The sequence below is a fragment of the Haliotis rufescens genome, unplaced genomic scaffold (assembly GCF_023055435.1).
Source record: "Haliotis rufescens isolate VD_foot unplaced genomic scaffold, xgHalRufe1.0.p SCAF_8, whole genome shotgun sequence".
NCBI lineage: Eukaryota > Metazoa > Mollusca > Gastropoda > Lepetellida > Haliotidae > Haliotis > Haliotis rufescens.
The window spans coordinates 14447310-14516407 of NW_025964372.1; the positions used below are offsets into that span (position 1 = coordinate 14447310).

Here is a 69098-nt window from a genome sequence, read left to right on the forward strand (position 1 = left end):
CTATTGGGATCGACCGCTTGAATTCGCCGCCAAAAACAAAATATTTCAATATGCTGTTTTGTAAATGGGCTTGTCCATCCCAATTCGCTACGGACTGATAGATTTGGAGTTTTGTTATTAACCGCAAGGAAGAAACGAGCAGCTCTGTTTTGAACAGAATTAATACAGCTGAATTGCTTGAAGACCCAGATAGCCGAACCGTACGAAAGTATAGGCTGAACAAGATTATCATACAGTTTGTTAAAAACTGAACATCACATACCACCCGCCAATTTAAATTTACAGATAAGAACACCAAGAGCTCTATTTGCTGATTTTGCCAATTCCTTAACATAATAAGTTATATCCAAATGCTCATGAAGCCAACATCCTAAATATGTAAAGGCAGTAATAATGTCAATGTGAGAAGAGCCAATAGTAAAGAAAAATTCCTATCTATTAACAGATGGGGGCCTGAAATGAACAACCTAAGTTTTTTTCACATTTACTTTTAAACGCCATTGTGCTGACCAGGATATTTCGTCGGGAGCAATCAAAGCTCCCTCGTCCGCGTACAGTAAAATACTTAACATATTATCGTCTACCTGAATACGACATTTAAGTTTATTAATTTCCTCTGCGAGATCGTTAATAAATACCGAAAACAATGTCGGAGATAACACACATCCTTGTCTAACTCCACAAGTTACTGGAAACGGATCTGTTAAGCAAGTATTTATCCTTACACGTGACCAGGTGTTATCATACATTGCTTGTACAGCATGAAGAAATCTACCACTGACACCAAGCCGACGAAGTTTATACCATAAACACGAACGATTCACTTTGTCAAACGCCTTCATCGCGTCAATGAAACAAACATATGTGGATTGTCTCTAGACAACTTTCTATTATTGATAACGGAAAATATACTAAATATATGTTCTTGAGTACTTCGCTTCCAGAAATGTAAGTCTGTAAGAAACCCAAAGTTAAGTAACTGTTCCCTGGATATGCCTTCTTGCCTTCATCGACGCTAACGGGGCATAGGCCAGATATTGAATTTACTAGTAATAAGATTGAATTACACAACGTTATTTCTTCACCTATGATTTCTGAATAAATCTGGGGTTCCCTTAAATATTGTTCCTAGTATATTTAGACAATGGTAAAGGGAATGTGTTGTTCAAGATTGGCAAGGATTAGTCATCTAAAACTCTGTGTTTGCTTTAGAGTCTTTGTTGGAATGAATTCACGATGCCACGAATACACTATGTCCTTATGTCAAATGTAGCAAATGTTACACTTGGGATTACATTCTCTTTGTAAGCACAAATTCTAGTACTTTTTGAGTTGAGTCCTAGAATCTATACTTTCGCCGGTTCTCATGACTGGGAATCCCAATCCGGTTAATGAGGATTTCTTTATTACTTTATATAATCCATACAACAAACACATATTTATAAAATATATTTTATTGTAAAATCTCAATAAAAATAAATCTCACAAAATGATATCGGAAATACAAATAAAAAAAATATTTGTAAATGCATGTATTGCATTGGGATTTCCATCGAACGTTAAAAACACATATATTCGACAATACTCTAAACACCTGTGTGCTTCAGTCTGTACATATTACTCAAGATCGGACCACATTTTACAGAGCCAGTTTCACTAAGTTTCACTAAGTTTCACTTTGTAAAATTAGACATTTCATGACGGTTATAACTCACTGTTTGACTGTAATAAACAGCATTAACAGTCACAAATTGTACATAAAACTATGGCAACATGTATTAATAATATTATACAAAGAGGTCACGCTGGTATGCACAATACTGATACATAACACCGTTGTGGTACTTGTGTTACATTAACTGTGGTGTCTGAGATCGGACGCAGGTAAACCCGTGTTTTAAACGAATCTTGCCATGGGCATGTCATTGCAGAAATCACCGTCGCAGAAGCACCACATTTCTTCCCGGATCATGTGACATCCAGAACGAGGCAAGGGACGGGCTTCCGGCATCCAGAATCCTGCTGCGCAGCCGCGGAAAATCACTGCAATGGAAACAGAGGCATTAATATCAGTCCTTATGTGGTGAGAGTTGATTTCAGTTGCATCACAGCGTGTTTGCTTAGTGTGTGTTTGTTTGTTTGTTTGTTTGTTTGTTTCTTTAATTTGTTTGTTGGTAAGCGCCAGCAATGTTCCAGCTATATGACGGCGATGTGTAAATAATCGAGTCTGGGACAGGTAATCCAGTGATTGACATCATGGGTATCAATCTACGCCATTGGGATACGATGAGATTCATCACCCAAGTAAGCGAGCCTGACCACCCGATCCCATTAATCGCCTCTTACGACAAGCATAGTCTCCTTTTACGACAACCATGGGTTGCTGAAGACCGATGCTACCCCAGATGTTCACGGGGTCGGGTTAATGTTAAGGCCCACATGACGCAGATGTCATGAACGTCACCCTGCACAGTGAACTGATGCACCTTTGACCTCTGTCCATCTGTGTTTGTTTGTTTGTTTCTTTGTTGTGTAACGCTGGCTGTTCCAACTTAGCGAAAGCGGCCTGTACATAAACGCGTAAGAACCAGATAATCCAGTGATTGATATGATGAGCACACTGGAAGTACTTCCTGTAATGGCTGTATGACTGGAATATACTTGGTGGATACAGAAGATGAAGAAGAAGTAATATTGGCAGCCGTAACGGAAACAGTTAGTGGTTATCGCTGTAGCAGTGTCTGGCCTGGAACAGGAGACCCGTGAAGATCCAGGGTAGAATAGGTCTTCAGCAACCCATTCTTGCTGTAAAAGGCGACTGTGCTTGTCGTAAAAGGCGACTGATGGGATCGGGGGTCAGACTCGCTGACTTGATTGATGCATGTCATCGTATCCCAATTGCGTGGATCGATGCTCACGGTGTCAGTCACTAGATTGTCTGGTCCAGATTTAATTATTTACAGACCGCCGCCATATAGCTTGAATATCCTTGAGTGCGGCGTTAAACAACAAACGAACCTTGAACAGGATGACATGAATATGATGCTTACCTCCCTTATTCCATTTGTTGGTCTTAGCAAAGCACCGGTCCATGCAGGTAGTCTTGCCGACGAGGTTGGTGGCGATGTGACCGTCGATGGTGCATTGCGTGTTTCTGCTGCTGCTGTAGCCACTGTTGCAGTCGAAGCAGGTGATGGGAAGCTTGGGCGTGGTCACTGAAAGAAGACACAAATGTCCATAACTTGTGTCAGATAAAAACATTAATGCATCAGGAGTTTCTATATCTAAATCGCTCTCTGCTGGGTGTAGCCGAGTGGTTAAAGTGTTCTATTCTCCACGTGGGTGCACCGTGTAAATTCTATTATTGGTGTCCCCCTCCATACTATAGCAGGAAGACTGACTACAGTGGCGTAAAACCTACTCACTCACTCGTAGCCTATCTCAAGAAACGGAAAAAACAGCACTGAAGGGACGCATTCAAGAACCTCCGATCACGAAGAGTTACTGTGTCGTTACATGGGTCACAGAAAGCCAAACCAGTGAACAATAGTGTGAGCATCAAATTATGCTTTTCTGTTGAGATGCTTCAGCTACTCTCCCACAACTAACAGTTATATTTAACCATACCTTGTGTTAACTCGCGAATACCCCTGGTTGCCCAACGTTCTACTGCTGTTTTTTGGAGGTTACTGATCAGGTGGATCGGGTGGTCAGGCTTACAAGCTGATTGTGTGTCACCGTGCCCAGATGACGTGGGTCATTGATCATATTTTAATATTATGCTCATTATAATAATTATTGTATCCCTATTGAAAGTTGATGTGTATATATTTGCTTTCAATAGATTTCAGACACTACGAACTCACCTGTCTGGTTCTGGTGTGAAGACACAGACGCTGCGACAGACGTGGAGGCGGGTGAGGTAGTCGTGGAGTTTGGTGTATTGGTTGTGGAAGCTGGTGTAGTGGATGTGGAGGTTGGTGTAGTGGATGTGGGGGAGCTGGAGTGTGCAGTAGGGACAGCGGGGATGGTTGTCGTTTCCATGGTGGTCGGCTGTGCCAGAGAACAATTGAACAGTCTCCTGACAACGTACGTGGATGCGTTGAAGTAATCCGTAACGATGGCAACTGGGACTTGTCCACAGGCTGCAACCTTTTCCGTTACGCAGAGGGAAACGCGGTCCAAATATCTAATTTAAAGAAAAGAATATTTATATTACATTTGTAATAATGTAACATGACCCAGAAAAAGCATCCTAAGTGTGTCATTTGGCAGCGTATTTGTTGCAGAGAAGCTGGCTATATCCAATAAACACCATTACGTCCTTATTCTTATTTGACGGGCTCGATTTATTTGCCTTTCAGCTTTTAATCAATTTAATTTCCATCCATATATGATACGAAGGTTATCAATTTGTTTATTTTGTCATATTACGACATGTCCTCTTTTCGGATCTATTTCTACAATAAACATCTTTATTCTACAGCAAACATTTTTAGTCTACGGTAACCTGGACATCTTCCCGAGGCAAGTGAGTTAACTGACTATAAAAGTCCAGTTTCCACCCTTGCCGAACTAGGCTGGTATTATGGAGTAACATTTTGGCTGGACTAACGAGTCTATGCATAGTCCAATCAAAATCGCGCACCGAAATCGAAATCCGGTTCGTAAACTGTCAAGCACTTTTCGGTCGATTGCATGATTTGCAAAGCATGTGCACCGCTAACTCGTTGTCAACAGATATTTTCCAAATCTTTTCATGCTTTTAATGAAGGTGCTCACGTGATTTGATGCATTTCGCGATGTGAGACTCGTTTTATCACAATATAGATCTTGATTATCGATCAGATCGTCTTGACTGGGCACCGCCGTTTTGTTTGATGCAAATGCAAGTGATACGTGAGGTGCAATCTGATTGGTTCGTAGGAGAGGCATAGAAGGGACATAACTCGTAATAGCCACTGGTGGAGCTCCGGTCGAGCCCAGGAATTCCAGCCTCGTTCGGCAAGGGTGGAAACTGGACTTTTGAAGTCAGTTAACACTCTTGCCTCGGGAAGATGTAACCTGGACAACAGCGAATATAAGTGTGGTTGTGCGTAACGGAGTACACGTGTGTCGAGCGTAGCGGTGGAAATTCCGCCAGGTCCATCGTCTTAAACGACACATCAAGATGATGGAATACGAGTTTTTTAGGTTTCAATAGACATAAAGTTACTATTTGCATGACACGAAACATGCCGGTTTAAAAATTGCAGTGCCAGTGATTCTTGCAGCGACGACTTCCAGAAACCTGACCCTAGCGGCATCATACTGCGTGCTTACCTGCATAAGCCATCTTGTGATCCATTGGCCAGCGAGGCACTGAACTCGTTGATACAGGAAGTCCACGTGGCCTGGAGGTCGGTTCTCTCCCAGCAGTCGTCGTATTCAATAATAGCTGAAAACACCAAACCAATCACGGTCATAACTGTCTCCGATGAGCGTGCAGATGACCTCGTTAAAATAAAAATGGCACAGTTAAAATAAGTCCAAAGTGCCTGAAGGTCACACATAAAAACATATATTTTTAATAAAAATACCTTTAACGATGTTTAATTTTATTTTAGTGGTAAATTTACTTCCACACAATTAACTGGACACATACACGAAAATGAATATTCGGACAGGCTCAAAGCGTAGCATGATTCCAAAATATACCTGGTGATTCGGGTAATCACTCTCAGTTGAAAGTTCGGAAGTAAACTACAGCTGGGTTGACCGAGTTCGAAGATAAAAAATATTCTTGTGTTTGGCACACTTAAGTATAAATTTCAAATAATGAGTGTCTCGTGGATCATTTGACAATAAAAACATTTCTGTCCCTGCTCAGGATGATAATAGTAACAATGAATAATAATTATCATAATAGACTACTTAAAGAGGGCAAGACACCACCGAAGCAGAGGCTCAAAGCGCCCGACATTGTAAGTTTGACCTCGGTCAACGGAATAAAGATGACCCAACACCAATACGGCATATACTTACCACTGTAACCTTTCCCACAGGCGTACTCGAAGGAAGAGAAGACACTATTTTCTACAGCAGGAATTTCACATGGGTCAGATAGAGCGGCCATGCACTGGCGAAAACTTTCAAACAAGCTGAAAAAATTGAAACATCCCGATGAACTCATTTTCTTAAAGGGTTGCAGGTGATGTTGCATTTTAGGAGTGTTTGTGTGTGTGTGTGTGTGTGTGTGTGTGTGTGTGTGAGAGAGAGATAGAGGGGGGGGGGGGGGGGGGGGGGATTGATGCCGCACACAGCAATATTGCAGCTATATGACGGTGACCTGTTAATAAGCCTGGACTAGAAAATCCAGTAATTGATATTATGAGCAACGATCAACAACTTGATGACCCGATATCACGGCCTTTGTTCTACCCACAATATACAATGAAACCCCGTTAATTCCGAACCCCTGCCTTCTGAAGGATTAACGTTTGTTAATCTGGACATGTAGTACTCCAGATTTAAAGTATCATTGTCTTACATGGAAATAATTCTTTTACTCCAATTCAACACCTCTTTCCATTGATAGCCTTTTTTAAAATCATATCTTTTACCGCCATTCGATGACACCTCTTTCCGAAGATAATCCCTTTTAATTCAGACCTTTCACACGAATTTTACACCTCTTCCTGCAGAGAATCTCTTTAAAATCCGATCTTTTACTCCAATTCGATACTTCTTTCGGTATGGAAAAATCGTTAAAATCAGAGAATACGAATACAAATAAAGGATCCGATTTTAAGAATTTTTTGGTTGTCAGTGACTTCCTTCATTTGTACTCACGGGCACGCGTCTGTGTAGATGGTGAGGGAGAAGTTGCCGGCCATCAATGCAGTTGGCATTCGTGAAATTGGCACATTCAGCAGATCCTTGCACTCACGACCACATTGTCCTGGAAGAATACATAGCCTAGTTAGAATGCAAACTTCTACTGAGGAATATTCCTTCGAAATAACCTTTCACCACAAATCATCAACGGTATCTTGAACAGACAAACAAGCGCTTGGTAGCTGGCTGTTCTCGCCGACGAGTGTGATGACACACAGCCAGAAGACATGTCGACCCTTAGTTTGATTGGCTCTGGAACCGATTCTGCCATTTTCTTTAAAACAATAATAATAATCATAATAACACTTCATAATTCACAGTGGAATTGAAACCACTTTTAGTCTTTGGGTTTGAGTCCTTAACAAATCGAAGAAAAAGTCATTAATGAAGTGGAGTAACGGTGCCCCAGTCTTCTAAAGTTGCGTCCCTTAAACATGTCAAATTCGTATGATCATTGGTTCGAATCCAGATTCGCCATATGATTCTAAGTTTGTCAGCACCATTCCTGTACTCGTGGTTTTCACCGAAGTGGTTAACGGCTAACACCCACATCCCTCCCCATCACACTCACATGCCATCATATGACTGAAATCTTGTCGGAGCGACGTCAAACAAAATTCACTCACTCACTCATTCATAGCTCGTGAATGACTCCAGATTCAATCGGTCCCCACATGAGCAGAGGATGCTTACCTGTACCAGTGGCGCCCCCGGTTACTATTTGCGGTGTTGGGGTAACACGTGTTGTTGTGTTGAATGTTGGTTTAGTTGTTGTTGAGGTAAGAAACGTTGGTAGGACAGTGGAGATGTCGACGTCACAGGGGAAAGTCTCCTTCAGTGGCTTCAGTAGGGTATCAACTAAATCGTTGATGACGTCTTTGGCAGAGGAGGTACAGCCGGAAATGACGTCAGATACACACTTTTTGTAGTTCGTGGTATAGCTGATAAAGGGCAAGGTCATACTGTTTGTAATTGTTCATTTTTTTAGTTTTGTACTTTTTAATATTCACTTTACGATGAAAAGAAAAGATCACATTTCGTTTGTTTGTGAGTTAAAAAGTCGGAATTGTGGATGATTGATTTCTGATGAACTATTATTGAAAGGCCTTTGGCAGCCTCGAAATTTCAACGTTAGTTCTATCGAAACAAACAACCGTTATGTCCCGGTGCCACGTACCTGCATACTCCTGAAGTTGATGCTGTATAAGCACAACTCTGCATCCCCTGTGCAACGCTGGGTTGTGATATACAGGGGATTGTACTGCTCAGTGCTGTAACACAAATGATCAGTTTCCAAATTAAAATATAATCATTCCAAATTTGGGGCACATTTTCCCTAGGAACACTGCACAGATAATCTCAGACAATTCAATGCAGCAAGGCAGCCCAAGCCACCGAGGCAATTAAATATTATCGAATACAATTCAATACAATTGAATGCATTCCAGTTAAATCGAATGCAATCCTTAGAAATGCGCATCTGGAAATACGCTTGAATTGACAGTCATTTCTACTCTTTGAAACTTTTTAAAATCGGCCATGATGCTTTGTAACGATTAAGCGGCCGGGTCTTGCGTTACACGGATAACAGTGTTATCATGCCATATCACCACGCCACTGTTTCGCGAGGTGTTATATGGGTAACGGGAAAAGCCGATAGGACTCGAACAGTACCTTCTTTGTCGGCGGAGCAGATAAAGTCGAAAGCAGAAACCATTATATCACGAGAGAGCATCAAGTCCTTGCGACATCCCAAGGTTACCGACCAAACACATTGTTTGTATTTCCTGTAGTGAACACTGAAACATTGATGAATGAATCACGAATAACGGAATGTTGATTAGACACTTTACTGAGTGAGTTAGTGGGGTGGGTTTGGACGCCGGTTTGAAGTGTTTCGGTTCTATCTGGGAAGGGCAGGTTAATGTTGGCTAGAAGTACCACTCCGTGGTCTAGTGGTAGAGGGTCCATCTGGAGAGCGGAAGGTCCGGGATTCTATTCCCGGTCGCGTCATACCAAAAGATGTTAAAAGATGGTACTTGTTGTTACCCTGTCTGGCGCTCGGGATTAAGGGGCTAAGACAAGGACTGGTCGGCTCGGAGTCAGTATACTGTGTCTGAGTGGGGTATTCATGTAAAACTGCGGCATGGTATTTCAGTGAGCTAGCACCATAAATTGGCATCAGTCCGGACTAGTACAAGCAGCAATAAACACACACACATGCATGCACGTCGCTATGTAAGTGCAATAATCTTGGACGCGACGTTAGCCCCATTTTACCTCACCTTAAAAGCACAAAATAACCCTGGTTGTTGTCGTTTATGACGTTGGTGAGTGAGTGAGTTTGATTTAAAGCCGCCTTGAGCAGTATTTCACTATATACAACGGCGTGTTGTCTTGATGTAATAATGGTATTACACGTTTACCACATTGGTTGAAACCCAAATACGAGCATGGTGCTGACAAACCAAGAAATATAAACAGGTCGAACCGGGATTCGAACCCACTATCATAGGTTCCTTGCATGCCCAAGGGACGCAACTCTGCACAGCAATTGCGGCGCAGTAGATGATTGCAAAAGGCAGACATTTACTTGCCGGGGTAAAAAGTCAGTAAGAAGGTTCAAGGATATTTAAGATGGAGTCAACTGTACCTGCACAGGGTGTCCAGATGTGAGAAGTTAAAGCTTCTGGTGAGCATCATGTCGGGAATAACGTTTGCCATCCACACCTGTAGATCCTGGTTCAGCTCCGCGCTGCACATGGTGAAGGCTGGCAGGTTACACACATCACTTGGAGCTGAAAAAGCCAATACATTTGAACTACGTTTAACAAACCGTTTGACACGCTATTTTGTAGCAATTGTTTAGTTTAAATAAGCTCAGGTGCTAACTCCGAGGTTAAAACGGTTAGTTTTGTTGATTAACACAATACGACGGCGGCTTGTAAATAATCGAGTCTGGACCAGACAATCCAGTGATCAGTGATTAATATTGTGAAGACCCATGCCGTCGGGGTACGATAACCTGAGCCTGACCACCCAATCCGTTAAGTTGCCTCTTGCGACCAGCATTTGTTCCTGGGGACTTGTTCTAACCCGGAATCACCACGGTGGCAATACAGTTGGTAAACGTCATTTATTTTATACTAGTTAATGATCTTAACTCACTGCTTGTCACTTCTGGTTCGGGTTCAGAAGAAACTGTTTCTCCCGTTATCTCCGGTTCGGGTTCAGAAGAAACTGTTTCTCCCGTTATCTCCGGTTCGGGTTCAGAGGTTACAGAAGTACCGCTGTCATTATGACAAGGATATAAGTCAAACATTGGCTGCAGACTATGAGCAATGACATCACTTAAAGCAGCATTTGAAGACACGGTACAAACGTCGGAGGTAACGTCAGATATGCACTTCTGCCAAGTGTAAGCTGGGCTGAAAGAGAGGAAAATGTTAAGAATATAAAAAATTGTTTACATTTGAAGCAAATATTGATGTATTCTTTATCAATTTCGATCGCCAAAGGATTCTGTTGACACTATATCTATAAGTGACCATGCATATTTATCTTCAAATTTTTTTTCTTTTCTTTTATAAAGACAACTCAGCAAGGGGAAAAAGATTCAATTTCCGATGAATAATTTCGAGCTGTTATCCAAACTATCCCCACAACATAATCATAATTGATTATAACATTTTACGTGAGGTGTGAAATAATAGAATGTAAACATAAACTTCTTTTTATGAGTCACATCATGTTGGGGACCCGTGAAGATCCGGGGTAGAATAGGTCTTCAGCAAACCATGCTTGCCGTAAAAGGCGACTATGCTTGTCGTAAAAGGCGACTAACGGGATCGGGTGGTCAGGCTCGCTGACTTGGTTGATGCATGTCATTGTATCCCAATTTCGTGGATCGATGCTCATGCTATCAATCACTGGATCGTCTGGTCAAGACTCGATTATTTACAGACCGCCTTCATATAGCTGGAAAATTGCTGAGTGTGGCGTTAAACAACAAACAAACAAAAAAACCACTTCATATTGGGGACGTTTGTTCCTCACACAACTTTGCTTGGTTATGTATGTCAACGAGTTAACTTACTGGCACGGTTCGGTTGACGCTAGGGCAGCCTCGTTGCATCCCATGACTGCAGGCGCGACTGTCGGCACTGATAGACACTCTAGCGCACTCCGTACCACTGAAAATTATAGGCTTGTTAGAACTCAAGTTGCTATCGTAGAGTGACTATTAGAAGGATCGGATGGCCATCATGCCCGTTACTGTCTCGGACAGCCGTGTTGTGTTTTCTAACCCGATTGTACGGGTCATTGCTCACTGTTTAGTACTACTGGGCGAGTTTAGGTGGCGTTATGGTTAAGGCGTCTTCGAGTTCAATACGGGTACATGAATTATAGAGTGTAGGTATTAATAATATGTTTTATATACGTTAATTGTGTATATGTTAGGACAGTGGAGTAGCACAGTCGTTAGAGCGTTGGCTCGTCACACCGAATATCTGTCTTCTTATACCATACATGGATGAAATGTGAGTACCTTATTCTTGGTGACCTCAGCCATGATATGGCCGGAATATTGCTAAAAGCGGCGTTAAACTCATCTCACTCTCACTCACTTAACCTCGTTATAACGGTAATCTGCCATAGTATGAAGGGCATATTTCTGTCTATGTCTCTCCCAGAATGTTCTTATCCGTGGAAACCTATTGGTTGACTCTAACGACATTGCGAGGCATTGCGAGGGGGGACTCTAACGGCATTGCGAGGGGGTAATGTTTCACTGCGCTTCAAGCAATATCACTCAATAGGCCTAACGCAGCAAGAGCCACCAGTCACGCGTTGTACTTGCCGGAGCTCAAACGCGGTCTGTGTGACGAAGACAAAACTCCTAGCACTAGGCTATCCATAATACACCGATTCAACGCACAAAGAAACGAGTGATTTCAGGTAGGTTTTTTTTAAATAATAATTAAATAACACAATTAAAGATTGTTTATTTTGAAGTTAGCTTTGTGTTTAGGTGCCACTCACCCGTTTCACGGCTGTGACAGATGTACTCCGCGGCAGCGCTGGTCATCTCGTAGGTAATATAGCTCCACGCAGGGCAGCCGACGAGGGCTGGAGTGACGCAGGGCAGGTAGGTGAGGGTGTACTCACTGAAACGCAGAAATATCAGTTTTACATTTTCACAGAAAATATCAGTTACAGGGAAATATCAGGGCATATTTCAGAAAGAAACTACGACAGAAAATACATCAGCTCAGAAAATATCAGTTTAACACTATCAAGGAAAATACCAGATTCATAATATATCACTAAATATCAGATAAACATTATCTCAGAAATTATCAGATTCATAATATCTAAGAGATGTCAGTATCATAGAATCTCAGAGAACATACTAAATAATCATGGCTGATTCTCACTTTTAATAAAGCAAGGCCCCGATTTTCGTAAAATTCGGTAAATAACACAAATTACACCATACTTATATTACAAATAGAAATCCTTTAAAAAAAAAGGTTTCTTGGATCTATTGTTCGTAAAAGTATGTATATGTATATACTACAAATAATAATGATAATAAAAATAATGTGAGATGAGCGAGTAATAATTAATATGACTGTCTGAACTCTGGTTCCTCAATATTGATGAGAACTCTTACTGTTATATTAACCCTAGTCATAATCTGTATACCGTTATGGTCTGTTTTTGTTGTGTTTATTTACCTGCACAGCTGGCTGACGAAGGACAAGTTTGTGTTTGCGACGCTGATATTCTGTGCCAGATGGGGCAACGCCACCCTCATAATCTCTTGACTGAAGTTGGCGAAACATTCTGCGCTCCTCACAGGGTTGCACGTCAACGGAGCACCTGGAAAACACAATCGTCGACTAGAGGTTACTATGGCAACATGCTACTTCGCCGGCAATCGGTTTCATACCAGGGGAGAATATGTAGAAATGGATGAATAGGTGTAGTGTGTTTGTTTGTTTGTTATGCGCCAGTCAGCAATATTCTGGTTGTATAGTGTTCTCCTTGACTACACAGACAAGTAGTTGATGACATGAGCAACGGCAGACGCATTATCAAAATCACACTACGTAACTTTTTCTAATTTAATCGGATTAAATGATAAATTTCTATAAGAACACAAGTGAATGTTCGTCACTATGAGCTTGGAAGTGGACGCGCATTCAGTGCGACACGCCACCCGTGAAGATCCGGGTTAGAATAGGTCTTCAGCAACCCATGCTTGTCATAAGAGGCGACTATGATTTGTCGTAAGAGGCGACGGGTGGTGAGGCTCGCTGACTTAGTTGATGCATATCAAGCATTTTATCGAAATAATGTGTTTTTTCTCGCTACTTCGATTATTTTCTCGTTATTTCAATTATTTTCTCGAAATAAAACAATTATCTTGAAATAACGAGAAATTAATCGAAAGAACGAGAAAAAACTCGTAATGTCAAAAACATGCTTGAAATAACGAGAGAAAAAATCTGAATTCGAGTTTCTTAAATAAACTTGAAAAAAACCCCGAGAAAATAATCGAAATAACGACAAAAAATAGAAATGTCAAGTTTTCGAAATAATTTTGAAATAACGAGAAAATATATAAAATGTAAATATAACCATTCTGAGTGAGTACGTGTCTTCATGGAACGATACACGTTATGAATCACAATGAGACTGACTACCCGATCCATTTAGTCACCTCTCACTACCAACACAGGTTGCTTTGGACCAATTCGAACCAGAACCCCATGTTCACAAAGATACATTTTGTATATCATGATATTATAATATTTGAATATCATAATGGTTACATAAAATATAATAATCATATAATAATATTATTTGATAATAAACCTGTGAGTACTAGTGTGGATTTCCACCTTTGCCTCCGAATTAAATAATAGTTCCTTTAATATTCAATTCTATGTAGGTCGAATGGGATTTTTCAGAATGAATGTCATTTATTTGCTTAATCGTTGGCATTTAATAGTGATAAATTGTGCAATGTAAAAGAAAAAAGAGAAGAATGACAAATTTCTGTAAGTACACAAATGAATGTTCGTCACTGTGAGTTTGGGAGTGGACGCACTTTCATTGCCACGCGAACCTTGAACCGCACAAAGCAAAAACATCTTTTTTTGTTCGCATCAGGTACAGACCTGGGTGCCGTTGTACAAAACAAACTTAGTGCTTCGACTGTCGTAATTCTGTAAATGTATGGTAGTTACGATCATCTTAGCGCTAAGATCTCTTTGTACAAAGACACCTGATCCTGTTAACGATAGAGAGGGCGTGGCTTGAACGAGAAATCAATACCCGGACGAAAATCCGAAGATAAAGCTCTTAGTAACTTAGGCTTGAAAACGAAAAACATGGATTATGCAGAATCTTTTAATAGTTTTAATTGATATTTAATAATGTCGTAATTTTTAGGCAACTAAATTCGAATATTATGCTAACTGTATGTTAACTATTTTACTGTCCATTGTGAAGACTAGATTAAGGATTGAGTGAATACAAATTACAATAAATCATTTAGAAACAATTAACCCTATTACCTTTGTGTTAAACAGAGAACTTACCTGAGCAGGTATAGAGACAGGCTAACAGAAGTAAGCCTTTCAAGGTGTGTTGAAATGTAAGCATCGTTGAATGATAGTCCGCAGTGATTCTGCGATAGCAGTATAGAAGACTGTGGAATGAATACTCATCCTGGTTTATATAGCCTGTGACATCCTGGTGTCAATCCGGGTCACTGTGACGTCTCTATTTCAATTGTTGTCAACATCATCAAACTACAATATATCCTGAATTGCAACACCGCCTTTCCTTCGATGAGAGACACAGTGAGTCTTATTGTAAAGAATCAGTGAGGCTCGTTTTGGGTTTGTGAATGTTATCACCCGATCCAGTCAGCAATAGTATGCTTTATCAGGGCGGCCTGTAAACACTCGACATGGACCCAGGTAAACCAATGGTTGATAGCGTGAGCAACGTTTCACGTTTTGGGGGTACGATGTTCATGCATTGTGACCACCCAGTCCTCCGTGGTCGCTCTTAAGTCGGCATATTGTTTAACGCCGCACTCAGCAATATTCCATCGACGGTCGCTCTTAAAAGCTCTTAAGCGAGTGAGTGAGAATGGTTTACGCCGCTTCAGGTAATATTCCAGCAATATCACTTCGGGAAACACCAGAAATGGTATGCACTCATTGTACTCATGTGTAGAATAGAATCCGGGCCTTTGGCGTGACGAGCGAACGCTTTAACCACTAGGCTACCCGACGTTGGTTAACCCCAAGCTATACTCGTAAGTCAGGCATGATGTCCTAAGGATGTTTTTCTGCTTCAGAATCCCCATCGTGCTCCCAAATAGCGATGAAAGTAAATGCTTACTAATGCTTTTCGATTTTCACCATTTTCAGGTTTACAAAAAGAAGAAAGCGGCATTTAACAAAATATAATTTGATTTGTGTTTCTACGACACCTTTCTTCCATTGTCTTTGCACACAAACAAAACATTTTTTATTCGAATGCGTGAGTGAATGTTGTAGTACGCCGCAGTCAGCAACAGTCAAGCTCTACCACGACGTAAACTGGACTAGGCAAACCGGTGACCGAAGTCATGAGCAGCGATCCACGCCATAGGGGTGCGATGACACGTCAACAACCAAGTCAGCGAACCTGGCCACCCGATCCATTTTTGCCGCTCTTGTGGGGAACTTGGGTTTGAAATCAGCATCTTCTTCTAATGTTTAGGAGCTCAATTATTTTCAGCACAATCAGGTGCTAAATTCATTATGTTTCGGAATAAATAAATATAACGAACTGTTATCTTTGGACGAAAATAGTCGCACGATGGATCGATGGGGTAGCCTTGTGGTTAAAGTGTCCGCACGTCATACATAAGCCCTGGTTTGATTCTCTACATGGACACCAGGTGTAAAGCCCATTCTGGTATTCCCAACCTTCACATTGGAGGGACCTTTATTGGCAATACAACTGTTGTACTTGATCTATGATAAACATGGGAGTTACGATCGTTCTCGCAGGCGAAACTAGCTAACCCTAACAGGGCCTCTTGAGATTACTTTACGTTAAAAATAGCTCTTTCCTTTTCGCACTTGTCTCAGTGGTTTTCTTCGAAGCACACGTAAACACATGTTTCTTAGCCATGTATGATAGCGTATTGCTTTACAGTGTTGTCACAATTCAGGGGTGTGGCTGTCGTAAATGACAATGGGCTTATCACACTGCACCCCTCAATTTCCACGGTGGCTGGTCGCTCGTGACGTGCAAGCGGGAGTGAAATGTACAAGGCGCTGTTATTGACTGGAAAAATACTGTCAGGGATGGTAGCGCGCTTAGCATGAATGGAAACATGCCTTGGATTTTGACATTTAACTACCGAATTAGTTTTAGAATCTTCTCAAGGTATTGCATCTATGATGGTAAATAATCTCATGATGATATAATACAGTGGATAATCGAAGACACTATTTTTTTTGCGAATTACTGACTGAGTATGGTTTTACGCCGCTTTTAGCAATATTCCAGCAATATCACGGCGGGGGACACCAGAAATGGGCTTCACACATTGTACCCATGTCGGGAATCGAACCCGGGTCTTCGGCGTGACGAGCGAACGCTTTAACCACTAGGCTACCCGACCGCCCCGACTTTTGCGAATTAAATTAATTAATTAAATATCTCGCCTTTGTTCATTGCCGAAAGTATAGTGTTTTACTCCGCCGTAATTATATAGCCATACAATCGTGCTTAATAATAATTATTTTAAAATACATAAATGAAAAAGCATGTTTTTTTTGTATGTATCGATTGTTAAATCCTTACCTGGCGGAGAAAATTATGAAATATTTCTCAGTGGAATTTATAAATTTTAATGCCATATTTTTATTTTTTTTAGATGTATTTTTATTTTAAGGTTCAGAGAGGTTGTGTCTGCATCGAAAGTGGGAGTCTCTGTTGTTTTCATAAATCTTTCCTCTCTGCGTGAGATACGTTTGCACGTTTATTCAGATATCTTTCAGAAAATGTTTTACTAACAGTACGTTTCCGAAAACTTCAAAATAATATCCTGAAGGTAAAAGAAAACCGCCCATGCATATCCTCATTATGGAAACAAATAAAAACAGAAGAAAAACTGAATATTGAATAGTTGGTGCTATTTTCATGTTATCATGAGTTCCATTTGATATCGGTAGATTACGCCAACACGAGATCATCTCTTCCTTCATATATTTGCTGATAACATGAAAAAACTTCAAGAAATGTGCAGCAAGGAAACGATTATGCATGTCATGGAAATGTTGCAGCGAAAAGAGAACCAGGATCCAAGGCTCAGTCTGATGTTACCGTTTGTTAATTCATTCAAAGTTAACGTTACCTTTAATGATCATAATCAAAACCCGATCAGCTTTAGGCCATTTTTTATAAATTGGACTTTTCTTCAAAACCTTAAAAATGCCAAATTAGTTAAATTTCCCTATTTTCAAAAATGAATAGTGACATGACAAATGAGAAATTATTTTTTCATTTTCAATTTGTAATGTGACAAGAATGTCTGAATGTCTAAAGTGTCTGAAGCGCGCTCGCGTTTTGAGACTGTAATAGACAGGTAAAAGGTTGTGTTTTTTTGTGGGATTATACGGCCCGGTGGTGATTTCAAAACAACTTGAACCGGAAAAGATTTTTGGGACATGTTGGGATATATTGAAGAATAGATGGAAATGTGTTTCTTACTTTATTGTGGATGTCAAAACAGTTCTACTACTCACGTGTGGTAGTTAAAAAACATATCCCCCATGCACACCTTGTTTATATCGTGGATGTGTACAAGTATTGTTTTTTGTTGGTATTTTGCGGAGGAGTCTTCGAATGCTGTTTCATTTGCATCTTGGGCCGATTGTCGACTCGAAATTTAGCCCAGAATAAATAAATATTAAATTTTAAGCCAAAGCTTGGAAGTATGTAAGGAGACATGTGTACACTAACTGTAGAGAGGCAGGCGGGATGTTTGGTAGACAGGCAGGCGGGACGTTTGGTAGAGAAGCAGGCGGGATGTTTGGTAGACAGACAGGCGGGATGTTTGGTAGACAGACAGGCGGGATGTTTGGTAGACAGACAGGCGGGATGTTTGGTAGACAGACAGGCGGGATGTTTGGGAGACAGGCAGGCGGGATGTTTGGTAGACAGACAGGCGGGATGTTTAGTAGACAGACAGGCGGGATGTTTGGTAGACAGACAGGCGGGATGTTTGGTAGACAGGCAGGCGGGATGTTTGGTAGACAGGCAGGCGGAACGTTTGGTAGAGAAGCAGGCGGGACGTTTGGTAGAGAAGCAGGCGGGACGTTTGGTAGAGAGGCAGGCGGGACGTTTGGTAGACAGGCAGGCGGGATGTTTGGAAGACAGTCAGGCGGGATGTTTGGAAGACAGACAGGCATGATGTTTGGTAGACAGGCAGGCGGGATGTTTGGTAGACAGGCAGGCGGGATGTTTGGTAGAGAGGCAGGCGGGACGTTTGGTAGACAGGCAGGCGGGATGTTTGGAAGACAGGCAGGCGGGATGTTTGGAAGACAGACAGGCGGGATGTTTGGTAGACAGACAGGCGGGATGTTTGGAAGACAGGCAGGCGGGATGTTTGGAAGACAGACAGGCGGAACGTTTGGTAGAGAAGCAGGCGGGACGTTTGGTAGAGAAGCAGGCGGGACGTTTGGTAGACAGGCAGGCGGGATGTTTGGTAGACAGACAGGCGGGATGTTTGGTAGACAGACAGGCGGGATGTTTGGTAGAGAGGCAGGCGGGACGTTTGGTAGACAGGCAGGCGGGACGTTTGGAAGACAGGCAGGCGGGATGTTTGGAAGACAGACAGGCATGATGTTTGGTAGACAGACAGGCGGGATGTTTGGTAGACAGACAGGCGGGATGTTTGGTAGAGAAGCAGGCGGGACGTTTGGAAGACAGACAGGCGGGATGTTTGGTAGACAGACAGGCGGGATGTTTGGTAGACAGACAGGCGGGATGTTTGGAAGAGAAGCAGGCGGGGATGGGGAGACTATACACCTGCATCCAGTTGCAAGGTGTGAAATAAGAGGATGTCACGTCAATGAAGCAAGATATCAAACATTATTCGTGCTAATCAATTTCAGCAACCCAATGCACAGTTTTACATCTCTTCTTTGACCAAGGTATAACCCAATTCAACCTTGGCTAACCAATGTTCATTAGCACATATAAACTCATTTACGTCATGTTTCAGTGACCAAAGTTGCCCATATCTCCTGAACTCTCGTGGTGCGGTACTCGTTGATGTCATCGTTAAAGCTAACATTTCATTTATTGATTCAGACATTATAAAAGCATTCTATTGAATATAATTAACGAGGTAATTGAAGCATAACATGTATTCTGATATGCGACAGGGAAATTTAACGTTCGATTATTGATATAAATACCTGAGAATCGATAATATAACTTTGATGATTTTGCATCTGTTTAAACACACGAAGGGACACTATTCCCAGTCGAACATGTATTAGGAAATGAACGTGTAATCAGAGGACCATATGGCCAACGTTTGAAACGTACGTATCTTGTGGCCGCTAAGTCCTATACGAGTTAAGGTACAATGGCAGCTTTCTCAAGAAATATAACTCTTGTTAGCCTCTCATAGGTGTATGGCAATGTTCATGGCTCTTGTGTTTCTCCGTCTCCTGGCAGACATTTTTTTTATACATATATCTGAAGCTGCATTTTAAGTGTTCTCTGTTGGGTACTGCCCTAAGCTGTGTTTGGTTTAACACGGGTTAACTCGGTCTGAATCCGATCAACCCTGATTACCAGAAATGTGGTCACTCGAAGTTTGGTAATACAACGCACTTCATCGAATAGGGTGAGCAGTTACCGAAATATTCTATGATGCATCGTCCCAGGTAAAGCAAATCCGTTCAGAACTCTCAGTTGGGCATGACCGAATTCTAAGTATAGGTGTCACTGGTAAGTGGAAAGGTTATCTCCTTAATTATCCCATCCCGGATACGTTAAGAGAGAGACCAAACCTCTACTTGCTTCCCTCAACAGGGAGCCCCTAGCAGCGTCCGGCTCAGTCTTTCTTCAGCCTTTGTCAGGCAAGCGGGTGTTTCTTTCTAACAAATATCTAGGTGAAATTTGGTTATGGGTCATTAGTCAAGTAGTAAGCACGCCCATGCGCACCACTGTGTTACCTTCCTTGTTGAACTGATTCTTTATTAATCGGAATTTCGGCTCGGATTGCCCAATTGAAAATACGGGAATTTGGCCAAGAAATTTAACTTAAGCTTCAGACTAATCGACGATCTGATTTTGTGCAATGGCCAATTCAATTCCCTTCCACTGATTTACTGCCTGAACTAGAAATAAGAGACCAGAGAAACCGCTTCATCTGTTCAAATTTAGATCAATGCATAAAGATGACAGTGGGGTATCCACAAGAATTTATGACAGGAGGGATGACTTCAAGTTTGCAATAGTCACTGTTGCTTTTATGTCAGGCGATATTCCAGTCTACATTCGGGGGTAAACGTCTGAGACCTGCATCACTTCGGGCTTTTCTCCAACATTAAGCTGACACGCCGTGATATCATTGTAATACTGTTAAAAGCGGCGTAAACCCAACTCACTCACTCACTAGTGTCTACATTCTATAACTTTTGAGCTACAATCAAACTTGCGTTTTCTAAAAAGAGTTCAAAGAGCGTCATACGAAACTTGCTCAAAAGTTGTTTGATAAAGGTTACAGCACTCAAGGCCCCAGTAAAGCTTTAAACCGTTTTATGGTAGCCATGTTGAGGACATTTCCAGATTTGACGCATTAGGGACCAAATTGAAGTTCGATGCAGTTCAATATTTTCACTTGTACGGTATGTAGCTAGCTGCACCATAAATATTTATTTTTTTAAACGTATACAAAAGCGAGTCTAGCCAGCTCTAGCTAGCTCTATTCCACATGAAATCAGCATAGGGAAAATTATTTTTTTTATTTTTAGAGTCAAGAAGGGTATTGTGTAATATAAGATTTCAAAGACTAAATGTTAGTCTAGGTATGTAGCTTATTATGACGGTTGCCACCTGGGGCCAGGATACGTTCACATTTTCGCGGACACCAGTTATAACTATTTGATTCTGATATAGTTGGAATCGTACAATGGATATGAAAAAGGTTTTGTCGTATAACAATGCTTCGGTACAGGAAAAGTCCTCCCATTTATCGAATCATTTAATAAATTGGTCCTTTAAATACCGCTGAAACTTTCTATCCCTCTGCCATAGCGCAATAATATAAATTGTAGGTTTATCACAAAGGGAAAACGGTTTGATGTATCTTCTGTGTTGGCGTGTACCCCGAACTGTGCCTACCACACACAGGGGAGACCAAACCACGAGGCGTACACGGAAATTGATATGTGAAGCATGGGTCCGTTTTCACAAAGCGATTTTAGCGCTAAGACTATCGTAACTCCTATACTTTAACATAGACTTACGACCGTCGTAGGGATACGATCGCTTTGTGAAAAGGGCCAACATATGTTGGTCACCATATAGCCAGACGGCAATTTCTTATGTTTTGGCTTTGTGCGTCACGTAAATCTAAAATGAATGTTAATCTTCATTACGCGATGCCGTTTCGTTATAAGGAGCTTGAATTCAACAGTAATTTTACAGATCGGACAGAGATCAACAAAGTGCCGTTTCCATAACGGCCTGTCCAATTGTACATAGCTCGGGATGAGTAAATGGAAAGTTATTAAAACGTCACTGGCCAAAGATATTCAGGTTATTTACATGTGAGATAAGAATGTACGAACACTTGTTTTTATTTTTCCATTAATCAGCACTAAGACTAAGGAGTCATAGAACTACGTCCTTCAGCCGTGCCAGGATCATTAATATGATGTTCTGCTATTGCTCGACAAGTTGGACACAAGACAAACCACCGACCAGCGCGTAAAGGGTCGCGTGAAAGACTCCAGTATACAGTCACGGTGATATTGTACTGTGATCCTCCCATGGACGATGTGTAATAGAATTCTGTCCACAACGGAGGTGCCAACCCATACTATCACTGAACCACCACCACCATAACTGCCATTTATACGACATTGACTTTTCCACAGGAACTTACGTTTTCTGCACCATTGGCTTCGGGCTGCATTGTGGAACCCATTTAAATGAGGGACTTCAAGTAGCCGTCATGCTCACGGGTGAGCTTACATGACGTCGATTTCGAATGGTCGAATAGCCCTGTTTAGATGTTTGGCGATGGGAATGCCTGTTTGTCCTGTTCCAGTTCATCTTGATCCTGGACGAGTACTGTTGTGGATCTAAGGCGTCCTGATTGAGGTCGGTGTTTGGTGGATTGGACTATCGCTCAGTCTCTGAATATATATTATTTTGACAAAAACAAATAACTCCATCTAAACTGAAAAGGATCCCGAGTAAGATGGCACATTGAGCCTAAACCCTGTGGAAAATCTAGACTTCTTCATTTAGTCCTTTGCATTAAAGAGAAATGGCTGGTTAGAAGGTAAAATAGTATGGTTCATGGACTTAAAAGTGTATTGTCTGCGATATCCTGGCCATAAAGCGTTTGTCATGATACAGACGTCGCGTTAATTTGACAGCAATGATGATCAGATCGTACAGCGTGTATTTTAAACAGGTGTGTGGGTCACAAAGGTCGGCTTTATTCACGACAATGACTGGATACAGAGGCGGCCATAATACAGAGACACATCAACCCTGTTGTTGATAAACTCAAGGTGAATGTTCATGATGGAGACTTTTCCTTATTGGTCGTCCTGGATATTGCAGTGGAGTTGCTATCGACAATGACTTTGCGGTTGCCAAATGAATTTGGATTTCAGAAAGCCTTTCTATGATGGTTTTATTCCTATTACAGTTACCACCATGAACATATCAGCATTAACAGCTCAAGTTCTGGTCTAGAAAGGATGGAATGTGGTGTACCTCGGGGTTCTGTCTTCGGACCAATATTGTTTACATTTTATACCAAACCAATCGGTAACAAGCATCACAATCAACTCTAATGACATGAATTGATATTAAATACCAGTAATCATTGTAAGAATGGTTTCCAGCGCCACAAGCATTCACTTACACAATGGGCGCATAACAAATTGGCACCCGGATGCGGTTTTTTTAAACTCGTGTCGAACCCTCGGATACCTAGTGCATTAAAGTAAAGTTGTGTATGCACAATCACACAACCAGGGATCAAGTGTATGGGTTACCCGACGAGTGTGTCACATAGCTTAGAATAGTATCTTGCCGGATGTATTTTTTATTAATGAATTCTTTTCATCTCAAATTCGAATTTAAGAAAAAACTGTTGCTTTTTCACGTGTAAAATAGCAGTATGTGGATTTGTCAATTATTATGTAATTACATTAAAATATACTTTGTGATGACAATGAGTGATAAATAGAGAAATAAAAATATATAATTATATTAACTAACTTGGAAATATAGAGAAAATCTTTTGAAAGAGAATCAGGGGCCGAATAGATGTAAGTCCCTGCTGGACAAATTAGAGTCGTTTCAACCACCCTGCTGTCAACAACACGTCCCAAGTATTTGCATGGGTGAAAGTACCGTTACAGTACCGTTCACGTGACTGCCAGGTGTGTATATCACGCACCTGCCCTGTGTGCAATGCAAACTACCTGTCAAACAGTGGGATTGCCCCGTCGTCGACTGTTAAACAACAAATAAATCTATTAATTTGTGAATGAAATCTCGGTGTTGCATTTTTAACTGAAGACAAATCCCTCCTTTCTGTTTGAAAGCTATAAGGTATTTTACACTGATTGTTATGAATTCACATAAAATCTGTTTTACATTCAATGGCTTCTTTTTGCCCACTGACTGCATCTTGTCCGACGTTTAGTCGAGACCGTCTAAACCTTCACGGATGTTCGTTATGCATGTTATCGCTAACCTTGAATCCAAAATGTACTTGACACACAGGCGAGGCCCAGAAGTAAACAATGTGTTTATCACATGAAGTACTACACTTGTTTATGATATTTCGATAACTGCCTGAACAAGGCGGGCGGGTGTGGTTAAGGTTGGGCTGCTATTGTTGTTGTTTGCGATTTCACATACACAGAAGGATATGTTTGTGAGTTTAACCTCGACAATGAGGGTCACCGTGACCCAGACTGTTAATGTATACCCTTGTATACCCGTCAACAGACAGAGTACTGTTAAACTTGTGTCAATAGACGTACCCGTAGAAGGATAAATAATATATCGCTTACTGTTTGCTTCGCTGGGTATATTCAAACCTACTCGTTTCATTAGCTCTACGTCCCCCGCCGTGATATTGCTGGAATATTGCTAAAAGCGGCGTAAAACCATACTCACTCTCTCATTAGCTCTACGGGGTGGCGGGTAGCCTAGTGGTTAAAGAATTCATTCGTCACACCAAAGTCCCTGTTTCGAATTCCAACACGGGTACAATGTGTTAAGCCCATTTCTGGTGTCCCCCGCCGTGATATTGCTGGAATATTGCTAAAAGCGGCATAAAACCACCCACTCACTCACTCTCCCTTAGCTCGTTGTCTCTATGGAATTTGGTAGTTGAGGGTGACCAACAGTAGACTCTTGTTCTCACCGAAGCGGTTTCCACCCTCATTGCCATCCAGCTAGGCGCGTTTACTAACATACTGTTTGAGTTCAGGTGAAGTAAAATGGGGTTTAACGTCCGGCTCAAGATTATTTCTCTCACACAGCGATGTTTCGTGTGTGTGCATGTGAGCGGCGTGCGTGCGTGCGTGCGTGCGTGCGTGCGTGCATGTATGTATGTATGTACGTTTGTTTGAATGATAAATGTTAATAATAATAATAAATAATGTTTCCATGTGCTATTGTCATTTCCTATTGGCCTGTGACCTAATACTTTATGAATAAGCCACCACAAGCCCATATCCCAAACGGAACACAACGTTTGAGGATATACTCAAACGAGTTAACTCCCTTTAACATAAGAAACAGATAAGGTCTGTGTTATTGTAAAAGGCGTTCTATTTTTTAATATAATTGATTTAAAATCTGCACTCTAACCATAACACATGCTCCCTATGTCTATTCTTCACATCTAAAGGAATGGGTTTTTTAAATTACGTTCACACTAAAAAAAATTATGATTGTGGGTTCGAATCCCGGTTCGCCCCGATTATGTTTCTAGGTTTGTCAGCACCATACCCGTGCTCGTGGGTTTCACCGAAGTGGTACACGTCTGAGACCTGCATCACTTCGGGCTTTTCTCCCACATTAAGCTGACACGCCGTGATATCATTGGAATACTGTTAAAAGCGGCGTTAAAATCAACTTATTCACTCATGAGTGTCCATGATAATCTCCACTTGACTTATGCATGTTGAACAACGTCAGTGGAATGGCCATAAACAATAAACCAGTATGTTTTCTTTAGGAATCGCGTTAGGTCGATTTTGAATCAAGACAATTTTGGTCACATTTGAAGTTCAAAGGAGAGTAGTGCATGATGTAGGCTTTTCAATACCATCGCTATAATTGCAACTACTTGATTTCTGAACTCAAGTTAATCGATAGTGTGCCTTGTTATTATTAGGTATCAAAACATTTACACATATCGTATAACCTTGCACCTACTGGAAAGAATGTATATAGGAATACACGTTGGTTTAATGGCGGTAATTCCCTGTGAGTATTGTAAAGGCGATGAAGTACACGGGGTGTTTTAACCGATACCGCTTTGGGATGATAACAAGAACATTGCCTGAGCGAAGGGTGAGTGAGTGATGTTTTACTCTGCTTTCAACAACATTCCTATATCAAGTCTTTGAAAGGCCGGCCTTTAGAAGTGATACACGCAAGGAATGGAATTTATGGATGTCAACTTCTTTATTATGAGGAACACAACGTTCGGAGTATATGCTTACTCCTTCATATATGCTCACTCACTGATTCACCTGATAAAGGAGTAAGCATATACTTCGAACGTTGTGTTCCTCATAATAAAGAAGTTGACATCCATAAATACTCTTCCTTAATAGTCCTGCAATATCATGATGGGGATGGCGTGGAGCTGTCGGAAATGGGTTTGACCCTTTGCAACCATGTCAGTAATCGAACCAGAATCTCCGACGACAGCCACGCTTTAACAAGTATACTACCCCATCAGCCGCCATTTGTGTCATGGACATAACTTTTATTGTGATTTATTTTTAATTGAAATGTGTTAAAATAAAGGGACCATTTCAAAACAATAACATGGCGGATATCAAACTTTCTGAAACGTTCAAATACTTCACGGAGTTGCTTATATTTTATTTTATCACCTTGTTTAAATAAGATGTGACGCGAAAGTATACATTTAATTATTTGTGTTTCCTAAGTTCAGAACAGTGAAAAAGTGAGAAGGGTTTAAGGCCGCTTTTGAACAGTTTTCTGTCATATCACGGTGTGCCAGCTTGATCGGTAAGAGGAAGTCGAAAGTGATGCAGGTTTAAAGCCACGAGCACAACATCGTGTCGATAAACCTAAAATTAGGGTTAATCTGGGAATCCAACCCACTGTCATAGGTTCCTTAACACACCTCTGGACAGCGAAATGCGGCGACTTTGACGACTGAGACTCCATGGCCACAATATACATCTAGGCAATGTGACAAGACCAAACAACAGATGAGTATGCATCACTTTATTAACACAGGATTACGTTTATCATCCTTGCGGTAACGGCCTCGCCCCTCCGTTGCCATGACAAACATGGTGGTTTAGGAGGACCACCCCCAGGACCATATGGGTGAGGGTTTCCTGTACTTGTAGACGATGTTCGTATACTTCAGCTGAGGAAACAGACAAAGAGTGAGCTTACAGTTTTACAAAATCCACTGATTCTCGTTTTCGTGTACTGATATAATATAACTGAGGATTTCCGGGTGAACTCAGTACACTTTCAGACATACAGTGTGCAGAACCGTTTATTTTTTAAGATGTGAACACTCCATCACTCCTTTCCCCTTTTCCATGGCACACACACACACACACACACACACACACACACACACACACACACACACACACACACACACACACACACACACACACACACACACACACACACACACACACGGACACACACATACATACATACGCACGCACGCACGCACGCACGCACACACACACATACGCACACACACGCACGCGCACACACACGCACGCACGCACGCACGCACGCACACACACACACAAACACACACATACATATTAACCCAAGATTGCCACGCGTGAGGGAACGATTGTCCGATGCTGATGCACACATTCACAGCATGAAATAGATAGTTGTTATGTCAAATATGTTGTTTTCAGATGACGCTAAAATGAATAACCTTCCTTAAATTATTGATAATGTATATCGACTCGATACATGCACTGTAGAACCAAAGCAACACACACACGCACACGCCACGCACACGCACACGCACACGCACACACCTTTTGAAGCGAGGTAATAAACGTTTCTATGATATTCCCGAATTATACTCTAGCGGAGATCAGCATCGGAGTTGAGTAGAACCTTATGAAGACATGAGTCCGAGCTTATCTTAGTGATCAATGGATGTGGGATAGTAAATGCGGAGCAGTACAAAGCTACGATTTAGCAGCAAAGGTTAAATATTGCCGACACGTCATGAAATACGTCTGCTAGGTAGACCTTGTTTTCCAAATCTGCGAGAATGGCCATGCCGCCCCGGAAAGCTACACACACAGGCACTCGGCCATCACCTGCAGGCAAAAAACACTTCATCGACTGCTGACTTCTCATCATTGTGTTTGTTTCACTCCACCATATTCCATCTATATAGCGATGGTCAGTAAAAAAATTGAGTTTGGACCAGACAATCCAGTGGTTGAGGTCATGAGCATCGATCAACGCAACTTGGATACGATGACACGCATCAGCCATGTCAGCGAGCCTGACCACCAGATCCTGTGATGCTAAAGATCTAACCTGGATCTTAACGGGTGGACTTCTCATCAATCGTGCATTCAACATATGGCTTATTTGATTGCTGGGTGTTCGTGTCCACCTTTAGGCATTGGTTGTGTTATGTGTGTTTCTGGTTGAATTTTCCAGCGTAACTATGTCAAGGTATCGTATACAATTGATTCACTACCCACCATCCTCATCAATCGGGCTGAAGTCGCCCCGGTCTGCAGTGGAGAACCTGAGGTCACCGTTGACGTCCTCAATGTCGAAGAGGCGGCCTGCGACCGCCGTGCTGATTCCATACCGCTTCTTAAAAAACGTCACGAAGGTGCAACGGTCGACTCCAGCGGTCACTGCACACAAAAAAGAACATGCGAAATGTAGGAATTACGATCGGACAAAGCTTTAGCTATACAAGACAAAAACATTCGAAATGTATGTGCAACGGTCGACCAAAGTGTTAGTTGCTCAAGACAAAAAAATACGAAATGTATGCAGACCAAAATGGTTTTTTTCCTTGTTCTGGTTCATTGACACTTTTCATGTTGGCCAGCGTATTCGTCAATCGCTTCGTTCTAATGTTCGCTCATACATTTACCTAAAACATTTCCTTCATTACCTGGCTTACAAATCCACCGACCCCACATTGTAGCAGATAATAAACGAGAAAACAAATGCCAACAGGTTTCAATGATACACATATCTTAAATAATCCGAAACGAGAACGGAGGTAAATCATGCATAGAAGTATTCCAGCCAGGGCGTTATAAATGATTTGGGGCAATTTCCTATTTATTGAGAACACCGACCGTGCCGTTTTCAGAAAGAAAACCTTCGACAAACCAGTTAGTGCACGTAAGGCGAACAGCATAAAATATGAAGCGATTGAAGCGCTCTTAATTTCATTTCTACGAGGCCTTTGAAAGACTTATTATAATGTAAATTGACAAATTGAATGCATTTCAGTGGTCACGCAAATAACGTGTTATAATGTAACGTCACATTGGCGAAACGTCAGCCTGATAACATACATCAACAGAATACTCATAGCGTGGACAAAAAAGTAATGTCAATATCAAGATTTCATACAAAGCAAACTATGATCTGTGGTTATTCTGAGTGTGATATTATCCGTTTTTTATGTTCCATAGTATCAATATTTGAATATATTATGTTATCTAATACATTAATATATTGATGAAGTGATTGATTGGTACTATATACATGTTCATACACCACAGATGAATAGCTCAGCCCTCATTGTAGCATGTTAGGTAAGTGAGTCGGTGTTTGTTTGTGTTTCAACATCATCTCATATTACGACGTGTGACAGTAATGTCATGCAGGTTGTATATGTGTGATTGGATTGAAACATATTAAATTCACAAAAAGTGAATAAGATTGGGTACAAGTTCTCCAACTAAGGAGAACTTCTCCCAGATAATTTGCACAATTGATTTACAATTTGTACTAAACAACAGAACAGAATAAAAGAAAAGAATAGGTCAGATAAGTGGACAGTGAGAAAATATAGTTTACGTAAATCTGTGCGTTACGTATATAACTCCGATGACAACCCCGCTATCCATAACAGGTACAGCTTCGCTAACGATCACAGGGGCCAATGACGTACTTGTTTTCACAGTAACTCTAGTTTGTTCAATAATAATATTGTGCATTTCTTTCTAACAGATCATTTATATGCATTTTTTGGTCAGACATTAAGTTATCATTTATATCAACAACAATCGCCAACTTTACACGGAATAGCAAGTGCTAATTCAAAACTATTATCTAATCTGGTTCAAAATTCTGTATTGTTATGCTCTGGTCTATAAACATTGCATGATATGATTGATTTCTGAGGTAAAAATAAAATACTTGCAGCCATATTGACTCATCATATACATTTTCTATATTATGAAGCCTTCAGTAAGATAAGATTTTGTTTACATATATCATTACACTACCTCCAAACATGTTTCTCTCCTTTCTATTTGGTTCTTGAAAGTGTTCCCATATAAGATCATCGGATGTAACACTGTCATCTAAATGTGTCTCAGTGAGGCACACACCATTGAAACAAACAGTTCGCTCACATCAGTTAGCTTATGTCGCACGCTTCTGGTGTTTGCGTGAACTACATTTGTATATGCTTATCATTGTCAAAGGTTTGGTGGACATTGTTCAGGCTGCACGTCCCCAGCGAGACGAAGTCGCAATAACAATACAATAGTTATATTGGTATTGTTCAACTTTGACTGTAACACACAAACAAATAGAAATACAAAGCATGCCTTAATTTTAACATGAAACATTTGACACATTTTACGGAATTCACATGTAATGCACTCAATGAGAGGAACACTATCTCGTATTTTGCCCGTATACCTGTACTTTTGTGTGTAGTATTAAATAATCCCGACAGCCACACGATGTTGAATTATATAATTACCTGCAAGGTGTCTTCAGCAACCCATACTTGCCGCAAACGTCGACTATATGCTTGTCGTAAAAGGCGACTAACGGGATCGGGTGGTCAGGCTCGATGACTTGGTTGATACATGTCATCGATCTCAATTGCGTGGGTCGATGCTCATGATGTCAATCACTGGATTGTCTGGTCCAGACTCCATTATTTTACAAACCGCCTTCATATAGCTGGAATATTGCTGAGTGCGGCGTTAAACATCAAACAAACAAAGGTAGTTTAATATTAAAGATTAACGTAATTAGAGCTGTGTGGACATATGTTCGGGAACTGTGACGTTTCTGTGCAGTATAGCAGTATTGGGAATCTACTGACGGATATCGTATGTAATGTCTACAAGAAGGTTCTAGAGAGAACAAATATGCAGTGAAATATTAGAGTGAGCGAGTGAGTTTGGTTTTACGCCGCATTTGGCAATATTCAGCAATATCACGGCGGAGGACACCAAAAAATGGGCTTCAAACATTGTACCCATGTCGGGAATCGAACCCGGGTATCCGGCGTGACGAGCTAAGGCTTTAACCACCAGGCTACCAAACCGCCCCGAAATATGAGAAAAGCTGAATAATTGAACACATTTGTGTAAAAAGTGATGTTCTGAGATGTTGAAAGATAAAGTGTGAGGTAAGGATATATACAAATAAATAACATAATATCAATAACGCTAACCACCGAAACATGAGATGTTATTGGTATGTGGACATACTGTCTCAACATATTCACACATGATGTCCATGTTTACCGCTCACATTAATATTATTACAAATACATATATTGCTGACTCTTCATCAGGGTCAACGCGGAATGTAAACCAACGGTCGGCTGATCCTTGAACATCAAAGGGGCGCAACTCTGCACAAGACCGTTTGCAACGTGGGGATTGGAAATATTACGTATAACGCTTCTAGAGTAGCTCCAGGGGCTGCAATGTGTACCCACTGTACCGTCGGGTAACATGTCAAGCCATTGTTGCAAAACTAGTTGTTGTACATGGTCGTAATGTGATTCTGAAGAACCTTTGTATCAATAATAAAACAATTACTTACGGTTAAAAGCACTGTCGAAGGTGGCTGCAACAGTTGGGTTCCTCATTTCGACTGGAGTGACGTAGCCATCTTTGTTGGTGTCGTAAGCTTTCATGTCATCCAGAAATTGACGCGTGTCGATATCAGTCATGGAATTGCTGAAGAGCCTGCGAGAATACAGAATTATGGCGTCAAGCGTCACACTTGATAATGTTTATTATCTACACACATTAAACCACCCAACCTAGAAAAGTGAGTGAGTGAGTGAGTGAGTATGGCTTTACGCCGCTTTTAGCAACATTCCAGCAATATCACGGCGGGGGACACCAGAAATGGGCTTCACACATTGTACCCATGTCGGGAATCCCAGCCGGGTCTTCGGCGTGACGAGCGAACGCTTTAACCACCGATCGCCCCCAACCTAGAAAAGAACAAAACTACAACATATACAAGAAAAACGACTTGATGCAACCAAGCCTTAGTCTTGAGGCAAGACAACCCGTTGTTCTATGCTAAAACAATGTTTCTCAACGTTGCAGGATATGGCCACTCTGTCCAACAAATCCCCCTTAACGTGATTCGTCTACTGTGTATTGCGGGTACTGCAACTCAGCACTGCCAACATGAGGACCCGAGGACACAAAATGGTCCCAGCAGGTCATGCATGTGGTCAGAGACGACTCAAGAGGGGATCACGTGGCAAATTATCTGTTGACGTATCCTGAATGCTTTGATCGCTGCTCATGTTATCATCCACTGGCTTGTCTAGTCCTTATTCTATAATTTCAATTTCTCGGTAGTATAGTTGTAGTATTGCTAACCATGTTCTTAATCATTAATTAATAAAGGGTTTATATAAATGCGAGAAACCCTTTCCATAACCATAACATATATCTCCTAAAATCACAATCCATTGTACAATTGTACGACTACATCATAAGCATGCGTTTATAAATAACTATCACGTAGTGATGATACCAGGTGTTCGCAAAAAGGTGAGCGTGCACTACCCTAACGGTGGCACCCGTCACAAATACATGCACAGGTAAGTCAATTGTTTACCTGAACAAAATACGAAAAGACAAACCGTTTATAATAGTATTTTAGTTATGTATTTAGATGACTGATGAAACGCCCAAAGGACGCAGGTCGTGAGCGATAACTACTTTGCTGAATTTCACCTGCACGGATGCGGTGCTGACAAACCAAGGATAATAACCTGATTATCTCCAGCGTATCCTGGTACGGGTAAAGAACCAAAACTTTGCCCATCCGGTTTTATTTCTCTTGATTACCACCTGAGGTAAAACTTCGCCAAAGCTAGTGCGCTATATTTAAATAGCATGACGTTATAGATGTACAATTACATCAACGCGAGACCGGAGCACGAGTGGCTCAGTTGCCTAAGTTACAGGACATAATTATCGTGGGTTCGAATCCTACATTCCTTCTAACTATCACCCATGGTTTGTCAACAACATACCAGTGCTCGCAGGTTTCTCAAGAGTGGTAAACGTCTAACACATGAATCTCTTCGTTCCTTTCTCCCACAGCAGGCTGACACCCCGAAACGCTTATCAAGGCGTTGTGGTACATGTACTTACAAGCTGTGGTACTTATGAATGTACGACTACTTCAAAGCAGGTCTAGATAAAGATTGAAATACTATATTTGTAGTTCCCACCAGCCTGCCCGTTGGCTTCGGAAGGAACCGCATTCTGTGTTCTTGTTCATGCTGAACCAGCTTCCCCAGGCAGATACAGATCCCACGAATAGGGCCAGACACAGCAACGCTCTGAACATCATCTGTGTAGAGAGATGTGGATAGGTATACCAGAGCTCAGTTATTTACCCCAAAAGCATGTTTATTTAGCATCACAGCACAACATGAAGGAAACACAAAACCTATATTTATATTAATTCTACCACTAAAAAAAAACCGGAAATATTTATTAAATAATTTTGGTCATTTTGTTTTTGTCAACAAGCTAATTCTTATGATGATAATGTCGATGATATTGATAAATTAATTTAACAAATGATAATGAGTAATATACATACTAACATTAGTACACAACTTTCCCGAACATGCACAGAAATGTCTTAAACAATTTAATAAACAGAACATTCCAAATGAACACCATAAAAGTCAACCACATGACAACAAACATCAACAGCAAAACATTTGACATTCGGTAAACTTCACACTCATTAGGATTTCAATGTTTTAAAACAAGTTGTATACTCAGCTACATTTCGACTATCGCGAATATAGTGGCTTACCTTCGTTCTCGACCCTTCTAGCGAGTCAGACCGGGTGGGTTTGTTTCTTGGAGCAAAACTTTGCTTTGTTTGTTGAGCCGTTAGTCATCAAAGCGGGGCTCCACACGGGAAGCACCCCCGCACGACAGGAAAGTAAGGGGCTGGGGTTTAATTGAATGTCCCTGTATGTATGTTTGGATGTATGTGCGTGCGTGCGTGCGTGCGTGCGTGCGTGCGTGCGTGCGTGCGTGCGTGCATGCATGCATGCATGCATGCATGTATGTATGTATGTATGTATGTATGTATGTATGTATGTATGTATGTATGTATGTATGTATGTATGCATGCATGTATGTATGTTTTTTTCTATTATTAAGAACCCTATCTGATTCAGCTGTTTAATGCCACTGACGGAATGTTATTAAACCTTTCATCATAACACATCTCCCACTGTTGATCTGAGGGAACGATATCGTGATCATAAAGACATGCTCAGCAAATACAGGCGCACTTTTCGTGAAAACGCACACTATTCTTTGAAATAAAGTGCGAAGAAGCTTTTCTAAATACTGTCTCGTCATCTTAACCCTTGCAATGTGAACAGCGTTTTACCTGGTTATTCTGTTCGCTGTGAACACTTGGCCCGTCTTCCTTACTTCTGTAAAATGCAAGTCATTCAGAGCTCCAGAAGGTATGACTTGTCTTTCTGCCTACGTGAGTAGTTCATTACTTAACGTACTGCGAGTAAATATGACCTATAATAAAGTGTGTTTCTCACAAGAGACATGCGTGTATGTCGTGATGCACAGTCACGGTGCAGATTGGTACAGTTTGTGAACCCCATGCATGATGCATTCACTGAGTGCAGTCACAAAAACACAAAGACCGCCCACGTGGTCTAGTGGTAGAGCGTCCGCCCGGAGAGCGGAAGGTCCGGGGTTCGACCCCCGGCCGCGTCATACCAAAAGACGTTAAAAGATGGTACTTGTTGTTACTGGTCTGTTGTTACAAAGACTGGTAGGCTCGGAGTCAGTATACTGTGTCTGAGTGGGGTATTCATGTTAAACTGCGGCATGGTATCTCAGTGAGCTAGCACTATAAATCGGCATCAGTCCGGACTAGTACAAGCAGCCACACAAACACATACACGTACATGCACGTCGCTATATAAGTGCAATAATCTTGGACGCGACGTTAAATCTAATTTCATCTCACCTCACAAAAACACAAATGTATATATAAAACACCAATGCAATTATCATATTCACACCGGGTCGTACCAACACACGCGTTATTGAAACTAGACGATCACAAACACTGCAGTCTGATGCCCAATCGCGAAGTCATATGGACATGCACTTGCATGCGCATGCTCGCCACCTCGCAGACACAGTTGCAGTCATGCAAATACCCACGGATCAACGCAGACAAACATGCATTGGTCCTACACACAACTATGAGGTCATACAGACAACCATGCGGTCATACCGACAACTTTGTGGACAAACTGACAACCATGTGGTCATACAGGCAAGCATGTGGTCATACAGACAGATTAATGGTCATACAGACAACCATGTGGTCATACAGAGTGATTGTGTATGGTTTTACGCCGCTTTTAGCAATATTCCAGTGATATCATGGGGGACACCAGAAACCGTGTGGTCGTACAAACACACATGACAGTCATACAGATAGACATATGGTCATGCAGACAGCCATGCGGTCATACAGACAGCCATGCGTTCATAAAGACAGCCATGCAAGCATAGATGTAACAATGCAGGCATACAGACAGACATTAGGTCCTTCAGACAACCTTGCACTCATGCAAGAAACCATACGGTCATACAGACATGCAGTCATACAGTCAATCATGCATTTATACAGACAACCATGTGGTCATATAGACATGCAGTCATACAGTCAATCATGCATTTATACAGGCAACCATGTGGTCATATGGAGAAACATGCAGTCATGCAGTCAATTATGCATTTATAAAGGCAACCATGTGGTCATATAAAGAACATGCAGTCATGCAGGAAGCCATGCGGTCATACAGACATGCAGTCATACAGTCAATCATGCATTTATACAGGCAACCATGTGGTCATATAAAGAACATGCAGTCATGCAGGAAGCCATGCGGTCATACAGACATGCAGTCATACAGTCAATCATGCATTTATACAGGCAACCATGTGGTCATATAGAGAAACTTGAGTCATGCAGGAAGCCATGTAGTCATACGGGAAACCATACAGTCACGCAGACAACCATGTCGTCATACAGACAGTCATGCGATCATACATACAGTTTTGTGGTCAAACAGACAGTCATTCTATCATACAGGTAACCATGCAGTCATACAGAGAGCCATGCGGTCATACCGAGAGCCATGCTATCATACAGGTAACCATGCAGTCATACAGAGAGCCATGCGGTCATACAGAGAGCCATGCTATCATACAGGTAACCATGCAGTCACAACCATGTGGTCATACTGAGAGCCATATTTACGACATTTGCTGCCAACAAACCAAAATGTTCTATACCATCATAAATAACTGCAACAAAATGGAGACTGCAAGAAACTATTGACATACAAAGAAAGAAGCCAGCCATTCACAGAGACCAATGCCAACTTAAAATTACAAAATATCATGTCTGTGTCATTTGAAATAATATTTTAAAAATGCTTCTTATCATCATGGTCATGAAAGATACACAATGCAATTCATTGTAAATAATTTCAATCGCAATAGTGAAATTTACACTGCTAAAAATCTTGTGGTAAAGAATGTAGAATGTGGTGAGATACACAATCAAAGTTTTACCAGGGATGGCTAATGATAATAATCATTTCTTTGAACATAAGGGGCGAAGATAAAAAATTAACTCTCAACATGATAAATTAATAACCCAAATTAAAATGTTAACATGATGGGGAAAATGGGTGTGTCAGGACGAAAATGTAGATTCTACATTTGCTTTGTATTGTAAGAATTAGTAAGAGGAAGTTTCCTGGGGGACCCTTTTCAGAATGCGTTCTTATAACATAAACTACAAATTATAACGGAAAATGGGAATAAATATAGACCACCATGTTGTCTGTAGATATGATTTGTAATCAATCTTAACAATCATCGGATGTGACCATGTAGACAGGATTTCATTTCTGTTCGTGTTGTTTAGAACTGCCCATTACATGACCATCATGAGTATCGGTGTGCTTGGGGATACCAACGTTAACAGTTTATTATTAGAGAAAAATGACAGTGAATACTTGTGACTGCCATTTAGAAAAGATGTCTTTAGGAATTTGAATCGTTTCTTGCTCTGTGGGAAGTCACTCAACTTCAACATGGTCTTTAAAGAAAACTTTATTTCATTTGTCAAGTTTGTCCCCACTGAACGTGATGATGAACATGTTGATCGTTTCATATTCACTTTTGTGGTTAGATACATTTTAATGTTGGCATCTTGGAGACTACAGCAAGTCCAGTTTGTTAACCCCTTCATCCAACAGTGATTGCATATGATCTAGGGATGACAAGACTTTGATATTCGCGAGAGTCTTCCTCTCGTAAAATGAATTAATATACTATTAAAAAAAGAAACGCATAACCCGTATTTGCTGAGAAAATGTTGTATATTCAAACATGAATAACTTGGTAGGAAATGAACTTGAGTACATGAAACTTTACATCCGTTTAGGAGAGATCAATGTCTATACAATGATGTCCATAACTTAAGGTAAGGCATTAACAATATTCCTCAAACGTGAATGGAGTATAAATATCTGTTGTGCCCACCACGTGCACGAAAGACAGTTCTCACACGCCTTGTCATGGACTGGATGAGACCCTGGATAACGGCCCGGGGAATCCCCCCGCCACTCCTCCTGCAGAAATGCAGCTAGTACCTTGAGAGTTTGGGGTTGATGTTGACGCTGACGGAGACGGCGATCAAGTTCATCCCACAGGTGCTCTATTGGGTTAAGATCCGGGGAACGGGACGGCCAGGGACATTGTTAGCAGCGAGAAAGGTCATTGTGACACGTGCCGTGTGGGGCCGGGCGTTGTCCTGCTGGAAAATCTCACGTTGGACGTCAATGGCTGGCAGGAGGTGTGGTAGCAGGATGGAGTCTCTGTAGCGTACAGCCGTCAGGTTTCCCTGGACGTGAAAAAGATCGGTACGATCAGTGTAGGATATTGCCGCCCACATCATCACACTCCCTCCACCAAATCTGTCCACTTGACGTACGCAGTTAGGGGCATAACGTTCATAAACACGTCTGTAGACCCGGTTCCTACCATCACGTCTCTGCAACAGGAATCTGGACTCATCGGTAAACCAAATGCGTCGCCAGTTGCGAAGGTTCCAGGCAGTCACGTTGTTACACCAACGGAGACGATGAGCACGATAGTGACGACGTAGCACGTTCCCGAAGTAGGGTCTCCTGGCTCTCAGTCCATGTTCCGTACAGTCTGGCCTGATATCCTCCTAAGTCCTGGCACCCTGGCTGCAGTGCTCTCACCCGTAGCAGTACGGTCACGCAAATGGAGGACCCGGATGTAGCGATCCTGGGCTGGTGTGGTGACTCTAGGTCTTCCTGTACGGGGACGGTCATGTGTTGTGCCTGTTTGGTTGTAGCGAGTTGCAAGCCGTGATATTGTGCTTTGGCTAACATTCAGACGCCGGGCAACAGAGGATTGGGACTCTCCAGCCTGCAGTCTTCCAATGGCGATGTTCCTTGTGGCAGCTTCAAGACGTGGCATGTTCATTTGGCTTGGAAACACCTTCTGAACGAATGCCTATTTCCGAAAGCAAGCTTGCTTTTTATTTCCAAACACTGCATGCTTTTCCTGCCCAATTTCAACGTGCAAGATGCCACTTGTTGCTTTTTGGCGATGCATTTCTTACTCATTCTCAAAAAACCATATCAAACTAAACATTTTCAAGCAAAATCGATTTGTTGCAAACGGAAGTGTGTCAATTGATGCTCTTACCAATATTGATACATATTTTGACGATAATATGAATACAATAGGTATTATTTTCGTTTTGACATATAAGTAACACAAATTCAATAAACTTCTTCAATAAAAAAATGTTTGAAAGTTGTATTTCTTATCAACTATTGACATTATATAATTCTGATGAAATGAGACTTCTTTCATTGTGAGGTGAGGTGAGGTGAGGTGAGGTGAAATTGGGTTTAACGTCGCGTCCAAGATTATTGCACTTATATAGCGACGTGCATGTACGTGTGTGTGTGTGTGTGGCTGCTTGTACTAGTCCGGACTGATGCCGATTTATAGTGCTAGCTCACTGAGATACCATGCCGCAGTTTAACATGAATACCCCACTCAGACACAGTATACTGACTCCGAGCCGACCAGTCCTTGTTTTAGCCCCTTAATGTCGAGCGCCAGACAGGGTAACAACAAGTACCATCTTTATAACGTCTTTTGGTATGACGCGGCCGGGGATCGAACCCCGGACCTTCCGCTCTCCGGGCGGACGCTCTACCACAAGACCACGGAGGCGGCTCTTTCATCGTGAAAGAAGCAATAACACGGTCGATGTTGCCTGTATGGATATGTGCAATACTAGCTCATATTTTAATAAAAACCACTTAAGTCCACATACATACGCACGCACGCACGCACGCACGCACGCACGCACGCACGCACGCACGCACGCACATCTACACACACACACACACACATTATCTTGTCAGTCATCTTGTGTATTTTGTATATTTCGACGGTTGAAAGTGGCGCATATTACAGAATATTGATAAATACAGCGCTACCCGTCCGTTTTCTGAATCATACACAAGCAATATCACTTCTGTCTTCAAATGGACTCGATTCTAAAATTCAGTTTTCAAAATCTGGATACCCCTCCCTGGACCCTCAACTGCCAAAGTTCATCGCGTCTGCCTCCATCGGGGGTGGAGCTGTCACACAAGCTTAAAGAGTCGAAAAGGGATCTGATCAAAGCTCGAGTCGTTATCCAGTGCATTCAGACAGGTTCGTACCTTTTCCCATTTTACTAAAATACTTTATCTTTATTCATTAATACTGATGAATAACTCGTTTTATTTTCAGTCGTACGACATAGCAAGTTGCCACCCTCAGTGTGAGCTGAATGTGTATTACTGAAGTTGCTATTATACTGTCTGTGTTGTTATATACTGTCCGTTGTTATATATTGTCTGTGTTGTTATATACTGTCTGTGATGTTATATACTGTCTGTGTTGTTATATACTGTCTGTGATGTTATATACTGTATGTGATGTTATATACTGTATGTGTTGCTATTGCATTACTACTCATTAAACAACAGCATAAATCGTGTCATAGTCTATACTGTAACTATTGATGCAGTGTTCATACTGTAACCATTGATAGTTTATACTGTTACCATTGATTGTTTATACTGTAACTATTGACGCAGTTGGTTTATACTGTAGCTATTGAATCAGTTGGTTTATACTGTTACTATTGTTACAGTTAGTTAATACTGTCACTATTGATGCAGCCTTATACTGTAACATTGATAGTTTATTCTGTGACCATTGATAGTTTATACTGTAACCACTGATAATTTATACTGTAACCATTGATCGTTTATACTGTAACTATTGATAGTTTATGCTGTTACTATTGACGCAGTTGGTTTATACTGTAACTATTGATACAGTTAGTTAATACTGTAACAATTGATACAGTGTTTATATTGTAAATATTGATGCAATTAGTTTATACTGTAAGTATGGATATAGTTAGTTTTATACTGCAAATATTGATAAAGTTAGTTTATCCTTTAATTTTTGATACAGTTAGTTCATACTGTAACTATTTGCATTAACTAATTAACGTTTGCATTTCGGCTCATAGTGTGGCACTATCATATTCAAAGTATAACATCTGATACAATGATTATAATTATTTTGCTTTCCCTCTAATACACCTTGGATAAATAGTTTCCTCTAGTTTGACAACTGAGAAAGCATTCAGTTTGATGAAGTGTGTACCTCAATGGTTTGATACTGTTGGTTAATACTGTAACTATTATCATATAGAGAATATAACTTATGATACAATCGCTATAATAAGTTGGCTTTCACCCCAACACACCGCGGATAAATAGTTTCCTAGAATCCCTGTTTAACAACTGAGAAACCATCCTGTTTTATGAAATGTGTACCTCAATGTGTGTGTTATCGACCACTACTTTGCTGCTTAAGACATGCGCAATAACACCCAGCAGGCCCAGATCGATACTTTGAAAAACTGATGACAAATTGAAACGTCATTACCTGCCTGAGTTTGCTTGCAGAATGCTTGCCCTCCGACTCACCGTGTTTGCCCTCCTCTTCTGTGGGACCTGTGGTTTCTCCAGGTATATCAAGACATTGATCAAATCCGTAATATCTGTTCGTAAAATATTCTAATTCAGCTCTTATCATGCCACTACAAAGCACCCCGAATGGAGTCCGGGTTAGAACAGATCCACAGGAATATGTTCTGGTCGTAACAGGTTGATTGTGTGCTCTTGATCGGTAACTTAGTCGATTGCATGTCATCAAACAACGACGGCTTGGATCTTTGCTCATAATATCGATCATTGGATTTTATGGCAAGGCCGTCGTCATACAGCTGGAATACTGCTGACTGCGACGTAAACAAAACAAACTACAACAAACAATATGTTGCCTTCATGCGCAATTTTGGTTATGTCCCAGCTTAATGAGCTGACATGCGGTGGCATTAATTAAAGTTGTACAGGTAACGTTAACCCCAACTCACTCACTCATTCACTCACTTACTCACCAACTCACATTTCTTGAAGGTACTGGTTTAACCTGTTTAACAACTGCAACCCTCCTGAGCAACTGGTGGGGAAGTTCTGTGCTGCTGTGGTGGACAACGACGCCAACGATGACGGCAGAGTGGACTTTAGAGACGTTCACAAACAAATCCTGTATTTCAACTACGACGGTAAGTTCTGTTTAGCGAGCATCATTTGATAACCTGTAATGGGGCCTGGGATTTCTTTACACAATACTTTTACTAAGAGGAATAATTGCAAAAAACACAGGGAAACATCGGAAAGATCATGCATTGTAAAGATTGCTTCTTGGTAATTTTTTAAGAACTGATGGAATACCCAGGTTTGATATGATGATGATGATGATGATGATGACGACGACGACAACGACAACGACAACAACAACAACAACAACAATACAAATGTGTCAACCCATTTATTTGTCTCATGATCCTCTTGTGAAGCATGTCAAGACTCATGATGAAAACAAGGCATTCCACAGTTTTCTAAAACGAGCCAAGGACATAATCTCAATGTCGGTGTTGATTTTGTTGATGGTTCTGTACTGCTGGATGGTACAGAAATGAGTGTCAACCAAGCGAAGTGCCATATCAAATCGGCCCAGACTCAGTTTTTTCAAGGAGAGGCTTTCTGAAAGACCACTGCATCGAGTTTATGTGCAGTGTGTTGAGAAGATCAGCAATCCTGCAGAGTCCTTCGCTTGGATGAAGTCGTCTGGCCTGAAAAGGGAAACAGAAGGCTTTCTGTTTGCTGCTCAGGACCAGTCACTTCCAACTCGAAACCGTCAATGTGTGATTTTGCATCAAAATGTGAATATGAAATGTAGATTATGTAATAAATTTAATGAGACTGTCCAAAACATTGTGAGTGGATGCCCAGCTTTGGCACAGACACAGTATCTTAAGCGACATGATGGGGTGGCCCGATCATTTTATTACCGTTTTCGCCATGCTTGTGGTTTTGACACAGAGGTCCATCCATGGTACGACCCTGAATATGAGGGCGTCATGGAAAATGATAAATACAAAATCCTTTGGAATAGGCCCGTATACACCCTCAGACATATCCAGACCAACAAACCTGATCTTGTCCTTTTTGATAAATCCAATGAAATCATATATATCATTGAATTTTCTGTCTCTTTTGACAGTAATGAGAATGACAAGCAGACCTCGCTTTCGAAATGTCACGCTTGCATTCCAAGTACCAAGTTGTCCGACTCCCCATTGTTCTCGGTGCCTTAGGTTTGGTACTACCAATCTGTTGACTGACATTGGGAGAGTACCCGGGTTTGCTACCATGAATATAGCCCTTTTGACAATCTGGGTAATGCAGAAGGCTGCAGTGTTGGGGAGTCTTCACATTCTCCGAAAGTTCTGGGTGGGTTTGACTAGGCAGCGCTTCCTGGGAGAAGTCCCAGGGCTGCGTGTAGAGGGGGCAAGGGCCCTGAGCTGATGATGAGCCTAACCAGCCTGACTTTGCCAGGATCACCCAAACACTCTTTGCTGCATTTTTATTTCAATCTGTACATAATGATAATGATAAAAGTATATTATACCTGATAATTTTTCAATCTAACCTACAGATGACCCTTGCAGCTTGCAACAGTGGGAGGTCGTGACCAGGTGGACGTGTAGGTACGGCTACTCCGAGGACTACGCCCGATTCATGTACTCAATCTGGGATCCTAACAAAGATGGCGTTGTGAACGCAGATGACTTCACTGGATTCAGTAAGATACATGTTCAAGATATGTGTCCATCAGCTGGTGTTTTTAGTGGTTTTAAGTTTAAATAATTCAAGAATCATGGAATATATATTACAGTTACCTTTTTGTACAGAATAGACTGTGTGCACCACAATGGCCCAGTCTTACCGCGTCGGAATAACGAACTACCGGTAAAGTGTCCTTGTGAATCTCGTGTCCGAAATGATTTGGGGAAACATTAATTTGATCTGAGATTCCCGACCTGTAACAGTACATATAAACGTATGGATCTCGAGACCAACACAACACCAGATGATATTGATTCAGTGTATTGCAGTCCTTGTCGTTTGCGCACTCACTCAGAGAATTCCCGTGCTCCCTGTTCCCAGCGGGAGTCGATGCTCATGGTGTGAATCCCGTGTGTACTAATGGTTATTCACAGGAAACCGTGATGATATACATCTGGAACTGAAGCAACGTAAAGCAACATTCACTTACTTTTATTCTTTTTTCAGATTTGTCCAATGTCGACTTCTTATCGGTTCAATACATTGTAAGTAAACAGTCAAGTCCGGATGTAACGAACGTTGATATCTCGAATACATCCCGAACGAACCAAGTTAATATTTTCAAGGAGCCGTAACCGTTGTTTTGTTCCTATACAAATTAGGTTATTGTTATAACAAACTGCTGGAATTAATTTGTATGTTAAACCCGAAGACACGAACATACTTCTTTTGAACATCACTCTCCAATGTCAGTGTTGTATTTTCAAAACCTGTGGTAACATACTGGTTTGAATAATACAAATGCTCATATCGGATACGTTCTCATGTGCCCACATACCAGTATCTGAAACGTTTAGTCGTCACGTCGGTACACTTTATTTGAAGGATGCCCATTGTTGGCGTAACCTGTGCTGATTCGACATGAATATTGATGTTGCTGAAAACAGCAATCACTCACTCTGCCTGATCCCGCTAGTCGTAGTTCGAATTAAACGTGGATAGGCTACGTTACTTTCAGATTTGATCACACATTAAACACTGACTGAAGTGATATCACACCAAACTACCCAAATAGCGCTAGATGTCCATTTCACACACTCACTCTTCTCCTGTCTTCAGCGTTTCAAGGACATGTACTGCAGTGACCCGAAAAACAGGGAGAACCCCGTTGACCGAGTCCAGTGTGCCGAGGTGGATGCACTTAAGCCAGAGGACATCAACTGCACATAAGGATGACCCACAATCACCTGTAAGGGTCCGACCATTTCTCATTTTTTTCATCGGAAAAAGTAAATTGCCGACGAAATTGAAAAAAGAAATTGCAGCCCCCCAAAATTGCTACATTGCCACATTTTTTAACAATATTTTAGGCTTTAATTAAAAATATATCTGGTTTTAAAGTTGTTACTGAAAGGATATCTAGCCTCCCAACAGAATCCCAGCAGAATATCATATGGTCGGAAACTAATGTAGAAACGTCAATAAAGCTGTTGGTGAAAACAAGTGTTTTGTACTTAGTTGTCAGTGGTTACCATCATCGCCGAGTGTATGCTACTTTGTGAGATGCTGCTTGTCGTGATTGAAGGTTGGTGGGGGAGCCTGAAGGTTAAGGTGTTCAATTGTCACACTGAAGGTCGGGTTTCATTCCCCTAATGGGTACAATGTGTGAAGCATATTTCTGGTGTCCGCCGCTGTGCTATATCTGAAATATTGATGAAATCGGGGTAGAACCATATTCACTCACTCACTAGTAATCGATCATAATCCCTCAAACAAATGGACTGGATAAAACAGATTAAATGCAGATTCACACTCATATACTCATACCACAAGGTGTTAAGACATCTGTATTTATTGCTAACCTAAACATGCTAAAAGGGCAAGTCTCATGGGTAGGTACAACTTTGCAGAAATGTATATCGAAATTTGCGCGCACATTAAGGTCAATTGGCACTTTTGCCCTGTCCATCAATTTGAAACAAAAATACAGCGGAGGCGGAATTGAAAGGATTCAGCAAACAATAGTTATCATTGTGTATAAATCTAAGAATACTTCCTCTGTTACATCACAGCCGCAATTCCTGCAATTTGGCTAATATCACACTGAAAGAAATCCCTAGATTTTCACAGACGTCCACTTCACTGTCGCCAAACAGTCAGTAAACCGGAGATGGATGAGGGAGATAGAATGGACTGATGTACTAGTGGTGGTATTCGAAAAAATATACACAATGATAACTGTTGTTTGAGGGTAGCCAGAATATTTCAGATGGATTGGCGAGATCTAGCATATAGTAATCCAGTATAGCTGACAATAATGATGATAAAGAAATAGAAACGTTAAGAAAGTGTACAATACCTTGATACTTTCACAGTAAATATGTGGCATCTTCACGACGTCACTTCGGGTCTTACGACGTCTGCTTTGGTTATTGTGACGTCACACATGGTTGTGATGACGTCACTTCCGTTTCTTTGAGTGATCACCCTCCGACCTCACATCTTTCTACGGCATCCCTTCCGGTTGCTTTGACGGGACATACAGCTGTCGTCAGTTCCGTAGAACCGTAGATCACCTCTAGATATTAGTATTAAAACCCGTGTTAACCTACCCTAGGCAAACTGTTTGGTGTCAAATGCTGGATTTACTACACCCGCCCCTCGTCTTAATAATCCACTTGAACACTTTGGTATGTAGAGACCAATCTATCGACACAATATTGTTCCAAAGGGATAAACAATTGGCCAAGATGTTCAGTTTCACTTTCAGATGTGACATGCTTCCAATTTGCAGCTGATCCAGTCTGCCAATAAATGCATAGTCTTCTTCAACAAACTTTGTGATTTCGTTACCTCCTGTCATTGAGGGTGTGCTACTCTTGTGGTGTTGTATGTAGCAACCAGTACCGACGACAAAAGCAGCCTGACTGCCCAGGTTTATATTGACTACTAAATCGCTAGCATCTCCAGACAGTTGATATGAAGCATTCTGTCCATATCTGTCCATGTCCTCTGGACTGAAGCTCTGTAGTGTGAGCACTCAGCACTCTACGGTTGTAGAGGCGGTGGTCTAGTGGGGGAAATATCAAGAGAATGTCCATCGAGAATGAGGGATCTCCTCTAATTCAACCAAGTTTGCGAAGTCTTCCACTGTACGTGAGATCTTGGAGAGATGTCAGTAACCCCGGCATAACATTCACCACCAATGCGATTGGAAAGGCTGACTGACGGCTTCTGTGATCATCCTCTGGACTTCACATAAAGATCTCGTCATGTTCACAGTGAAACGGAGATACTGGGATGTATAGATACATGGCGATATGCGTCCTGTAAATCTGAGCTGATTTACCTGAAAGTGGACCTTCGCTCTCTGATGGTTTCCATCTGGACGTACTGGACGTACTGGACGTACTAGAAACTCTCTGTGGAGGAGCTTCCGGTCGATGATCATATGAATCTTTTACGTGCTCTTTCAGCACTAGAAATACCGGAGAATAAAAACCTGGTATCCGAGTTGGCTAATGCACGAATTTTCCCCCGTTTCTTGTCACGTGTGAATGGCCAAGTTCACAGTCGCCAACTTGGTCCCTTCCAGATGGAGTCAACGACCCGTGGTTCTGGATACAAGTGCCAGGCACTGGTGAAAGGGCAACTTGTATCCCATGCGAACAAACTCGAGTAACCAATGGCCGGACATGGTTGCCAGTTGTTGGCGTAGGCTCAAAGACGTGCCCCCTGGAATCAGGCAGTTTTCTCTTGCCGAGCACCATCAATGGTGTGGGGCAGTTGATTATTAAAAGCACCTGGCCCTGATTGGTTCTGACAACACCGACTTCTTGAAGCTAGGAAGTGACATCTTTGTGTTAGCTGGAACTGGCTGGAAATCTAAACTTGTGCGGAGAGGAGATCTTCCTACATCCATGGGATGCGCTCTAAGGTTGAGTGAACAAAGCCAATTTGATCAAGTGTCAATGTGAGCGGCGTGTCTGCTGGGAGGCCCATGTAGTTTCTTTGACAGGGGGTAATACATGACTGACCCCTACAGCAATGGAGGGTAACGGAGGCGTAATCTGTGGCTTTACCAGTTGCCAGGGAGAAGAAAGCAGACGGAAAGGAGATATTAGCAGCGGACATAAAAGGTTTAATTCTTATTCCAAGAGGGGAATAATATATGACTTATTATACCTATCCTTATAAGGGGGATTAGACACACATGTGTATGTTGGGTAGGTTTCATTAGAGTATAACTTGGTGACGTACCGTAAAGAGCTTAATGCGGCGTTGTGTAAGAGATGGCTCATCGGCCTCAACGTACAGACTGTTAAAATAAGATGTTGTGAGAGGGTAAAGGTAATATAGATATTGGAGGTCCAGTTGGGAAGAAAAAGGGAAAAAAGACAAAAGGACAATTTCATTTAAGTTATTGTTGTCTCCAAAAACCATGCGAAAATGTCTTGATTTCAGATGGAGAATATAGTCTTGAGCAAGTTATATAAATATTGTTAATATATATGCGTGTGTTTATTTCGAGGCATATGACACTGAAAATAATAACAATGGCGATATGCCTTGAAAGAAACAATTTTGACTTCATTGGTTTTTATTTTATTAAACAAAATTCACGACTGTGTGGTGCTGACATAGTAACAGCGCAGGACCCTGACATTATAACAAGGTTATTGCAGTTTGCTCGTTATTGACCACAAACAACCGCGTGAAACATTGTAAACAGCCTCATCATAACATTTCTTGTCTTACAGAAACGAGTAATGTAAAACATTAATAGTTATAATAAACGAATCAAGAACATTGCATTTTAAAAGTGTGTTGCAATCAAATTCAATAGCAATGACAATGTACAAAGCTAAACAAAACCGACTACTACAAAATCAGTCCGCTAACTGCCGGGAATGCACTTTACATGTCACTAACAAGGTTGTACTTTACAAGGGAATATGTGAATGCAGTCTATTCTATGCGTCTGCTTACATATGCGTCTCGATTAGCAAACGTCGAGCCAGGTCGTCTTGCCCTGTTGAGAAATGTTCTCAGGGTGAAGCATACATAAACTCCACAGCTGGGGGTACCCTTTTAAAATATAGGACAGTCCCGGTGGAGCAATGTTGTCGATGTTCGTGAGCTAATAGATATGATGCAGCACTTTAAGAGAGGAACTCGAGCTGTGATTGTATGTCGGTTTTGTTGTTTACGTTTTATATTTGTAAGTGTTAGGGATTGGCACGGGCTCGAATGTGTTGACCAGAACTCCACATGATGCAAACAATTAAATGATACTTATCAAATATAATCAAAGGGAGCAAGCGCATTTCTGGAAAACTGTTTTTACTTTTGCTGATCTCCCTCATGCAAATGGGATATATTATAAAGTATGTCACAACTGCCATTCAAATTGGCGAATAATGGATTTGATTAGCGTGACCCTGGCCCCGACTGCTTGTGGCGCTTCTCATGCTTTTTACAACCACTGAGAAACCTGGCCCAGGCTCGATTATTTCTAAAGGCCGCACTGACAGTTCCAAAAGTCTTAAACAATTCGATCACCAAATCGTAAAGCTGTATATTTTGTAGGAGGAAAACAGCGAAAGAAAACATTAATCTCGGGTATCTCGGACGATGCAATGCACTAAATGCGCGTCAGGTGTTCCAGTCAGCATTTATATATATTCTCAACAAAAAATATAAATATAGGTGGTAAAAATATTTTCACAACTAAAATTCTTGGACGGAAAATTGTCTTTGTTGCGCTGCTATATGTATATATATGAACATGGGTTTTTCACTGTTAAACTGTCACAAAACTGTTCTATGGGCTTGTTTATATCGATGACCTTTGACATATGCATGACTCATATTTTTGGGAAACTGAAACGTGCAAGCCATGGGTTTCTTTGGCCGGTCGATGACACGTGTCGTTTATACAAATCATTCAGTTAACGAGTTTTACTGCCCAAACTCAATAATAATTAGAAACCCCTGGTGATTCCGTGTTCGAATTGGGCCCTGATGCGGTGGTCAGGCTCGGTGATCATACTCTGACGGCGTTAATGTTCACACTGTCAATCACTGATTGCCTGGTCAATATTCGACAATTTTTTGGCCGCCGCCAATAGCTGGAATATTGCCGAAGCGGCGTAAAACACCAAACAAACAAACAAACGAAAATAACGTAAAGTATCTGGTCCAATTGGTGTTTGCGTTGTGGGTCATGTGTAGTACCTGGCCCCTGTTAGCAATGTATCCTTTCGGCGTTTAACACAAACACACAGGCACGCAGGCACGCAGGCACGCAGGCATACACACGCACACCATTCTATCATATTCACAAAGTGTGCCAGGTGCATTTTCTATTGAGACTGCAACAAACCGAATGCGGTCTGTTCCGCTGTGTCAAGTTCCAATGAAAAAATGGCAAAATAAAACAGGTGGTTTAATACTTAATCTCTTCAAAATAGAAAGACCATTGCAATTGTTGAATGTGAATGTTACATGTAACACTGAACTGTGTTGTTTCCTCGCGTTGACTTATCTTGATGATACTTGGTTCATCCTACCCATCCCAACGTGATATTCACTTGATGCAAACGTGATATTCGGCTGATCCCAACGTGATATTCACTTGATGCAAACGTGATATTCGGCTGATCCCTACGTGATATTCACCTGATGCAAACGTGATATTCGGCTGATCCCAACGCTTATCTGTACACCTAAACTGTGTTGCTTCCTCGCGTTGACTTATCGTGATGAGGGGCCGGGCGGTCGGGTAGCCTAGTGGTTAAAGCGTTCGCTCGTCACGCCGAAGAACCGGGTTCGATTCCCGACATGGGTACAATATGTGAAGCCCATTTCTGGTGTCCCCCGCCGTAATATTGCTGGAATATTGCTAAAAGCGGCGTAAAACCATACTCACTCACTCACTCGTGATGATACTTGGTTCGTCGTACCAATCCCTACGTGATATTGGGCCCATCCCAATGTGAAATTCTACGCTTCCACATGTTCTTTTGTTCATACGACTAGACGTTTAACCATTTCACGTGATATTTGATTCATCCGACTTGATATTCGGGTATTAAAATATTAACACGTATAACATATATCAGTCACGTGTGTAAGCTTATGACATTCGTAAAACACTAACTGTTAACAGATCATACAAAAATTGAAATATTCAATATTTAGTCGTTATTATCAAATTCAAGTTTCTTTATATCATTACATACAAGTAACGAAATAAAATAAAATCCAAATAAATACTGAAATGAACTGTAGGGTTTCCATGTCGACTAAACATATAACATAATTTTAGATTATTCTGACATTTCTAATGTTTTCTGGTGAAAACCATACCAAAATGATAGTTGACTTTTTTCAAACTTAAGAAATGACCGCTTGGTACGTGGCGGTTACATAAGGATATGAGATTAAGATGAATGCGTGATTTTCCAGAAACGCGCTTGCTCCCTTTGATTATATTTGATAAGTATCATTTAATTGTTTGCATCATGTGGAGTACTGGTCAACACATTCGAGCCCGTGCCAATCCCTAACACTTACAAATATAAAACGTAAACAACAAAACCGACATACAATCACAGCTCGAGTTCCTCTCTTAAAGTGCTGCATCATATCTATTAGCTCACGAACATCGACAACACTGCTCCACCGGACTGTCCTATATTTTAAAAGGGTACCCCCAGCTGTGGAGTTTATGTATGCTGCACCCTGAGAACATTCCTCAACAGGGCAAGACGACCTGGCTCGACGTTTGCTAATCGAGACGCATATGTAAGCAGACGCATAGAATAGACTGCATTCACATATTCCCTTGTAAAGTACAACCTTGTTAGTGACATGTAAAGTGCATTCCCGGCAGTTAGCGGACTGATTTTGTAGTCGTCGGTTTTGTTTAGCTTTGTACATTGTCATTGCTATTGAATTTGATTGCAACACACTTTTAAAATGCAATGTTCTTGATTCGTTTATTATAACTATTAATGTTTTACATTACATGTTTCTGTAAGACAAGAAATGTTATGATGAGGCTGTTTACAATGTTTCACATAGTCGTGAATTTTGTTTAATAAAATAAAAACCAATGAAGTCAAAATTGTTTCTTTCAAGGCATATCGCCATTGTTATCATTTTCATAGTGTCATATGCCTCGAAATAAACACACGCATATATATTAACAATATTTATATAACTTGCTCAAGACTTTATTCTCCATCTGAAATCAAGACATTTTCGCATGGTTTTTGGAGACAACAATAACTTAAATGAAATTGTCCTTTTGTCTTTTTTCCCTTTTTCTTCCCAACTGGACCTCCAATATCTATATTACCTTTACCCTCTCACAACATCTTATTTTAACAGTCTGTACGTTGAGGCCGATGAGCCATCTCTTACACAACGCCGCATTAAGCTCTTTACGGTGCATCACCAAGTTATAATCTAATGAAACCTACCCAACATACACATGTGTGTCTAATCCCCCTTATAAGGATAGGTATAATAAGTCATATATTATTCCCCTCTTGGAATAAGAATTAAACCTTTTATGTCCGCTGCTAATATCTCCTTTCCGTCTGCTTTCTTCTCCCTGGCAACTGGTAAAGCCACAGATTACGTCTCCGTTACCCTCCATGGCTGTAGGGGTCAGTCATGTATTACCCCCTGTCAAAGAAACTATACTGAGTCAAATTAAAAACTTCACATTTTTAAAAGTAATCCCATATATGATATACAACGGACAAATGTATCAGAGAAGGTAATTTTTAATCATTAATGTTCAAAGAAGGATTTTAATTAACGGTGGTAACCCTAATTTGTTCCAAGCACCTACGGTATTCGGTAACAACATCAACAGTTTAAATCATAAGTCCCAAGCACGAGAATCTGATGGCACACAAGTTCAGTAGCGTGTATGGCCACCATGTGCGTTGACAACTGCCACACAACGCCTCCGCATGGACCTTGTGATGCTTGTGAACACATGATTGGGAAGACGACGCTATTGTTGCTGCAAAATTGTGCCAAGATCTTGCAAATTCTGTGGTTGGTTCTGGAGAGCGCGCAGACTTCTGCCAAGGGCATCCCAGACGTGTTCGATGGGATTGAGGTCGGGAGACCTTGACGGCCAGTCCATGACGTTGACTCCCGCATTCTGAAGGGAAATCCTTGTCAAAATTGCTGTGTAGGGTCTGGCATTGTCGTGTTGGAAGATCAAACCGGGTCCCTGTGCTGCCATAAAGGCAGAAGTTCTGGTGCCAGTACCTGGTCGCGGTAAGCAGCAGCGTTGAGGTTGCCACAGATGACAAGAAGCCTGGAACGTGCATTGCCACAGAAAGCACCCCACACCATGACACTTCCGCCTCGAAATCTGTCAACTTCCTGTACACAACACTGGGCTTAACGTTCATGACGGCGCCACCACACCCTCGCCCTACCATCAGCAAATCGAAGATTAAATCGGGATTCATCACTGAAGACGACTTGATTCAAATTCCGAGTCCATCGTAAGTGTCGCTGTGCCCACATTTGACGTTGACGTCTGTGTAATTGAGTCAGAATAGGCCCGCAGTATGGCCGTCGTGTTTGAAGGTGAGCAGTTCTCAGACGGTTTCGAACAGTTTGCGCACTCAGTCAACCCCTTAAGAGTTAATTTCTGGCTGATCTAGCCGTCAAAAATCGACAATAACCCATCGTCCTTGCGACTTAAGCTACGGACGTTCCCGTCTGCAACATGCCGATGGCACGTTCACGTTGCACATTTGAAAGGCGTGGCATGACAAATGGCCGTAAAGACTTTTGTTTTCTTGTGTTTTTCTTTTTTGGTTAATGACTGCTAACAAGTATGGCTGAAAACACGTGCGGTATTATGGCCACGTGACCAGTTGCACGTGAAAAAACACTTTTCCCAATATAGTGCTGTGCACATGATTTTGATTGATTCACCTGCACAAAAACGGGTGTTATGTGAAGACAATACGTGGCCATTACTGTTTAAATACACAATAAGGGCTCACAATGATAACAGGTCAAAATGTTAAAATTTTAGGATTGTGAAGTTTTTAATTTGGTTCAGTATATATCGGTTTATCGGCGATGAATCCGTATCGGAATTGGTCCCTAGCAAACTTAAACTAATAGTGCGAGGCAATTCATGATTGAATATATGTGGCTGTTGGCGTGCCAACGTGCCCTTATGGCGTGACTCGTTGTTCTTATAACGGGAATATTGCTGAGTGCGGCGTTAAACAGCACACACACACTTTTTCAAACTGGAGAGCTGTAGCCATTTTAAATAGAGGCGCTGTACATATGTCGTTCAAACCAGCCAACTCACTCTGTTTCGAATATTTAGCGCAAAATATATATTAACCAGCTGTGAGTTGAGATATCAGATTTCCACAAGAAGTCGAATAAGGAAGATAAAGGACCCCTCACTGATTAGGTTCTTGTTCACTGAGGAAATCCATAAACCATGTTAGATGATATAACTAAAGGCCAGCTGCGATAACGGGCGTGGCTCTGGCCGATCGAAGAGCCAAACTGGACTTATTGTGGTATGAGCGCACTGACTCGCGGGAATGTTTTTCCGTGAACACAACAAAACACAGGCCCACAAGTACATGATGGCAAATATATATCTTCTCTTGGAATGCCATTCAGACTATATATTTGGTATGAACTTGTATCCATTTAGACTACATGATTCAGTGAATTAAATAACAAATTGCTTTTGAATCAAACATGGATATACCAACCAGGAAAGATATAATGGAACCAGTTAAATTCACAGCACGATAGAAAATAGTGTTTGATAATACTTAGTGCGTGATCATGTACACGTCCATTGCAGTAATGTGGATACAAGTTTTGATAATAATAATTAACGATAGTGTTAACTATGATATATCCTATAGAATCAAAATGGAGCCCAAAACTATGCTTGATTTCAAGGCCAAAACTGAGGCAATCTTAACTTGCCAAATCATTCTTGACTTGAGTTTGAGTCCTTTTCATATTTATTTTCTTGGGTCTGGGAGACACGTAACGCTGTGAGTATCGCATGGAGTAGAGACCAGTAGAGAGAATCCAGCTTGGGTCAGACTGGGCAAGTGTAATCGGTATCCTCCCGTTAGTTTCGCGTCCCGTTTGTCACACACCTTAAAACAACGTAGGTCATGGTTGAAGGCACTGACTGGTCTACCCCATGTTACCTAAGTATTAGAATGGAGTGATCCAAGAAAAGTAGAAAAGTAATCTTGTACTTTATGTATATACAACTGTAGAAAAGTAAACTTGTACTTTATTTATGTGAAGTATATACATACAATGACATTAACATGTTATAATAAACATTCTTTATTTGCATTGGTAGTAGCGCTGATTAATTATTTGAACAGATTGTCTCTGAATAGTCTGTGTGTGCTCCAACCCTGCATTGAAGCCTGCAGCAGAGTCCGTGAAGAACATGTTCCCTTCAAACAAAGACAGGCATATTTTGATAAATGAAACATCTTCGTGTGTACAAATGGAATCCCAAATGTCTACTTCGCTTGCAGAAACCGTTCCAGATAACAATACTCTCTGTTTATACGTTCAACATATAAATAAATTTCATATATGATTTACTGATATGGTCCCAGCTGGCAAACAAGAGTTCTAAGAGCTTACTGTTTCGGCATAACTTCATCTATTCATCTGAGGCAACAGCTTATTTGTGCAAACAATTGCGTCATCACTGATTTTCAGTGATGCATTAATATATTTTGACTGCTATTGTCAACGTTTAGACCGAAAGGAATTTGTTTCGTTGCAAAATCGAAATTGGTTATTCTCTAGCACTGATATTTCATATTTCTGTGGTTGTTTACAACACAGTATTGGTTGATAACAACATCTGGTGTTACATGACTCCAAATAATATGTGTATGCCTGAAGTAAATAATATTTTATTCTGGAAACAATAGTTAGAATTAGTTACCCGAACAGACTAAATGTTTATATTTCCCTTTAAAATAGCACGTGTTTCAACACCCAATAAATGTTAAACATACATACGTTTGTGTTTACCGTTATACTTGCCAAAGTAGCCGTCGTATACATGTAAAATATATAAATGTTGTGTACAGTCATGTGTAGAATTGAATACAATGTTGAAATAAGAAACGTGTTCATGAGCCGAGACATTTCAAAACAATATGCAATATAAGGTGTTCAAGATCTTCTTTGTTTGACTACAAAATACAGTTTTTACACGTGCCCATACCTTAGCTACATCATAAATTATATATATTTTATATTATTTTGTTATCTTTAAATACCGACATCTAAAATCAATCAACATCCCAGAATTATAATTGTCGTAGTTAAAAATATAAATCTACTCAATAGAATCAAATGGAGCACAGAACAATGCTTGATTTCAGGACAAGAACTTAGGCAATCTAGACTTGTCAAATCATAAAAAAAATTCTTTAAAATATATTTTTTTATCCAAAAGAATCTACCCCATTCTGCTGTTTTGGAATAAACTAAAATAGACTTGGTTTGTAGGATCTAGACTTGCCTAGGATCTTAGTAAAACAGAATACCTAAAAAATATAAATTCCACAGTCATGGCCAGGACCAGGCCTAGGGGACAGACTGCCGTGTGAGTATCGCATAGAGAACTGACGGAATCCTGCTAGGGTCAGCCTGGGCCAGTGTAATCGGATATGTTGCAAGGTCTCGAGTTTGGACTGTTGGCATAATAGAACAAGCTTGGGCACAGTGGTCGATAAAGGGGTTAGCTTTCTTTCAGGATTGTTAGTGTAGAGATTAAAGCATTACCAACGAACAATTCGACTGTTTTAAAAAAAAGAAATGTGCTGTTGTGATTTGATATTCATAATAATGCTACGCTACACAATAGCGACACAAGATTGTACCAGCACCACATACATGAATATTACTTGCTTGTACTCGAGGTGCATTGATAACTTTGCAGTTGAAACATGTATCTCAATAGTAATGAGTCTGATTGAATTTTAAAATATACAGCAGACGAAACGCATTTTATTGTTTTCCTATCGAACTATTTAAGGTAACTGTGTACAATTGCTGTCGAAGGGTGCGATTCACATGCATCATGCGTGTTCAGTAGGGCTACGTGTACGGAGTAGGAACACACATATTAGCGATATTTCTATTTCCAGGAACTTTGAGGCGATAGAATAATGTAAGGCGGGATGTTTTGTTGTCAGGTGTATAGGTCATATTTTACGCTTTGTTTGCGGAGTTAATGACAAGCAAATAACCATGCCGGACACTTGACTGAAAATAATGAATGCTCACTTCCTGAGAAGTCTGAAGAGATGGAACAGATACATTTTTGGTCTACGTTAGTGTTGCAAAGCAATATGATGAAATTGCAAATAGTCACAAGAAGTTGTTACCCGCCGTGTCTTATCATTGCCAACTTTCTGAGAAGTCTGAAGAGATGGACCAGGTACATTTTTGGTCAACGTTAGTGTTGCCGAGCAATATGATGAAACTACAAATAGTCACAAGAAGGTGTTACCCACCGATTCTTCTCATTGCCAACTTTCTGAGAAGTCTGAAGAGATGGAACAGATGCATTCTTGATCTACGTTAGTGTTGCCGAGCAATATGATGAAACTGCAAATAGTCACTAGAAGTTGTTACCCACCGTGTCTTCTCATTGCCCAGGTCATTTCTTAGTGTAACCCCAGTTATGATGTCATTTTAGAATAACAAATGTTATATTTTGGATAACACTTTCTGACTAAAATAAAGTTTCTTCCCGTCCGGGATTCGAACCCACTCAGCCACCGAGGCTTCCACAGAGGGGTACAAAGAACGTGACTACCAGTTGTCGGATTGTCATTTTTGAGGAAGCTTCGATGGCCGAGTGGGTTAGATCGCTGACTTCGTGTGCTGGCGATTAGGTGCCTCACTCTGGCAGTGTGGGTTCGCATCCCGGTTGGGACTCTTTGAAAATCTTTTAACCCTCAAAACAGTTGTTTAAGGAATATGTTAAAATAACGATCGAGTCATCTAGTGATGTGCATTTGCGTCCGTGTCAACATAAATGTTTAAATATACAGCACTACGGTTTAGTGATCGGATTGTATCAAACATATTGAGGTGTTATTGTGGAGAAGCAGGTTATGAACACCGGCGGGTACACGACTACTGGGTATTACGGCTGATTAGAATCTTTGATGAGTTGACGGTGCGCAGATGGTGCCTTGATCACGGTTGATTGATGGCTGGCGTTTTTTGATGTGGATTGCTCTTTGGAATTCCTAATCTTGAAGTCTTTGCGGCTGGTTGTAAGGGTTTTGATGTTGTCCCACTGTGTGCCTTGTTTGTTTGTTGTTTAACGCCGCACTCCGGACCAGACAATCTAGTGCTTGACACCGTGGGCATCGATCCACGCAACTAAGTCAGCGAGCCTGACTATCCGATCCCGTTAGTCGCCTTTTACGACAGGCATAGTTGTCTTTTTACGGCAAGCATGGGTTGCTGAAGACCTATTCTACCCTGGACCTTCACAAGTCCAACTGTATTCTGTGGCTGGGGTTGTAACGGATATGGCAAAATAAAGCTGATTTAGAGTCAACTTTGGACACTAAGCTCTGATGTTCTTAATGTTCATATTGAGGTAACTCAGAGTCATGTAGTGCGTGAATGATAGATATCTGTAAATGCAGCCTTTGAATAATCGAGTCTGGGCCATTTTTCCCAGTGGTTAAAAAAACATGATAATGCCCTCGGGTCCTGGGTCCTGCTGATACACATTTAGCCAGGTCACACATTGACTCAGCTGATGCATGGTGTATTTGTGTCCAACTCTACAAAGGAATCAACATGTTTGTCATCTACTAAGTAAAAAGTAAATGCATATTTACGTTGATAGAAAGACAGGTCTAGTCTGCAGGTGCTCTATATGACTTGCAGTTTGAAGAATAAAAATAGATATGATTGTCTCAAGGCAATATGCACCGTCTGGAATCGAGACGTTTTTGCCTGGTTGCTGGAGACAACGATATCTTTAATGAAAATGTGTCTGTCTATTTTCCCCTTTCTTCCTGACCGGACCTCCGATATTTATATTACTTCTAGGGGTACTCGAATGCCGATATATGTATTCCAAATAGTTTTGTTTTGGAATCCGATTACGGAGCGTGTGATTTTTACACTTTCACTTGGACATTTAAATACTTTCTACGAATGCAATGAATATTTCCCCCGGAAATTAATGTATCTAGTAAAATTGATATTCGCAATCACCTTTTTCACGATATTTACACTTCAAGCATGTTTAAGTATATGAACAAATATAAAGCTCCAAAGACATCTAAAGATTTCTGTTTTGTCCAGTTCTAAATTTGTTTGGGGAATATTGATCAATGACTACAAGTGAGTGAGTGAGTATGGTTTTCGTCCGTCTTTAGCAATACTCCAGCTGTATCACATCAGGGGACACCACAAATTGGCTTCCAACATTGGGAATCACGTGGGAATCGAACCCGGGCCTTCGGTATGACGATCGAACGCCTTAACCACTGGACTTCCCAACCGCGCCTCAATCAAGCAACATCGAACGAAGTAGGTGAGTTGAGGTGAGATGGCACTTAACGTTCCGGTCAAGATTATTGCACTTAAGTAGCGACGTGCACGAGTGTGAGCGTGTGTGTATGTGCGTGCGTGCGTGCGTGCGTGTGTGAGTGTGTGCGTGTGTGCGTGTGTGCGTGTGTGTGTGCGTGCGTGCCTGCGTGCGTGTGTGTGTGTGTGTGTGTGTGTGTGTGTGTGTGTGTGTGTGTGTGTGTGTGTGTGTGTGTGTGTGTGTGTGTGTGTGTGTGTGTGTGTGTGTGTGTGTGTGTGTGTGTGTGTGTGTGTGTGTTAGTCTCTGTCTGTGTCGACCTTCCGCTCTACAGGCAGACGCTCTACTAATAGATCACGGAGGCCGGACAAAACACTTGCTATTACCAACAGCCTTATTGACGTTTCCACATTACAGGTGAATGTGGGTCCTTCCTGTGTACACTTGACGTCCTCTGGTTTCAGTGCACTCGGTCAACGGGGTTCTCCCTGTTTTTCGGGTCACCGCAGTACATGTCCTTGAAACGCTGAAGACAGGAGGAGAGTGAGTGAGTGAAATGGACATCTAGCGCTATTTGGGTAGTTTGGTGTGATATCACTTCAGTCAGTGTTTAATGTGTGATCAAATCAAAGTAACGCAGCCTTTCGACGTTTATTCAGGGAATCGAACCACGACTAACGGGATCAGGCAGAGTGAGTGATTGCTGTGTTATGCCGCTTTCACAATATTCATGTCAAATCAGGCACCTATTGTTGGTACCTGTTTAGTTGGACTTCAGGTGCATGCGTTTATTTTTAATACGTAATGTTGCAGGTTGGGCGACTTGAATCAAACTGTTTCACAAATCATTTCGGACACTAGTTTTACTTGGGCACTAACACAATGTGACGTTTTCATGATGTTCTCTATCAGTTTAGTTCGTCATTCAGACGTTGAAAGACAGGAACACTGCGATCCACTTAGCCTGTTCTGGACGGAAATGTTACTGTTATAGATATTCCATGATTCATTAACTCGTTAGACGTTACACTGAATGCCGCCCACTGAAACTACAAGCGAAAGGACACAAATCTTCAAAATATATCTTACTGAATATCATTAAGTCGTATGCGTTCGCAAGACCATCTTAGTTTTGGTCGAAGTTTTTGTACATGAATCGGCCGTATCGCTCGGAGAAACCATACCTCCCACTCTTGTATGATGCAAAGGTCATCTGTAGGTCAAATTGCAAAATACCACGATTTTCTCAAATATCGTACTTCACAATCATAGCCATATTGTTACCAAACACAACATGTAAAGGTAAGGCTAAAATATGTGAAAAAACACCTTGTTTTAGACGTTTTCAGGAAACGATTTTCTGATATTTCAACATGAGCACGGGTTTGACCTAATATGATATTCTTAGAAGCATAAGGCAAGCGGGAACAAAGAAATTGTAAGACATCCTCATTGTTAGGTTGCAGCAATAGATGGCGGAGCCTTCTTTACTTTTTCTACGGTACTTGATCATCTAAAAATGCAATAACACACAAGACCGACCGGTAAATTAATTCGCCCTTTACGACAAGAATAGATTTATGGGGATCTGTTCTAACGGATCCCCAGGGATGTTTGGTATTATGAGATATAATCGTAGCAATTGTAGTATGATAAGAGTATATTTAGAATATTTTTCAAATCAGGTGTTACAGTTTGGGTGAATGTCTTGATATACCTGGAGAAACCACAGGTCCCACAGAAGAGGAGGGCGAACACGGTGAGTCGGAGGGCAAGCATTCTGTGAAATAAAACACAGGCAAGTAATAACGTTTCTATTTGACAGGATCTGTGCAGTGTCTTTGCGTATTTGCTGAGTGGCAAAGTATTGGTCGATAACACGAACATAAGTCAAACCATTGGAGTACACAGTTCATCAACCTAGATGCTTTTTCAGTTGTCACACAGGATTGTTGTTGTTGAAACCGGCAACCACATCAAACCTGATCAAAGCGGCCTCAAGAAGGGACACTCCTTGATCATATATTAAGACCCGAAAATGAAATAAAAAAGCTCAATTAAACAGGCAATACACAGTCGCAGTATTTCTGGACTTCAGCAAAGCCTTCGACATGGTATGGCATGACGGAGTCCTCACAAAACTAGCACGAAATGGAGTTGAAGTAAACATGGCAAACTTCACAGACAGCTTCCTGCATAACAGGTCACTATCAGTTAAAATAGGGACCAATCAATCTGATCCTATGTCACTGGACAATGGCAGCATTACACCCCTAACCCTGTTTACCATCATGATGAAAGATCTAACATCTAAATCCGCTGATGACGGAGTAATATGGGTAAAACACAGAGATATTTCCCAAATCCGAAAGAAACTCTGAGTTGGATTTAACGCCGCTTTTAACAGTGTTCCAGTTCTATCACGGCCTGTCAGCTTAATGTGGGAGGAACGACCGACGTGATGCAGGTCTGAGACGTTTACCACTTCGGTGAAACCCACGAGCACGGGTATGGTGCTGACAAACCTAGAAACATAATCGGGGCGAACTTGGATTCGAACCCACGGTCATAGGTTTCTGGCGTGCACAGCGAATTGCAGCGCCTTAGACGACTGAACCACTCGTGCCCCCTAAACACTTAAAACAGCAACATTATCACGCAGGGATTTAGGAAACAATTTATCCACGATATGTGAGAGGAAAACCCCATTAATTATAGTCGTTGTAACAGTAGTTATACTCTCCGTGTGATATTGCCAAACTATGTTATACAAGCGGGAATGCAAAAGTAAATTACAGTAAACTACGTTTATAACGAACACGCTTATAACGAACTGACGGATATAACGAACTTACTTTTTTGTCCCGACTATTTGCTGTAGTTATGCTGTATATATACTTATAACGAACTACGGTTATAACGAACTAAAATTAGTGGTCCCGTTGAGTTCGTTATAACCGTAGTTTACTGTACATCTATCCAAGATTATCGTTAAACGGTGTTGCTAATTACAGTTAAAACATACTGTACAAATAATTCCAGTATCAACGAAGTGTATCAATAGTTACAGCATAAACTAACTCTATCAACAGTTACAGAATAAACTAACTGCATCAATAGTTACAATGTAAACTGATTGTATTAATAGTTATAGTATAAACTAACTGGGGGCACGGGTGGCCCAGTCGTCAGAGGTGCCGCGATTTGCTGTGCGGACTTGCGTCCATTGGGCACGCCAGAAACCTATGATTGTGGGTTCGAATCCCAATTGTGTTTCTAGGTTTGTCAGCACCATACCCGGGTTTCACCGAACTGGTAAACGTCTAAGACCTGCATCACTTTGGGCTTTCCTCCCACATGAAGCTGACACGCCACGATATTACTGGAATACTGTTAAACGCGGCGTTAAACCTCACTCACTCACTATAAACTAACTGTATTAATAGTTGCAGCATAAAATTACTGTACATATAACTACAGTATACACTAATTGTACTAATAGTTACATTATAAACAAGAAAGAAGTGAGCATAGCTCACATACCCCTGTTATCCCCGCTGGTCAACAACAAATAGTAAATAGTTTGTTAATTAATTAAATATACCTGTTGCTTTAAGTCAGAGGAACTGCCCTTTCCTTTGTAACCCCATGAGGATGCATTATGTTTGAAATGAACACATGTTTTTGCAAATATATTTCAATCTACTGTGGGATAATCAATGCTTAGCACAACATACATTCTTGGAATCCTTTGATACTGGAAATTAACTACAAAGCATGGCGCATACTTATTATACATTAAATGAAAAAGAGCAAAAGAGAAATACCGTAGTTCCACTATCAAAAATCTGTCTCCAATAAATGTTGGGTGATTACAGAGTTTCAATGAAAATCTCAATCCCCCATCACATTCTGATCTCTACTGCTGTATCAAGGTCTGTCATAATTAGTGAAAGCCGGGCATATGAGGAAATACAGTATTTGTAAAATGACTACCAAAACTAACTACCTGATGTGTTAAGACTGCTAGTTTCTTATATTGAACTTGACTTGTACTGCACTATGGTCAGAGTAGTAGACTGGGACAACTCTTTGATCTGCAGTTGAGCTTGATCTCAGGTAAGCATGGTCGATGCAGGATCCAGCAATGTGTGTGGGTCCTAGATCAAGTGATCTATACTGGTATGAGTCAAACAGTTCAACAAGCTGTCTATGTTTAGATGGAGAAGCATCCTCAGAAATGTTAAAATCTCCAACAACGAGGGATTGCTGAAACATGAGTAGGCATACAAGCACAGTGTTCAATATGTCAATGAAATCTGAGAATGAGATGAATGGAGGACTATATATCACAGTCACACACAACAGAGTATCAGCATCTACATAGCTTCCCACAGAGAGAGTGAGATATTCTATCTCCATCGTCTCATTGTTAGAATGTGTTGACACAAACCAGCTTGAGGATACATACTGCAGCACACCTCCTCTTGTCAATAGTGACTGTTTCAGCTTCTACAACTGTGTCTATCACTTCTGTACAGGGCAAATCCAGGCAAGTCATATTTTGATGAATTGTGTTTTGGTGTGAGCCATGATTCAGTGAGGGAAAGAATGTCTGTCGACAGAAGTTTACCATCATGCATGATGTCCACATGGTGTGCCTTAAGTGAATTCACATTCAGACATGTCACAATTATGTATTTCTGTTCCGGGTCTGGTTGCATCATAGTAGGAACAGCAAGATTTGATGAAGCTAGGATGCATAGTTAAAAAGATATGGGCCGTACAAAACACCCACCCTAAAGGTTTAAGTTTCTTAAAGTGTCCATGGAAACGGCAAAAATTAAAAAAATCAGAATCTTCAAACTAGCAAAAGGCACAAGTACTCATTGTGGTAAATGTGTGTAGCAAGCTTGGTGAAGCTAGGGTGCAAAGTGAAAAAGTTATGGGCCGTACAAAAGCTCGGACGGAAGGACGGACGGACGGACGGAAGGACGGCAGACGGAACGCTATATATCCCCGATTTACTTCGTAAACGGGGGTATAACTAACTGTATTGATACTTATTGCAGTGAGGATGGCAACTTTATATGTCGTACGATTGAAAATGAAAAGAGTCACTCAGCAGTACCAATGAGAAAAGTTAAAGTAAGGTACTTTAGTAAAATACGAAAAAGTACGAACCTGTCTGAATGCACTCGACTCGAGCTTTGGCCAGATCCGTTTTAGACTATTCAGGCTGTATGCAAGCTCCGCCCCCGATGGGGGCAGACTCTTGGAACTTTGGCAGGTGAGGGTCCAGAGGAGGGGCGTCCACGTTTCCGTTTGTGGACAGAAGTGATATTGCTTGAGTAGTTTTCGAACAACAGACGGGTAACGCTAAACAGAACTATATCTATCAATTTACTGTCACTTACTGTCACAGTCGGGTCGCTATATGGCTGAAAAAATGCCGTTGCGACGTTAAATTTTAACTCACTCACTCACTCGGAAAAAATTAAAATAACTCAAGATAACTAACAAGATAATATGTGTGCGAGAGAGAGAGAGAGAGAGAGAGAGAGAGAGATAGTATACGGAAGGCGTCAATCGTTGGAGAGAGAGAGAGAGAGAGATTTGATATATCCATGTAAGCAATACTATTGCTAGTTTTACAATTAAAAAAGTCAGAATTCATCATTCATCAGAATGATATAATCTCAATAAATCCCGAGGTGACTAGAAACAAAACATTCAGCCATTTCCCCTCACAAATGCACAAAAGAAATATTTCCATCCTCAACACTCGAAAATCGGAGAAGAGACTGAAATATTTGATTTTTATTACCTTAAAAATAAATTTTTAAATCAAATATTTTCTACATACATGAGGAAATGTACATGTTTCTATTTTTGTTTGCAGAACGACGTTGATCTGTGTTAATGAATCAAGGTAAGAGTAACTGGATTAAAGTGAACATCAAAGGCGCTTCCAGACACGTTCTACATAATTGCCATTTTTCGTCCACCCTAATACAAACCAGACCCAATAAAGCCTGTACTTAGACACGCCGGATAGGGTGTCTGCATACGAAGAAACCTTTTGGATTTTGAACTACACACACGAAGTAGACCTTTCATTGCCTTTGATGTTACCTGAGTTATTTTGAGGTAATATAGATGCATCCCATTGAATTGTTATTTGTTTGGATAGATTAACTAATCAACATAATCAAACACTTCTCACTTTCGTTATGAGTGAACATTGCAAAAAATATATTTTTAGTTCAAGTGTCACTTACGAAAGTCGAAGACAAGACATCAGAAGTAGATGGTATCAGAAGTTTATTCCAGCAGCTTGTGGAGGTAGATATCTATGTGCAGGATAGGCTAAAGAGAAATTGAGACTGGATTTCTTGGCGCAGCCTCGACAAAGAATGTAGATCTACTGCTTCCACATCAGATGCAATCGTCACAATGGTTAGCAATGACCACAATCAACCGCTTGTTCAGAATGACATGAAGGTAAGTGTTGTTCATAAAATAAGATACACTGTTTAAAATATAACCACCATAACACAAATAATAAACAAACTGTAATAATTTGCTAATACTTTTATTGGATGGTATTTTATCAGATATAAAAAAAAATCCAGAGTGGATAAGAAATAAAACATTTAGCCATTTGTTCTTATTGAAGATGTTTATTGAATTTAAATGTCATGTGAACCATGGTTCAGTAACACAAAGTAATACTAATAATGTGATATGGAAACTATTTCTAGGACTGTTGTTATTATTATAATATTTATTCATTTAAGGTGAGGCAGACTCCAGCGAGAATCCACATCTTAGCCAAAGTTATCTCTAGATCCAATGCCATCTATGTTGGATGAAGAGGCCATCAAACTGGAGCTCATGTAGTCTCCCAGATGCCAACATTTAAAACGTGTCGCACAAGAAGATCCGTTCTTCCGAAGAGACCGACCATCAGACAAGGCCTGTTCACAGCAGATAGATTTTTTACTTCGAACAGTTCCTGCTGAAGGATGACTCAGTGGACAACAGAATGCGGATCTTCGCCACTGACAGCACTTGTTGCATCTGTCTTCATCTTATCTATGTCATCAATGTAATGTTAATTATGTAAATGTATATAAATGTTTTATTGTACGGAATATAATATAGTATACATAAATCATGAAATGTATTGCCAATAAATGAATTGAAAGAAGACAAAAAACATTTTATATTTTATCAAATTGACAAAATGGTCGAAGACGGTATGTGTAATTATATAAATTCACACACAGTTGAACATATGTGTAGTCACGCACCTAAAACCGGATAAGCTGGGTACGAAATCTGTATTGACTGGCAAGATAAACATGGGTTGAACCTATCTAGTTTAATAGTCAAATGCACAATGTGGACCTGTTTCACCTCCCCCAACTCAGAAGGTATGCGTCGTGTGCTCTAACCCCGGACAGGTCGACTGAAGAGCTCTGTGATGACAACACTGAAGGGGTATTCTATTGTACAGCTGGACAGACTTATACTTGTCATAAGTCGCTTTGACCTGGACACAGTGAATTCCGAAAACAGGGCATTTGTACTTGGCGGCAGATTATTGATTTTATGACTGCTTGTATTCCTGCATGATATAAATGAATGCTTGTCCGTTTGACTGCATGGTTATCCGTGTGACTGCATGGTGTCCTGCATGCCTTCAGCACGCTTTCCTGTATGAGTGAAAGGTTTCTGTATGTTGGTTGTTGGTTGGTTTGTTGTTTAGCGCCGCACTCAGCAATATTCCAGCTATATGACGGCTGTATGTATATATTCGAGTCTGCACCAGACAATCCAGTGATTGAAATCAAGAGCATCGATCCACGCAATCGGGATACGATGACATGCATGAACCAAGTCAGCGAGCCTGACCACCCGTTCCCGTTAGCCACCTCTTACGATAAGCATAGTCGCCTGTTACGGCAAGCATAGTTTCTGTATGACTGAATGGTTTCTGTATGCCTACATGGTGTCTGTGTGACGCATGGTGTCTGTATGCCTACATGGTGTATGTGTGACGCTTGGTTGTCTGTATGCCTACATGGTGTGTGTGGCGCATGGTTGTCTGTATGCCTACATGTTGTCTGTGTGACGCATGGCTTTCTGTATGCCTACATGGTGTATGTGACGCATGGTGTCTGTATGCCTACATGGTGTCTGTGTGACTACATGGTGTCTGTGTGACGCATTGTGTCTGTATGCCTACATGGTGTCTGTGTGACGCATTGTGTCTGTATGCCTACATGGTGTCGGTGTGACGCATGGTTCTCTGTATGCCTACATGGTGTCTGTGTGACGCATGGTTTTCTGTATGCCTACATGGTGTATGTGACGCATGGTGTCTGTATGCCTACATGGTGTCTGTGTGACTACATGGTGTCTGTGTGACGCATTGTGTCTGTATGCCTACATGGTGTCTGTGTGACGAATTGTGTCTGTATGCCTACATGGTGTCGGTGTGACGCATGGTTCTCTGTATGCCTACATGGTGTCTGTGTGACGCATGGTTCTCTGTGTGCCTACATGGTGTCTGTGTGACGCACGATTCTCTGTATGCCTACATGGTGTCTGTGTGACGCATGGTTCTCTGTGTGCCTACATGGTGTCTGTGTGACGCATGGTTGTCTGTATGCCTACATGGTGTCTGTGTGACGCATGGTTGTCTGTATGCCTACATGGTGTCTGTGTGACGCATGGTTGTCTGTATGCCTACATGGTGCCTGTGTGACGCATGGTTGTCTGTATGCCTACATGGTGTATGTGACGCATGGTTGTCTGTATGCCTACATGGTGTCTTTGTGATGCATGCTTGTCTGTACGACTGTACGATTTCCTGTATGACTGCATGGTTGTCTGTAAGACTGCATGATTTCTTATAAGACTGCATTGTTGTCTGTACGACTGCATGGTTTATTGTATGACTGCGTGGTTGTCTGTACGACTGCATAATTTCCTGTATGACTGCATGATGTCTTGTATGACTGCATGATTTCATTTTCGATTGCACAATTTCTTGTATGACTGCATGATTTCTTGTATGGCTGCGTGGTTGTCTGTACGACTGCATTATTTCCTGTATGACTGCATGATGTCTTGTATGACTGCATGATTTCATGTACGATTGCAGAATTTCTTGTATGACTGCTAGATTTCTTGTAAGACTGCGTGGTTGTCTGTACGACTGCATGATTTCTTGTAAGACTGCGTGGTTGTCTGTACGACTGCAGGATTTCTTGTAAGACTGCGTGGTTGTCTGTACGACTGCAGGATTTCCTGTAAGACTGCATGGTTGTCTGTACGACTGCATTATTTCCTGTATGACTGCATGATGTCTTGTATGACTGCATGATTTCATGTACGATTGCACAATTTCTTGTATGACTGCATGATTTCTTGTATGGCTGCGTGGTGGTCTGTACGACTGCATGATTTCCTGTATGACTGCATGATGTCTTGTGTGACTGCATGATTTCATGTACGATTGCACAATTTCTTGTATGACTGCTAGATTTCTTGTAAGACTGCGTGGTTGTCTGTACGACTGCATGATTTATTGTATAACTGCATGATGTCTTGTAAGACTGCATGATTTCATGTACGATTGCACAATTTCTTGTATGACTGCATGATTTCTTGTATGGCTGCGTGGTTGTCTGTACGACTGCATTATTTCCTGTATGATGTCTTGTATGACTGCATGATTTCATGTACGATTGCAAAATTTCTTGTACGACTGCAGGATTTCTTGTAAGACTGCATGGTTGTCTGTACGACTACATGGTTGTCTGTACGACTGCATGGTTGTCTGTACGACTGCATGGTTTCACGTACGATTGCACAATTTCTTGTACGACTGCAGGATTTATTGTAAGACTGCATGGTTGTCTATACGACTGCATGGTTGTCTGTACGACTGCATGCATATGGTTGTCTGTACGACTGCACGATTTCTTGTATGACTGCATGGTTGTCTGTATGCTGCACGATTTCTTGTATGACTGCATGATTTCTTGTACGACTGCGTGGTTGTTTGTATGCTGCACGATTTCTTGTATGACTGCATGATTTCTTGTACGACTGCGT

At 41.1% G+C, this 69098-nt stretch overlaps 5 protein-coding genes across 6 annotated transcripts; 2 read left to right on the forward strand and 3 right to left on the reverse strand.

Annotated features, from left to right (window-relative positions):
* Window positions 1-1438: 1438 nt before the first annotated feature.
* On the reverse strand, window positions 1439-14682 carry LOC124149057. The gene is made up of 15 exons (XM_048389382.1): window positions 14490-14682; window positions 12618-12762; window positions 11920-12044; window positions 10973-11069; window positions 10045-10304; window positions 9530-9674; window positions 8551-8675; window positions 8054-8147; window positions 7570-7817; window positions 6832-6940; window positions 6025-6140; window positions 5323-5437; window positions 3867-4189; window positions 3051-3215; window positions 1439-2043 (listed from the first exon to the last, which is right to left on the reverse strand). The coding sequence occupies exons 1-15, from the start codon at window positions 14551-14553 to the stop codon at window positions 1898-1900; spliced, it is 2277 nt and encodes a 758-aa protein (XP_048245339.1). The 5' UTR covers window positions 14554-14682; the 3' UTR covers window positions 1439-1897.
* Window positions 14683-17940: 3258 nt separating this feature from the next.
* LOC124149023 (keratin, type I cytoskeletal 9-like) lies at window positions 17941-19110 on the forward strand. Its single transcript, XM_046520354.2, has one exon. It carries the CDS (start codon window positions 17941-17943, stop codon window positions 19108-19110), a length of 1170 nt encoding a protein of 389 aa, XP_046376310.2.
* A 7545-nt stretch (window positions 19111-26655) lies between these two features.
* LOC124149058 lies at window positions 26656-34477 on the reverse strand. Of its 2 annotated transcripts, none has more exons than XM_046520407.2 (6): window positions 34354-34477; window positions 33164-33285; window positions 31501-31646; window positions 28155-28316; window positions 27673-27758; window positions 26656-26818 (listed from the first exon to the last, which is right to left on the reverse strand). In XM_046520407.2, the coding sequence occupies exons 2-6, from the start codon at window positions 33283-33285 to the stop codon at window positions 26747-26749; spliced, it is 588 nt and encodes a 195-aa protein (XP_046376363.2). In that variant the 5' UTR covers window positions 34354-34477; the 3' UTR covers window positions 26656-26746. The 2 variants fall into 2 exon arrangements, with proteins under 2 accessions (XP_046376363.2, XP_046376362.2); XM_046520406.2 differs by lacking the exon at window positions 34354-34477 and adding an exon at window positions 33763-33916.
* Window positions 34478-37734: 3257 nt separating this feature from the next.
* On the reverse strand, window positions 37735-38525 carry LOC125376896. The gene is made up of 2 exons (XM_048389318.1): window positions 38232-38525; window positions 37735-38070 (listed from the first exon to the last, which is right to left on the reverse strand). The coding sequence occupies exons 1-2, from the start codon at window positions 38523-38525 to the stop codon at window positions 37735-37737; spliced, it is 630 nt and encodes a 209-aa protein (XP_048245275.1).
* Window positions 38526-39677: 1152 nt separating this feature from the next.
* Window positions 39678-44831, forward strand: LOC124149062. The gene is made up of 6 exons (XM_046520413.2): window positions 39678-39785; window positions 41099-41161; window positions 41612-41760; window positions 43197-43343; window positions 43835-43872; window positions 44447-44831. The coding sequence occupies exons 2-6, from the start codon at window positions 41100-41102 to the stop codon at window positions 44555-44557; spliced, it is 507 nt and encodes a 168-aa protein (XP_046376369.2). The 5' UTR covers window positions 39678-39785; window position 41099; the 3' UTR covers window positions 44558-44831.
* The last annotated feature ends 24267 nt before the right edge of the window (window positions 44832-69098 follow it).

What these genes read in the sequence shown, in the direction of transcription:
- LOC124149057 (XM_048389382.1), bottom strand. Translation starts at nt 14,553, where the DNA reads ATGCTTACATTTCAACACACCTTGAAAGGCTTACTTCTGTTAGCCTGT. An exon ending in CTGTCTCTATACCTGCTCAG is followed by an intron (nt 12,763 to 14,489) that starts GTAAGTTCTCTG and finishes TGTGTTTTCCAG; the next exon opens with GTGCTCCGTTGACGTGCAAC. An exon ending in CAACAAATGGAATAAGGGAG is followed by an intron (nt 2,044 to 3,050) that starts GTAAGCATCATA and finishes TTTCCATTGCAG; the next exon opens with TGATTTTCCGCGGCTGCGCA.
- LOC124149023 (XM_046520354.2), top strand. Translation starts at nt 17,941, where the DNA reads ATGTTTGGTAGACAGGCAGGCGGGACGTTTGGTAGAGAAGCAGGCGGG.
- LOC124149058 (XM_046520407.2), bottom strand. Translation starts at nt 33,285, where the DNA reads ATGATGTTCAGAGCGTTGCTGTGTCTGGCCCTATTCGTGGGATCTGTA. An exon ending in CGAAGCCAACGGGCAGGCTG is followed by an intron (nt 31,647 to 33,163) that starts GTGGGAACTACA and finishes GTATTCTCGCAG; the next exon opens with GCTCTTCAGCAATTCCATGA. An exon ending in ACAAGGTCTACCTAGCAGAC is followed by an intron (nt 26,819 to 27,672) that starts GTATTTCATGAC and finishes CTGTTTCCTCAG; the next exon opens with CTGAAGTATACGAACATCGT.
- LOC125376896 (XM_048389318.1), bottom strand. Translation starts at nt 38,525, where the DNA reads ATGCCACGTCTTGAAGCTGCCACAAGGAACATCGCCATTGGAAGACTG. An exon ending in GGAGGATATCAGGCCAGACT is followed by an intron (nt 38,071 to 38,231) that starts GTACGGAACATG and finishes TTCCTGTTGCAG; the next exon opens with AGACGTGATGGTAGGAACCG.
- LOC124149062 (XM_046520413.2), top strand. Translation starts at nt 41,100, where the DNA reads ATGCTTGCCCTCCGACTCACCGTGTTTGCCCTCCTCTTCTGTGGGACC. An exon ending in GGGACCTGTGGTTTCTCCAG is followed by an intron (nt 41,162 to 41,611) that starts GTATATCAAGAC and finishes CATTTCTTGAAG; the next exon opens with GTACTGGTTTAACCTGTTTA. An exon ending in CCTGTATTTCAACTACGACG is followed by an intron (nt 41,761 to 43,196) that starts GTAAGTTCTGTT and finishes TCTAACCTACAG; the next exon opens with ATGACCCTTGCAGCTTGCAA.